General features: G+C 47.0%; 4 protein-coding genes and 3 pseudogenes across 5 annotated transcripts; 4 read left to right on the top strand and 3 right to left on the bottom strand.

The window, feature by feature from the left end:
- The first annotated feature begins 19,937 nt into the window (after window positions 1-19,937).
- Window positions 19,938-20,936, top strand: LOC120668451 (expansin-A17-like). Its single transcript, XM_039948169.1, has one exon. The coding sequence runs from the start codon at window positions 19,958-19,960 to the stop codon at window positions 20,726-20,728; it is 771 nt and encodes a 256-aa protein (XP_039804103.1). The 5' UTR covers window positions 19,938-19,957; the 3' UTR covers window positions 20,729-20,936.
- Window positions 20,937-24,066: 3,130 nt separating this feature from the next.
- LOC120670335 lies at window positions 24,067-30,630 on the top strand (annotated as a pseudogene).
- Window positions 30,631-45,230: 14,600 nt separating this feature from the next.
- LOC120671265 (B3 domain-containing protein Os06g0107800-like) lies at window positions 45,231-46,169 on the top strand. The gene has a single exon (XM_039951553.1). It carries the CDS (start codon window positions 45,284-45,286, stop codon window positions 45,917-45,919), a length of 636 nt encoding a protein of 211 aa, XP_039807487.1. The 5' UTR covers window positions 45,231-45,283; the 3' UTR covers window positions 45,920-46,169.
- Window positions 46,170-46,859: 690 nt separating this feature from the next.
- On the bottom strand, window positions 46,860-47,991 carry LOC120670332 (annotated as a pseudogene).
- A 9,104-nt stretch (window positions 47,992-57,095) lies between these two features.
- On the bottom strand, window positions 57,096-59,103 carry LOC120670538 (WAT1-related protein At3g30340-like). The gene is made up of 5 exons (XM_039950658.1): window positions 58,671-59,103; window positions 58,508-58,570; window positions 58,313-58,429; window positions 57,841-58,243; window positions 57,096-57,721 (listed from the first exon to the last, which is right to left on the bottom strand). The coding sequence occupies exons 1-5, from the start codon at window positions 58,865-58,867 to the stop codon at window positions 57,431-57,433; spliced, it is 1,071 nt and encodes a 356-aa protein (XP_039806592.1). The 5' UTR covers window positions 58,868-59,103; the 3' UTR covers window positions 57,096-57,430.
- A 4,872-nt stretch (window positions 59,104-63,975) lies between these two features.
- Window positions 63,976-65,897, top strand: LOC120669954 (60S ribosomal protein L9-like). Of its 2 annotated transcripts, XM_039949882.1 has the most exons (4): window positions 63,976-64,062; window positions 64,094-64,495; window positions 64,663-64,785; window positions 65,552-65,897. In XM_039949882.1, the coding sequence occupies exons 2-4, from the start codon at window positions 64,133-64,135 to the stop codon at window positions 65,636-65,638; spliced, it is 573 nt and encodes a 190-aa protein (XP_039805816.1). In that variant the 5' UTR covers window positions 63,976-64,062; window positions 64,094-64,132; the 3' UTR covers window positions 65,639-65,897. The 2 variants fall into 2 exon arrangements, with proteins under 2 accessions (XP_039805816.1, XP_039805815.1); XM_039949881.1 differs by having other exon boundaries at window positions 64,053-64,495.
- A 361-nt stretch (window positions 65,898-66,258) lies between these two features.
- Window positions 66,259-68,149, bottom strand: LOC120669953 (annotated as a pseudogene).
- Window positions 68,150-70,973: the final 2,824 nt, after the last annotated feature.

The raw sequence follows: 70,973 nt of genomic DNA, 5'->3' as shown, positions 1-70,973 counted from the left end.
AGCCTTATCCTTGATTTATCTTGTGCATATCTGTGTTACCCCCCCCCCCCCATGGTTGGGGTTGGACTTGTTGAGTACTTTTGTACTCACCCGATATATATTTGTGGTTTTTTCAGAGGAAGATCCGGACTTTGCTGTTGAAGACGTCGAGTAGAGGTTGCGTCCGAACCCCAACTTTGCCTGTGGTGTTGGCCCTCTGCAAGATGCTTCTGCTAGTGCGTTACTCTGAGCCCGAGCTGGATCCCATGTGGGTCGTGCATTGGTGTATCACCGTAGCCTTTTTACTTCTTATTATCGTTTGTATCGAGTGTCTGCCTCCTCGGATGTTTGTACGGTAATGTACCATCTGAAGTAATAAATGTGTATCAGCCTCCTGAGACTGATATTTGTATCACATTTAAGTCACCTCTTATGAGGGGACGCTTTAGGTGGTATCAGAACCGTAGGTTGGCCGTAGGACGTGACCCTAGATTGAAACCCTTTTTCTAAGCCTTTCCACATTAGGACTTTCCTTGCTTAATCTTCTTTCCACACAAACACTCACCACTAACTCTTGCCTGTTCTAGATGGATGACAATGGATGGAGTAACGGAATCTGCTTCGCAGAGCCCGACCTTCCTAAGTTATTGCTCCTCATCCTGAAACGTGTCGGAGTTGTGGACACACCGGAGTACATCTACCGGGAGTACGACTCCAAGGGCACTCTTCGGTGCGACATGATGATCTTCGTCGGAAAAAGCACCCGCTACCCTGACGTGGACCCCTGGTTCATCTCCACCACTAGCTTTTGCTTCCCAGATACCTACCGAAAGACCGCCCGAAAAGCCCTGCGACGTCTGCGTGTGGTCTACAAGCATCATCTTCAGCGGACTCCTATGGGATTTTTTCCGCCTACTGGAGGAAGAGGACGCTCATGGATGGCCCGGATGAGAGGACTTGGGAGAGAAGAAGAAAACCTAGAGGATACGGTCTCCCACCTATCCATCTACCTCACCAGCCTGGATGAGCTCTACCGCGAACAGGCGGCACAACTGAGACACCAAATCCACAGGGCAGAAAAGGCAACCCAAGAAATGGAGGAACAGCGGACGAGAGCCGTACGAGCCGAGTATTCCTAGCCGCTCTCCAAGCCCAATGGCAAGACCACGAGGCTCACAGAGGAGTAGGTGGATGGTTAGAAGAAGAAGAACCCGAAGAAACCCATTGGGATAGGATTACTCAGACCAAAGATGAACAGTGTCTTTCACCAAAGAGCCCTATCCAGATCGAGGAAGATTCCCCATGATAGAAGAGTAGCACACCTAGGCTAGAGCCACTATCCTAATAATCATGTATCCATGGAAAATGTACCCCACCCTGTGTAATAATAAAGACCATCTACCCCCTTTGTACTCAAGTATTTATGCTGAGGAAGGATGGACTCAAGGCATTTGCCAAGCTGCACCTAGCCTCTCCAGCCTTTTGATCAGTGCCCTGGAGAGTCTTGGTGTTTCGGAACACCCAAGGTACTACAGCAGGGAGTACGAGCACCATGGTACCCCTCGCTGCAGGGTGATCCTGGTCATCGCTAAAAGTGACCGCTACCCCGACATCCAGCCATGGCGAGTGACCACCACCGGGTTTAGGTATCGAGACACCTATCCCTTGGTCATCAGGAAGGCGCTCCATTATCTGTGCCGGATTTTCGAGGAACATCTCGCCCCCACACCAATGAGGATCTTTCCTCCGGCCATCATAACCCCAGTTTGTGAGGCTCGCATGAGAAGCCTGGAATGGCGCCGCCATGAAGAGGACCCCCTGTATCAAGTGGCTACTTACCTAGCCTCCTTAGATCAGCTCATTGATGAGCAAGCCAGCATCCTGAGGGAGCAGACCCATCGGGCCGAGCAAGCAGAGCTCGCGATAAGGATGCATCAAATCCGGGTGGCTCAAGCCGAGGCAAGAGCCGCAGCCGCGGTCAGTAGTGAAGCAGTTGCCCAAGAGAACCTCAGGCAGGCTCGGGACCTGCGTATACAGGAATGGACCAGAAGTGGAACGCCAGTCCCGGCAATTGGAGACACCATGTCCTACTTGGGACGCCCACCATGGGATGGGGACCACTTTTTGGGACCCCACAAGCCCCACCCGAGAACCCTGAAGGGCCTACTGCCGCCGTTGAAGGAGAAGCTGCGGAGCAACCCCTGGAAAATGGAGACCTAGAGGAAAGCGAGCAAGGACCGCTCATTCCCCTGGAGGATGTGAGTTCCCTTCCAAGGGGAGAACCAACTCAAGCCGATGAGTCAGCCTAAGTGCTAGTGACCGTCAAGGGATGAAGCCGTGTGGTCCGAAATTAGAGTTGTGCCCCCTCTTTTGGAGTTGTGTACCCAGACGTGTAGTACGCATTTTGGCCTTGCCCCAGTGCTATACACCCCTTGCAGTAGTAAAATTGTTGTACTCGTTGCTTGCTAGTTTGTGTGTTAGTTGGTGTGCTTTCGGCAGGAGGTGGATTCTGCCCTTTCAAAAATACGAACTAAATAACTTAAGCATCACTTAATCCTAATCCCAGTCTCACAAAGACTCTATCCAATCTACAGATAGCTTCCAAACACGGTTCAAGAGCCTCCCGCAGTCGGAACTCTGCAGCCCCTGGCGCAGGATACCCGCAAAATGGGCACGGACAGGACCCTCTCAGAGAACAGGAAGTGAACCAGGACGAAGGAGAAGTGCCACTGCCGCCGCCTGCACCTGTCGGAGACCTGGCACAAGCAATAAACAATCAGACCCTCATACTGGAAGCCCTGGCCAATGCCATCATCAATAAGCGGCCACGAGGGCAAACCATGAATGACAAGCTGACAGCTTTCCTTAAAACCAAGCCACCCACTTTTGCCGGGTCCAGCAACCCCTTGGAGGCAGATGACTGGCTTCGTGTGATCGAAAGGAAGCTCGAGCCATTCAAATGCCAAGACCGAGACAAAGTTCTTCTGGCAGCTCACCAACTCACAGGAACTGCCTTAGCTTAGTGGGAGAATTACTGTGCCACTGCTGAAGATGCCACCACCATCACTTGGAACGAATTTGTGAAAGAGTTCCGTCGCTACCATATCCCCGCAGCCACCATGAAGCGCAAGGCGGATGAGTTCCGCGCACTGCAGCAAGGGAGCATATCTGTGGAAGAATACACCTACCAGTTCATGGAACTTGCCTTCTATGCACCAGAGGAAGTGGACAAGGATGAAAAGAAGCAGGACATGTTCAAGAAGGGATTAAGCCCAGAACTCCGGACCCTGCTTACCCCTCAGATATACCCAGACTTCAATACTCTGATGAACATGTCCATTCTCACAGGAAGGGCCAAAGCTGAAGAAAGGAAAGAAAACAAGCATAAGTTCCTAAAAAGTAAGGCCCGCCAGCAGAACCGCTTCCAGAGACCAAGAAGCTCCAACTACACTACACCAGGATCTCAGGCCCCAATGCAGTCTAGGACCCAGTCCCAAGTGACAGGCCCCTAACACACAGTTCAGGAATCAGAACACCATGAGAGCCCCACAGAACAATGCCAGCCAAGTCACTACTAACAACAACAATACTAGAGCCTGTTTCAACTGCCGTGAGACAGGGCATTAAATTGCCAACTGCCCATATGCCAAAAACAAGCCTACTGCATCAGCCTTATCCAACTCGGTGAATGGACCTAGGCCACCTGTATCTAGAGCCAACCGTGTCCCCGTTGGTAGCAATAACAAGGGCAACAACAATAGCCAGAAGCCTTATGGACGAACCCGCGTCAACCACATCAACGCGCAGGAGGCTCAGGGTGCACAAGGAGTGGTACTTGGTGAGTTTCTAGTCAGCTCAACTCTGGCAATAGTATTATTTGATTCTAGGGCATCACACTCATTTATATCATCAAGCTTTGTGGATAAACACAAAATACCTACAGTACTACTAAAAACACCCCTATTAACCCGGACGCCCGGAGGTGACATCAAATGCCAACTGGGTTGTTTACGGGTGAGGATCAATTTAAGTGCGGTAGAATTTCTAGCCGATCTAGTAGTACTTAAGTCTAAAGGAATAGATGTGATCCTTGGAATGGACTGGTTAAGCTTACACAATGGCCTCATAGATTGTGCTAACAAGGTAGTACACCTAACCAACTCAGATGGGATGCAAGTCCTGCCATACTCGGGGAAGTGGACCAGACCCAATTTTTTTTAGTATGGATGGGAAATCCCTAGAAGGAGTTCTAGTTGTGAATGAGTACCCTGATGTTTTCCCGGAAGAACTCCCCGGAATGCCACCAGATAGAGATATAGAGTTTGTCATAGAAATCATCCCCGGAACCTCTCCTATTGCCAAGAGACCCTATAGGATGGCAGTCTCAGAACTAGCAGAGCTGAAGAAACAACTAGAAGAGTTACAATGAAGTGGTTATATCAGGTCCAGTTCATCCCCATGGGGAGCCCCAGTCTTGTTTGTCAAGAAGAAGGATGGGAATATGAGGTTATGTGTAGATTACCGTGCACTGAATGAGGTTACCATCAAGAATAAGTACCCCCTCCCCAGGATTGATGATCTTTTTGATCAGCTAAAAGGAGCCAAGTACTTCTCCAAGATTGATATGTGATCAGGATATCACCAGCTCAAGATTAAGAAAAGTGACATCTCAAAGACAGTTTTTGTCACCCGTTATGGACAGTTTGAGTTCACTGTGATGTCATTTGGACTCACTAATGCACCTGCTTATTTCATGAACCTTATGATAAGGTGTTTATGGACGAGTTGGATAAGTTTGTCGTAGTCTTTATTGATGACATACTCATCTACTCCAAAAGTGTCGAAGAGCATGAGCAACACCTTAGAGTGGTCCTGGAAAAGCTAAGAGCACGTAAGCTATACGCCAAGTTCAGCAAGTGTGTATCAGCCTCCTGGGACTGATATTTGTATTACATTTAAGTCACCTCTTATGAGGGGACTTTTCAACCGCCAAGCTTGCTCAGGGATACCCTAAGCAGTAAGGTTTGTAGGTAGGGATCGACTGCTCTGGAACTTGATGGTACAAGGAACACAAAGATTTAGACAGCTTCGGGCCGTGAGTTGCGTAATACCCTACGTCCTGTGTGGTTGTTTGTATTGCCTTAGGTGTTGATGATCGTCTGGAGGGGGTCCCTGCCCGCCCTTATATATCCGGGGGGACAGGGTTACATGGAAAGTCCTAGTCGAGTACAGTTGGAGTCCTACTACAATATAATCGGGTAGTTTCCTTTGTACTACAGCTAGTTCTACGCTTATTCGGGTAGTTACAAAAGAGGTAAGGTACATCCATAAGCTATCTCTTACTCTAGAACATTCTATGCCTATAAGCAGTCCCGCTACCCCGGGTCTGACACCATTTGACCAGATGATATTTTTTCTTTTGACCTCCACCCTGCCAGAAGAATGTTCTCCTCTGTTTATCTAGGAGGTCAGTAGTGAATTTAGGAAGTAGGTAAAGAGACATGATATATAAAGGAGCTGGATAAGCTTGAGTCAATTAAGGTTGTTCTTACTGCAATAGATAAAGACTTTCCTTTCCAGATTGCTAGTTTCTTCTCATTTCTTTCTTCTAGCATTGTCCAGTCCTTCACATGGAGCCGACCTGTACTGACAGGGACCCCAAGATATTTAATTGGAAAGTGTCCTATTTGACAATCGAAAAGGTCAGCATACTGGGATTCCAGATTGCTGTCTCCATTGATCATGATTACTTCACTTTTAGTGAAGTTAATCTTAAGACCAGACATTAATTCATATATGTATAACATGAGTTTCATATTTCTTGCTATGTCTATGTTTTCTTCCAAGCAAACAATAGTGTCATCTGCATATTGCAAAATGGCAACACCATGATGAATTAGATTACTAGCTAGACCAGTGATCAGGCCAATTCTTTGTGCTTGTCTGACCAATCTGGTTAGATAATCAGCCACAAAATTAAACAGGATAGGGGAGAGGGGATCTCCTTGCCTAATGCCTCTGTGGCTTACAAAATAAGGCCCCACCAGATCATTCACCTTAATACTGACAGTCCCCCCAGAAACCACTTGCTTAATCCAAGTACACCATTTATAACAAATCCCCTAATTTTCAGGCATTCAAAGAGGAAATCCCAGCATACCTTGTCATATGCCTTTTCAAAATCAAGCTTTAAAACAATACCCACTTTGTTCCTTTTCTTTGTTTCACGGATGACTTCATGGAGTGCCATGACTCCATTCATGATATCTCTACCTTTCATGAAGGCAGTTTGATTATCAAGTATCAGTTTTTCAGCCAGTGACTCCACTCTTAGAGTGAGCACCTTAGTGATCCACTTATAAGGGCAGTTCAAGAGGCAGATAGGTCTGAATTGCTGTATTTTTTCAGCATCTTGGACCTTAGGTAGGAGTGTGATAATCCCATAATTCAATCTGCTTACATCCAACCTGCCCTCGTGGAAGTCCTTAAACAATTCTAGTATGCCTTCTTTAACAATTTTCCAGCAGTGCTGAAAGAATTCAATGGGGATTTTATCAGGGCCAGCAGCCTTATTCTTTTCCATTTGAAAAAGAGCTGCCTTAATTTCTGTTTCAGAGAAAGGTTTGGTCAGATAGATATTGTCTTCCTCAGAAACCTTTTCATTTGCATCCCAGAGTTCATCACTCAAGGGGACGATATTGCCTGAAGCTGGACCAAAGAGGTTTTTGTAAAAATCTGTGGCATGATTGATCAGATTAGAGGACCCTTCTATTGTGGATTCCCCATCCTTCAGAGAGATAATAGTATTTCTCTTTTTTCTATTATTTGCCGTTCTATGAAAAAATTTAGTGTTGTGGTCACCCTGGTGAAGCCAAGTGGCATGGGCCCTTTTGTACCAATATTGTTCCTCATCATCAAGGATTTTCAAGATTTTAGTATGAACTTCTATCTTCCTCTGTAGTTGGGAAAGATCCAAGCACTGATTTTCTTCATGCTGCTCAATCAGCAATAGCTCCTCGTGCAGGGCCTGTTTTTCTTTTCTCTGTTCCCCTTGTTTGTTGAAACTCCATCCTTTAAAGTATTGTTTGAACCTTTTCAGTTTGATTTGGATCTTGTCAAAGGCTGTCAAATCATGGCATGGCCAATTCCAAATCTCCTGAACTATATGATTGAACTATGTGTCTTTAAACCAAGAGAGTTCAAATCTGAAAGAAAGTTTGCTCCACGGTTGTTGCTGAGAAGTTGATAGGATAAGAGGATTGTGGTCAGAGACTTCCCTAGGAAGTTTGTATACTATAACTCTGGGGAACAAATCTTCCCAAGTTTTGTTGACAAGCATTCTGCCAAGTCTTTCCAGAGTAGGGGGATGCTGATTATTGGACCAGGTGTATTTACCACCAGCCATGTGGAGGTCAATAAGATCATAGCAAGCAATAATTGAATTGAAAGTTTTGGAGTATCTAGACATAGTTGTTGCTTTGTTTTTCTCAGTGGAGAACTTGATTAGATTAAAATGCCCCCCCCCCCCAATCATAAAGGGCTCATGACAATTGCCACAAAAAGAGGCTAGCTCAGTAAGAAAGTCCTCCTTATTCTCAACATGAGGGGCTCCATATACATTAAGAAATTTCCATTTGACTTTATGAACTTTATCCCATGAGTTGAACTGGAGGATGTACTTGCCTTCTTTGAAAGAGCCCACATCAAAAAATTCCAGGTTGATGCCACTTAAAAGAGACCAATGCAATAATAATCTGGATTAATATAATGGATATGGATCCTTCTTGTTCTACTAGCTAGCACCATCAGTATTTGTGGAAAACACACAACTGGGAAAAAAGGAATATTTTCCATATTTCCAAATACTATATATGTATGCATTTCACATTTCTAAGGATATGGTATAAACAGTGTAAATTAGCTGCATGATCGAGATGAATTGTTGCCCGTTGATCATCAAAATAAATTATATTTCATATAAAAACAGCTAATAATATAATAAGCTAGAGCCTTTACACGGCCCGGTGTGGCAAAATGTCGTGTTTGTCGGCATCTAGTGTCAGCTAGCATATATGTATAGCATTTGAGTACATGCATGCGTGTCCCAATAAAAGGAGTGATGACAAGAAACCAGTTAGGAGGTAGTAGCATGTATGCATGCATGAGTTCTAATTCTATCAAACATACTAAGTAATCAAGAGTAATATGAGCATATATAAAATGGAAGCTATCTATAAGTCAGCCTGTGGTGCATTATATTTAATTATTTAAATAGTACGTAGTAGTTCCCATTCTGTGGGAGGTAGCTACCTAGTAGGATTATATAATTAAAATTTAAATATCAGATTAAGAAGATATGGCAGGACAATTATTTTCAGTCTCTTGTTTTTTTGTGAAAAATTAGACTTGCTAATAACTACTCATCAGCAATTGTTTTCTGAACTTGAGTTCCACGTGCGCTTGTGTGTACATATATTACATCTCCATCATATATATTGGGCCTGGATGGATCGACCACAACAATATAATGCAAATGCAAGTCGTAATTATATTATTAGTTGGAGCTGGCCTGCCTGTCTGCCAATATATATAATTGAGAGTTCTAATTTGCATGTGGCTAAATTGTGCGCTCACGTCAGCTTCCCAGCGTACTGTAGGACCACTTACGGGCGTTGAATTAATGTGTTTAGAAGAGATCTGCTCCACCAAAAACAGCTTCACTTTATTGAAAAAAACCAAACAGGTCAACCAGCTACACTTCGCTCCAGCAAAAATTAGCCCCACTCCATATTTTTTTTGGAGCTTCTTAGGTGCTCCATCAATTTTGGGAGCTAGTGGAGTTGATGATAATTACCCACCTACAACTGGTTATATAGATGGCCAACAGGATGGCCCGGCACCATGTCGGGCCGGCACGACACGGTGCTGGACGGGCCTTAATAGGCCATCCTGCCTCACGGTCCGTGCCACTGCTGGCATCGTGCCTGGCCTTCGGCCTAGGCATCGCACTATGGGCTGTTTTTTGTGCCGTGCCGGCCTGTAAAGCACGGTAAATTTTACTGGCCAGTCGGGGACAGATGGAGTCGGAGGTGAGCGGCGGCCGACGCCCGACGGATCTAGAGCAGCGCCCATGTCCCTGCTGTCGCCGACATTCCGCAGATCGCCGTCGTCCAAGATCGCGAGCTTGCCCTCGTCCAAGCTCGCCGTCATCGACCAGCTCAGGATCCTCTCGCCAGGGCGCGTGTCGCCGATAGAATCCGAAGGCTCGCCGGCCGTGGCTCCCATGAGGGCCGAGGAGGAGGAGGCGCTCCCGAGGGTCCAGGCAGTGGCGGCATCGGATGGCGCCATTCGTGGCAGTGTAGGAGGATGAGGAGGAGGGAAGTGCGGGGGGGAGGGGGGCTGGGTCTGAGGTCGTCCCTGCGCGGGAGCCATGAGGGACGAGAGGACGCGGCGCCGGCGGGCGGCGCGCTGTGGCGGGGTTAGGGCGGGAATTTTAGGGTTAGGGTTGGGGGAGGGGTCGACGGTTTTATATGGGGGAGGGGGAGTTTCGTGGGCTGGGCCGACAGCGGGGTACAACCGTTGGGGGCACCGGGCCGCTACCGGGCCGGCAGTTGGGACCGGGCCGTGCCCGTGCCGGCCCACGTGCCTGGGGTGCGGCCCAGGCACGACCTGCTCCCTTGGGCTGTGCCAACCCGGGCCCGTAGGTCACCATGCCAGGCCGTGCTTGGGCCGGAAATGGGCTCGGGCTGCATGGCCATATATATATTTGGTTACACACATTTCCCATATCCTTTCACACAAAAATAAGAAAAAGTAAACAACAGGAGGCCGCCCGTAGGGCTCACCACCGAGCTGTGCTCCCGAAGCCGCCGTCGAGCTCTCCGCCGCCCATCGTCGTGGCACACTGTAGCGAAAATGGCCTCTCATGCCATATTTCAATATAATGTTTTGGCGATTGATGACACACAACACTTGGACTAATATATGTGTTAAGATGATCATTATCAGGTTTATAGGTCCAAGGGATGAAAAGATTGAAAACCCTCAAAGAAATCAAGACAGAGATACTTTAGTATCACCAGTTGAACCGACGCTGAGAAAATCACATACGTCGGTGCATTGACTTGGAGCACACCAGGAATTTTGGTTTCACCGGTTGAACCGACATTAGGGAAGTTGAATACGTCCGTGCAATGGACCCAGAAGCTGAGGCAAGGTCTATACACCGGATGAACCGACGATTGGGTCTTGATGAACGTCGGTGCAGTTGTCCAGAGAGTTGGGTTTTCAGAGTTCACAGGACAACTACACTCACCGGTTAAACCGACGCAGCATCGGTTGATTGCCCGTACACGTAACGGCTAGTTTTTTAGGCGGGCAGTTTAGTATCACTGGTTGAACCGACGATGGCTATTGGAGGTGCGTCGGATTAACCGGCGTTAAGTATTTTCAGGCAGCTTTTCTCCAACGGCTATATTTGCTTGTGCTGCCTATATATACCCCCAAGGCCGGGTCATTTGAGGTTGTTGGAGACTCTGGAAGTTCTATTGAAGATCAACATCAACTCCATCCACCATATTGAGCTTAGTGCCACATTCAATCTTAGAATAGCTTAGTGCAAGTGTGAGCTTGAAAAGCTTAGTGCTTGGGAGGACTTGATCTTGCGAGATCAACCTTGAGCAAAGTATTGCTGCGGCAAGCAACCGTGTACTCGTCGTGTGACCCTCCGACTTGGTGTGGAGAGGCAACGACACTTTGTGCGGGGAAGGAGACCCCGCTTGGTGAGAAGCTCCAATAGTGAAGATGGTGCCGTTGGTGACGCTTTGAGAGAGACAGTGACGGCGGCCTTGTCTTGGTGACTTGGGGCCACTTATCCTTTGCTTGCCGGGAGCCTTGGTGGCGAACGCAAGACAGTGATCAAGCGAAGAGACTCGGCATCACACTTGTTCGTGTTGGAAAGTGGCCGTGGACGTAGGGAGGGACTTGGTGTCCTAACCGAACCATGTTAAATCGTGTGTCTTGGTGTCTTCACGGGAGTTTGCATATTCTCTCCCTCACCTCTTTGCTTATCGTATCACGTTTCCGCATTTACTCTATCTTGCATGCCTTTAATTTCCTAGTTAGTTTGATTAGGATTGGCTATAGGTTGCAAGTCTTTTAGGGGTAAGTAGAGAGTAGCATAGATAAACCTTAGTCATAACTAGCATGTGTAAGACGTGTTAGGTTTATCTTATGCAAATAGATTAAGCCCTAGGATAGAAAGCGATTAGCGACCCTATTCACCCCCTCCCCCTCTAGGGTCGGACACCACGGTGATCCTTACAATTGGTATCAGAGCCTGGTCTCACACCTCTTACGAGGTTTAGCCAATTCCATTGGTAAACTTGTGAGAAAGCTCGTAGGAGACCCGTCGACTTCACCGTCGAGTGAATATCATGTCCGGGGAAGGGATGAGTACCGATAGAGCTCCGTTTTTTTATGGCACGGGTTTTCCTCGATGGAAAGTGCTTATGCAAGCACATCTCCAAGCCTGTGGGCTTGATGTTTGGCGTGTCACCGAATTAGGCAAGAAAAATGAGACTAAGGCCGAAAGACAATATGATGCCACTGCAAAATCAATTCTATTGTCTTCTCTATGTGATAGTGTGTTTAATCGTGTATTTGCAAATGAAAATGCTCATGAGCTATGGAAGCAAATTGTCGAGAATCATGAGGGCACAAAGGATGTTGCCAATCAAAAATATCATATTCTCGGCGAGGAGCTTAGTAGCTTTAAGCAACTTCCCAATGAAAATGCTCATGACATGTACTCATGATTAAATACTCTTGTCAATGAAATTAATGCCTTAGGTCTAAATCAAGTTAAAGATGAAGAAATCAACCGCAAGATTCTCTGAAGCCTTCGCAAGCCCGACTACGACATCATCAATACACTCTTGCAAAAGGAAGACTTGGTCAAGCTTACACCTAACCAAGTCATCAATCAAATCATTGCCCATGAATATAGTATGGGGATGACAAAGAAGAAAGAGCAAGAGTCCACCTCTTCTTCAAGCAAAAAGAGTCTCGCCGCCAAGCATTCATGTAAAAATCAACCAAGGCGACAAGACTCATCAAGCTCAAGTGAAAAAGAAGAAGAGGATGAGAGTGATGATGAATCAAGTTCAAGTGATGAAGAATATCTAAGGGCCGTGCTATACCATCACCGCAAGATTGCCGAGCATGTACATGAGCTCTATGAGCTTGGGTACAAAACTCTTATTAGAAGGAGTGAGGTTGGGATGGAGAAGATGGCGAAGAAAAAGAACAAATCAAGATCTCAAGCTCTCTCCGCCATCTACAAGCCCAAGAAAAGTGGTGAAAGCTCAAGTCACAAGAAAAATTCCAAGAGCTCCACCACCCATCGCCCTCGGAGATCATCACCACCTCCCATGTGTCTCATGGTACAAGATAATAACGATGTAAGTGATGACTCCTCCTCCAATGATGAATCCGATGTTCAAACCGATGAAATTAGTGAGATGATGACACTTCTCCATAATCAACAAGAATATCTCACTAAACAAAATGAAGAAATCAAAGCTCTCAAGGGTAAAGAAAAACTTCATGCTTCATTTGTCTCAAGATATGAGAACTTGCTAAACAAATACAATTTGTTAGACAATGAGCATGAAGAGCTTAAAATAAAATATGAGAGTCTTGAATCTAAAAGTAAATCATCATCGGATAAATCTTTTCCTTGCAATATTCCTTGTGCTATTCCCATTGTCAAGGTAGATGCGTCTACCACTTGTGATCTAACCCCTTGCAATGAGGATGTGATTGTAGAAACATGTGACGATCTCATTGCTAAGGAAAATGATGAGCTTAAACAAGAGGTAGAAAGGCTAAGGGCGGACTTGAGGTGGCTCAAATGAAAGTACACTCAAGAGCAAGTCCAACCTTCTCAAGATAACACCTCTGCGGGCGTGAAGAAGCTTGAGAAGGGAGAAACCGTGACTTGCTTCAAGTGTTGCAAAGAAGGCCACAAGTCCTACCAATGCAAGGAGAAAGAGGGCAAAGAAAATGACAAGCCCAAGAACTCGAACAAGAGCAAGAAGGGACACAAGAAGGCTAAGGAGATCAAGAAAAACACATCTCCATACTTGAAGGCTTCATACATGTACACCAAGCCCACCCACAAGAACAAGCAAAGGAGCAACCACTACATACTTGAAAAGAAGAAGAATGGCAAGGTGGTGGCTCATGTCATGGGGTGGAGAACATATGGATGGAACCGGTCTATTTGGGTGCCCAGGGATATTATTTATACCATGGATGGCTCTCAAAAGGTTTGGGTCCCTAAGACTTAGGCACCAAACAAGTGCTACGGGAAATTTGGAGGCTTGACAAGGTTTGAGATGCATGAGTAGGGATGCATCATGCAAAGTTGAATTAAAGCCAAGCTGTGGATTAAAGATTAGTGACCCAAATTCCCCTCCCCTACATATGAGGTAATGAGCAAGGTAAAAGGATGATCTCAATTCATTTGATATCCTTCATACATCATTGTAGCTCAATGCCTCTCTAGGAATGCATGATCTTATCTTTAATTTTGGTATCTTTCATTTGTTATGCCTTCCTAGAAATTTCATATGGTAGGTTGTCTATGCTTTATCATATCTTGTTGCAATCTACATGAGCTTAATTGTTTTCCTCACATGGCATATGTCGTCCATAGCATATCTTGCAATTTGATATCTCTCATATTCATGGTAAAAATGTTTTTGATATCAATTGCTTGCTTATGGTGCCATGATTAGCAAGTTATAAGGTTAAATCCCTATTATGTGAATTACAAGTGCATATATTTGTTTAAAGTGATTCAAACACTAATGCACACATTTAGGGGGAGCTAACTCTATAACTTATGTTTGTGTGACTAATATGCTTTACAAGTGCTATTTGTTGTAGTCACCTAGAGCTATCTCCAGGAGTTCAAATTTCTTTTTGAACACTACTCCTACAAGTCACAATTGGCGTCACAATTGGTGTCAAGATAGGAGGTGCCACAAGCTTTGAAAAAGGGGGAGATTGTTCAAACAAAGGGAGATATGCCAAAGTTAGTGGGTATAACACTCTATCACTAGTAAATTTCTTTTGCTACTAATGCTCCTTGTTGCTAGTGGTTATGAAGCTTTTAGGTGTTTGATGACAAAGAGGGAGAAATGTACCCTAAAAGCAAGCAAATAGTTTGGAGTAAATGATGCCATTAGCAAGGGGGGAATGGAAAATGCAATGCAAAAGGATGCATGGTGATAGGGGGAGGTACTTAGTCAATATGGGGGAGAAGTGCAAATTGATGATCCCATGGACTAAGGTACAAAAAAATTTCATTGCTCATATGGTTCAAACCACACAATTGTCAAACATTGGCCACAAGCCATTGTTTCACAATTGCTATCAAGCCGGAAGTATTTCGTCCTATGGACTAATCTAATGCCGGTAGCTTTTAAAATGAGCATTTAAATGTCATCCGAGCAAGCTAAGTAGTTTATAACTTTTCAAATTGGTATCAATTTCATATTCTTGCAATTCATCTTGCTTGCTTTGGTTGTGTTGTCATCAATCACCAAAAAGGGGGAGATTGTAGCGAAAATGGCCTCTCATGCCATATTTCAATATAATGTTTTGGCGATTGATGACACACACAACACTTGGACTAATATATGTGTTAAGATGATCATTATCAGGTTTATAGGTACAAGGGATGAAAAGATTGAAAACCCTCAAAGAAACTAAGTCAAAGAAATCAAGACAGAGATACTTTAGTATCACCGGTTGAACCGACGCTGAGAAAATCACATATGTCGGTGCATTGACTTGGAGCACACCAGGAATTTTGGTTTCACCAGTTGAACCGACGTTAGGGAAGTTGAATATGTCGGTGCAATGGACCCAGAAGCTGAGGCAAGGTCTATACACCGGATGAACCGACCATTGGGTCTTGATGAATGTCGGTGCAGTTGTCCAGAGAGTTGGTTTTTCAGAGTTCACAGGACAACTACACTCACCGGTTAAACCGACGCAGCATCGGTTGATTGCCCGTACACGTAACGGCTAGTTTTTGAGGCGGGCAATTTAGTATCACCAGTTGAACCGACGATGGCTATTGGAGGTGCGTCGGATTAACCGGCGTTAAGTATTTTTCAGGCAGCTTTTCTCCAACGGCTATATTTGCTTGTGCTGCCTATATATACCCCCAAGGCCGGGTCATTTGAGGTTGTTGGAGACTCTGGAAGTTCTATTGAAGATCAACATCAACTCCATCCACCATATTGAGCTTAGTGCCACATTCAATCTTAGAATAGCTTAGTGCAAGTGTGAGCTTGAAAAGCTTAGTGCTTGGGAGGACTTGATCTTGCGAGATCAACCTTGAGCAAAGTCTTGCTGCGGCAAGCAACCGTGTACTCGTCGTGTGACCCTCTGACTTGGTGTGGAGAGGCAACGACACTTTGTGCGGGGAAGGAGACCCCTCTTGGTGAGAAGCTCCAATAGTGAAGACGGTGCCGTTGGTGACGCTTTGAGAGAGACGGTGGCGGTGGCCTTGTCCTGGTGACTTGGGGTCACTTAGCCTTTACTTGCCGGGAGCCTTGGTGGCGAACGCAAGACGGTGATCAAGCGAAGAGACTCAGCATCACACTTGTTCGTGTTGGACAAGTGGCCGTGAACGTAGGGGGGACTTGGTGTCCTAACCGAACGACGTTAAATCATGTGTCTTGGTGTCTTCACGGGAGTTTGCATATTCTCTCCATCACCTCTTTACTTATCGTATTACGTTTCCGCATTTACTCTATCTTGCGTGCCTTTACTTTCCTAGTTAGTTTGATTATGATTGTCTATAGGTTGCAAGTCTTTTAGAGGTAAGTAGAGAGTAGCATAGATAAACTTTAGTCATAACTAGCATGTGTAGGATGTATTAGGTTTATCTTATGCAAATAGATTGAGCCATAGGATAGAAAGCGATTAGCGACCCTATTCACCCCCTCCCCCTCTAGGGTCGGACACCCCGGTGATCCTTACACACACCGCCGCCTCCTGGGCTCGCCAGCACCCGTGGCCGGGGCTCACAGCCACCCGCCGCCATCATCGGGCGCGTTGCCGCCTCATGGGCTCTCCGCCGCCCGTGGCCAGAGCTCGCAGCTGCTCGCCACACCGTCGCCGCGGGGTGCCGCCACCTCCTGAGCTCGCCACCGCCCGTGGCCGGGGCTCGCCACCGCCTCCTGGGCTCGTCACCGCCCATGGTTGTAGCTCGCCCGCCGCCGCCGCTGCCGCCTGCAGGGGCGCACTCAGGGAGGAGGAAGAGGAAAGGTGGAGTGGAGGTAGAAGAATTACCTGACAAAGCGGAGCCCGCGTGGAAGTGAGGGAAGTTTAGATAGGCCGAGACCATCTGCTGGGCTGGCGCGGTGGAAGGAGCTAGACTGGCCTTTTTAGAGTTGTGGAACATGCTATCTAAATGTGCAACTATGTTTCATCTAGTGTGAAATCCTCATCCCAAAAGAGTTATGCAACATATAGCCAATCCTAGCTTGATGCTACTATAAAAAAGTAAAGTCACACAAGTTGCAAGTATGAAATACGGAAACGTAAAGAGGGGATGAGAAGAAGCAAACTCTCGACATGAAGATTTATCCTGTGGTATCCGTAGGCACTAAGCCACCCCTAGTCCACGTTGTTGAAGCACTCTATCGAGAGTATTGCTTCTCGGCCACCAAATCTCTTTTGTGACTCTTCTTGACTCACCACCAAGGCTTGTCCATCATCGTGGTCACCTTGGCCCCGGTTTCCACTAAAGAGCTTCTCCACGAAGAATGGGGTCTCCACGTCCCCTGCACAAAGATGTCGACGCCGCTCCACACCAAGCCGGAGGGTCGAAGACATTCCGGCGAGCCACCAAGACTCCAACGATGGCCGGCGCAATGAGATACAAGCTTGTGTAGCTCTCAAGCACAGCACACAAGGCACACAATCTTTGCTCTCACACTCAAACTTGAGCTAATCTAGCTCTAACAATCACAAATGTGTGCTAAGGACTAAAGATGTGATGACTTTGCATTTGGATGGCTTGGAGGTGTTCTTCAATGTGTATGGGGTTTTCCTGAACTCCAGCTCGCTTCAAATGCCCGGAGTGAGGCATATATATAGCCCTCCAACTCAAACTGGCCTTTGTGGCCATTGTCTATTTTCTGCGTAGGACATCCGAAGATCCGATGGGGGGCATTGGAAGAACCGGTCACACTGGGCCTGAATAATAGCCGTTGGGCAGCTGACACAGTGGCAGGATTGTGTCATTGCTCCGACGCTTCGCGCCAACGGGGCATCGGATAAACCGGTGATGAAGCTCTGTCTGCTCGTGGTATTGTAGTGCTGACGTCATTGCTCTGGTGCGTTGCTCCAATGCTACATCGGTTCATCCGGTGCTGAACACCTGGCTGCTGCGCTCTTGACATGCTCTCTGAATGATGCTCCGGTGAATGCTCCAATAGGGCCGTCGGTTAAACTGGTGCCACTGTGATTTTTCCCATGAATTCCAAACACATAGTGAATTAACAAGATACTAAGGAGTCGATTATTCCGGTGCATGGTCACCAGAAATTCCGATGGCTACCAGATAAACCAGTGCTACTGTATCACTACCTTTGTTTTGCAACACCATATTATTTTCATGTAAGTCCGGCATACCTTTAAATTCATGTTTACACTTGCTTTTATCACTACCCATTTTTTTAGATTCTCATCACAAGAGAAAACAGAAACACTATTACAGGAAAGTGGAGAAATTTAGGTCCCTACGTTGCGGGAGCAACTGAATAAAACCATGTTAGAGGGTACGAAAGGCCTTAATCCAGCCACGTTTGATCCCAGCCTGGCATAATCCCCAACATATATATTAATTGATGCATATATTAGGAGAACAAAAATTAAACAAATAATGTTGCTAATAATGTTGGCTGCAACCTGCAACAAAGAAAAGTCAGCAAAGATATTTGTATGGATGGAAAACTTTGTGCCAGCTTCTTGGTGGGCCACCCAAACCCTGACGCAAGAGAACTTAGAGGTTCTCGGTGTGATGTAAACGTTCACGAGGGCATATTGTCCACCAATTCCCGGTGAACTGATTGGCTGATGCACCTTTTTTTGTGAATCATAACAAATTTATTTTTTTAATAGAAGTACTTCTTGATATAAATCTAATAATCCAACTAGTTTTATATGGTTAAAAATAAATACATATAGAATGTATTTTGCAAACTACATTCTATGTTTTTTCCTCAAAAAAAATATAGAATGTAGTTTGCAAAAAGAGTTAAATGGTTGATTGCATGCAACAAACGCAAAATGTCACTCATTTGTGCCTCAACGGAGTATCTTGTACTTTGCACAAAGGATTATCGAGACCCTATATATATTATATATATACTACTGTTGATTTTAATTTGGACTATTTTATTGTGTACCATGCACTACCATTATTACCGGCCGTCATAAGTAGTATTAACGGATGACATCAACAGATTATATTATATGGTGTGTGATGCATAAGTAATACTCTTCCTGACCTGAAACCATGCAACAAATAAACCAAGTTGTAATGGTACTGTCCTATCCTCCTAGGCCTCGAGCTAAAAGAAGAACGTTAGTTGAGGAAGGAAAGGCAAGACAAGACAAGGCGGAAAAAAAAGAAAATGATTGAAAATAAAATAAAAAACGAAATTGCCAACATAGTTAGGCTTACATGTAACATTGTCAGCGCACCATAAATAAATCTAAGGACAAAACAGCCCAGCAGGGAAAAATAATCTTCTCCAGCAGTTTGAGGTGAAAAATTAAGCATTTAAGCTTAAGGGAGGTAGAAGTAAAATAGACTTTACCCAATGAAAATCGTTTGAATCAAGACCCAACATAGTGGCCTACTACGCAGACAGCTAGATCGATGATGCTTATTTCGGCCCCACGCAAACTAGGCAGCCCATAGCGGTTATGGTGCACTGCTTTGTTTTATTTAAAGAAACATAGCGCAAATATGCACGCACACTCACTCCATACACTGCACATATGTTACCCTACCTATATGAACACATCTCGACTGAACTGGTAAATCTTTAAAATTGATAAAGTCGCATAGACACCTTGTTGTCGACGGGCACACCACCTATCACTGAAAAGTACGTTAGTTAAATTCTACAATAAATTTAGAAAACTACGAGCACCAATATCGAGTCTAGGACTTAAACCCGGGTGGGCAGGTCCCACCATAGGAATCTTACAAGCTGAGCTATTGTTTGCTTTATTTTGTGAGATCCATGAGTAGGTCAACTGACGATCAATGTCCAAGCTAGCTCTGCAGATAAAAATGTTCATTCAATAATAGAACTCATGGAACAAAATAATAATAATATGAAAATACAATAACGACTGTGAGACGGAAGATGTCGGTAATGAGATAAAACAAAGAGGGGGTACGGTGGTAATCTAATTAATTAAAATGTATTATATATAGCTCAGAAAGAAGAAAGAGATCGAATTGAACCACACACCTGGCATACATACATATATACGATAGAAGCGTGCGTGCCTTGCATGTTGTTGCCCTCTTCTATTGACCTAGATTATTTGGCATTATATTATATTTAAATAAATTTCATTTCGGTATAGTACGGGGAGACATGAGAAAGAAAACAAATTTGAAAATCAATCATACTGTATCATCGATGTAAGTGTCAACGTGCATACAGTCTTCCATCGTCCATCTCAACTTGGTTCGTTCGTTCTCAACGTGCTGGCCAACAAGTACGTTAGTTCCGGCCGGCCAAATGATCCGATCCGCGCGCGCGCTCTTATAAACACGTACGCATCATCCGTCCGGCCATCAGGTAGCAGTTGCAGTCCATCGTCTGCCATGGCGACGCCGCCGATCGTCGTGGCTGCATTGTTGGTCATGGCAGCCGCAGCACAACTGGCGAGCGCCTACTACCAGCAGCAGCAGCCCTTCACGGCGTCGGACTGGCAAGACGGCAGCGCCACCTTCTACGGCGACGACTCCGGCCTGGGAGCAGACTTCGGCGGCGCCTGCGGCTTCGGCGCCAACGACATCCTGTCCCTCTACTCCACCTACACGGCGGCGCTGAGCACGCCGCTCTTCGCGCAGGGCAACGGGTGCGGCCAGTGCTACGAGATCCGCTGCGTCGGCTCCCGCTGGTGCAACCCCGGCTCGCCGTCGGTCGTCGTCACCGGCACCAACCTCTGCCCGCCCAACTGGTACCTCCCCAGCGACAACGGCGGCTGGTGCAACCCGCCGCGGCAGCACTTGGACATGGCGCCGCCCTCCTTCTACCGCCTCGCCCAGCGGGTCGCCGGCATCATCCCCGTCCAGTTCCGCCGCGTCCCGTGCCAGCGGCCCGGCGGCCTCAGGCTCTGCCTGCAGGGCAACTACTACTGGCTGCTCGTCTACGTCATGAACGTCGCCGGCGGCGGCGACGTCAGCGACCTGGCCGTCAAGCGCGCCGGGGACCCCGACTGCAACTACGTGCACGCCACCCACAACTGGGGCATCACGTACCAGGTCTTCGCCGCGCTGGGCAACGCGCAGGGGCTCGTCGTCAAGATGACCAGCTACAGCTCGCCGCAGCAGACCATCGTCGTCGACGACGCCATCCCCGCCGGATGGAGCACAGGGATCTGCTACCAGGGATCCAACAACTTCTATTGAGTATTGACTAGCTGCTACTTGACCATCATCAGATTCATTCGGAGCTGCTGCCGCTGCTAGCTTTTGGATCGGACGGATATGCTTGCATGCATGCATCTTCATTCGTTGATTTTCTTCCTTCTCCTCAACTTGTTAATCCAATTTGTATGTATGTATGTATGTATGTATGTATGTATGTATGTATGTATGTATGTATGTATGTATGTATGTATGTATGTATGTATGTATGTATGTATGTATGTATGTATGTATGTATGTATGTATGTATGTATGTATGCTTCTCCCTGCGTGGATCGATTTTATATTATCTACATATTTGCTCCCCTCATTTATTTGGGTTTTGATCGTATAGCTATAGTGCTAATCGATCTTCTCATGATTAATTAAGCATATGTGCACACGTATACTGGCACCTATAAAATAGTACTTTATGTTAAATATAGAGTAAAATGCACCGCCAGCCCTTGAACTTGGATTGGAGTGTCATGCCAGTCCCTAAACTCCCAAAATGCACATTCTCCTCCCCAAACTTGCTAATTGTTACATGTAAGATCCAAATCTCTATATTGTTCATCAAACGTGTCTAATGTAGGTTGATTAAGCAATGATGTGGACCTGTCATGTGGGACCCACATATCAGCTCGATCTCTCTTCTCCCCTCCACATTCTACCTTCATCCCTCCACATTCTCCCTTCATCGGCAGAGCTTACCCACGCTCGTGGCCGCTCCCGCTCGCACGTCGAGGGTGGAGCTACGGTGGAGTTCGCCTGCTGGGGTGGAGCGGTTGTGTAACAACCCATGCACTAATTACATTAATTAGGATTAATTGAGAGCTTAACATGACCATTAGTACTAATTGTGCACTGTTCATGGGTCCAGATATTTTTGGCTCAATCTCTTTCGAAGTCTCCCGAACCGCCAGCTCGCTTTCGTGATCAAGTTGTCCACGGCACCACGCTCGCTCGCTCGCACGCCACGACGCTGAGCTCGCCAGCCCTCCACCGCCTGCCACGTCCATGGCCGCGACGCTGCCGCCCAGACCACGCCGTGCCTCCCCTACTGGCGCACGAACGCCGTCGCCGCACGCCTGCGCCGCCACCGCCCGCGCGCCCTGCGTTGACGCCCCCCATGGTCGCCGCTGCCCCAGCTCACCGCGGAGCGCCATCTTCCGGCCTCCATATGCCCCAACTGACCCCGGGAACAGGTTCCACTCGCCGCAGCGGAGCTCGCCGACCCCCTCCCTGCCGCCCAGACCCGCCGGAGCGCTACCGCCGTCACCTCCATGGCCGGCCGCCGGCCCTGCTCCATGGAGATCCACCCTCCGACCCCCTCCGCCCGAGCAAACCCCGCCACTAGATTCGCCTCGTTCCCGTGAAGCTCACCGGCCCAAGCTCGCCGCCCCCTTGCTCGCTGGAGCACCCCCGCCGCCGTGCACTACCACCGCCGGCCGCCGAAGCTCGTGGAGCCGCCGCCTCGGACCATCTCCCCCACGAACCAAGTACTCCAATAGGTGCGCCTCGACCTCCTCTCCTTTTCCCCCACCATAGCCCACGCCGCCGGCGAGCCCCTTGGCCGAAATCGAGCTCCACGTGAGCTTCCTCTGTTTCAATTTCCGCCCAGGGACCTTATGCAAGAATAGATAAAACTGTAGGGGTTTTTTTGTGAAGTCAGACTTATATGAATAGTGTTGCGAAGGGCCTTTTCAATATTTTAGCTACAAACTTTGAAAATTCGTAGAAAATAGTAGAAAAATACTAAAAATGTAAAACTAATTTTTTTAGCTTCATTTTTTTATGCTCTATAAGATAGAACCATGAAATGTGTTGTTTGACAAATATTTCTGTGCAATTTTATTTATGCTAGATAAATGCTTTTGTAGCTTGTTAAATGCATAAATAGAGTTAGGAGCATGCTAAAAATATAAAACCAGTTTGGTTATCTTTATTTTGACATGTAGTACTTAGTAAAAATATTAAACCTGCTATTTGGATAATGTTTCTGTGACATATTGATTTAATCATGGTTAATTCTTGTTTTAGTTTGTTTATTTAATATCTGCAGTTCTGGAAGTTTAAAAATTGTGAAATTTATGCATTAGCTCACTCTTTGCATGCTTAGTTCACTGTGAAAATTTCATGTCCAGAAGCTACGTGCATGTTTGTAAATCTATTGTTGATCAGTTTGTCTTGTTAAGGCTAAATTAAATGTTTTCTGTTGTAAATAAATATTTGCAAAATATTTTTGCATGCCTTATTAATAGCTTGCCATGCTGATAAAATTTTGTTACTAGATCATGGCTGCAAGTTATGTTTTTACAAATATTTAGTTCCTAGCTTAGTTCTTCCTGTTTGGTGTTGTTGCTAGGTGAACTATTTTCGGCATGAATAATCCTAGCAAGTTACTTGTTTTAGTTTGTAACTTGTTTCCATTCTTGTAGGACCAGATTGTGGTTTGTTTTTATGTAACTTGTTTGTGCCTGCGTGTTAGTTAAATAAAGTCTCTAGTTTAATCATTCCTGCTTTATGTATGTGTTTATACTATAAAACAAGTGTAGTAATGCTTTTTATAGGAAACACTTTAGGCTAAAATAAATGGAATGAACTCTAGTATTGCAACACCAACCTTTCTGTCTTTTGAGCTTGTTGTTGTGGTTACTCGATACATTTGCCCAGTCGTGTCCATCTTCGTAATCGTATTGCATTGCATCATTCGTACCTATGCAATTGTGACCTTATGCTGCCTGGTGTGCCTTTTAATTGCATTGTGCTATGTTTTCTTAAGTTCATGCATTTGCATCGTGGCATATTATTCAGGTACGCTAGATGTACAATGCGTGGACGTAAAGCACGTGATGATGGAACCGAACCACAAGACGGAGTCGGTGGACGTATCCTGAAGAGAGAAGGACCAGCTGGAGCAACTGAAGACCCGGCCCAAGATCGGAAGGACACAAGGCCTTGTTTGGGGATACTGTTAGGGATGCTGTTGAGCGATTGTCGGAAACTGACTTTCGCCGACTGCTACATGTCGCGCAGGTCTATTGGCTCATTTTTGTGCAGGATGGACAGATGCCTAACCTTCGGTGTGGTGCGAAGGTCACCGACAATCGACAATCGAGATTCGAGGGCTAAAGGGACCTTCGATCGGGGATCGAGGGCAAGCAGACCAAGGGATGACGCGCTCCGAAGGTTTGAGCAACCTTCGACATCGCGAAAGAATGCATGGACAAGGGACTAAAGATCCGAGGGTTGTGGGCCAGGCCGGCTTGCGTGCAGTAAACGTTACTCAAGCTTGGAGGAAGGCAGAAATACCAAATGGGACCTTCGAAAGCGATGACATGAGGCGTATGATGACGGGCAAAGGAGTAATTGTACTCGTGTCCGTCGGGGAAAGACTAGAAGAGATCTTCGATAGTGATGATGTAAGGTGAATAAGGATGGACAAAGATGTAATTGTAATCGATGGTCAGGAGGTATAAATACCCCCGCATTCCTTCATTGTAACAACTTTTCGATCATCGGTGAACACACATTTTGTTTTCATCCGAAGGTCACAGAGTCTTTGCGTCCTATTCGCCTGTTGGGGGAATTCTGAGCGAAGGACCCAACAGCAATCAGTCAGTCAGTTGAGTAGACCTTTTGAACTCTGAAGTTTTGTTGTACTGTTTATGTTGTTTTTAGCTAGACCAGTGTTGTCTAATTATTGAAGTATCCATACTGCCTCTATGAAAGGTTTGCCTTATTCTTTCAGTTAAACTAGTTGTATTCCTTGTTTTCTTTTGGTTTTGTTCGTGGATGATCTTAAGGTCTGTCTCAAATATAGCTGAATCACTTTATTAGACTGATAAGTTTGCAGGTAGTTTGTCTATGAGTCTTGCTTCATGCATCTTTTATGTTGGAGAACCACAGTCTAATAGTTTGAACTTGAATCAGTCCATTGAATGTTCAGCTTTCTTGACACTTGGTATAGGAGCAAATACATATACATTGCCCTAGAATCAACATGTTCTTTTACTCAGGTGAATTTTCTCTCCATATGTATACTAATGATTAATGAATCAACATGTACTTTTACTCTGCCAATTGAATCACTCTGTTTGCAATGTCTGAATGCCGAAAATTGGTATCTGTTCAGTTAATTTGGGTCACCCATCTTACATAGATGTGAAATTCCGACAGAGCTGCGGAAATGTCTTCCATTCCTGCAATTTACGCGAGTGAGCAGGTAGCAAAGCAGTGTAGTCTTTCGTTGCTGGAGCGAGTAGCCAGTGAAAGAAAATGGAAAAGTGTCGCTTTGACCGCTACGGCCTTCGGCCCATTCCTCTCTTTCACAGCCCATGCCATCTAACCTCAAGGCCCAGTGGCCCATGTCCAGTTCCCCGCGTCTTTTTTATTTTTGCATTTTTCAAAAAAAAAATTACAGAAATACATTTTTGGTTTTAGGTTTTACAGTTTTATACCCCTACCGCCCGGCAGGTGGGCGGTAGGGACCTATATGTAAATAAAAAAAATTTGCGCAGAGGTCCGTGGAGGGAGCCTGCCGCCCCCCTGCCGGGCGGCAGGCCCCCTGCCGCCCCACCAGTTGGCGGCAGGGGGCCTGCCGCCCGGCAGGGGGGCGGCAGGCTCCCTCCACTAATATAAAACTCCGCCTCTTCCCCCTGCGCCCTCATTTTCTGCCCACGAGATCCAGAGAGGGGAGAGGGAGGGTGAGTGAGGTAATTCCACCGGTGAAGCCCTGCCGGATTTTGGATCCGAACCGCAGGTAACCAATATTTCTCAACTTTGTCATTCCAGATATTTTTTATATTTAATTTTATGATTAGTATTTTTTATGATTGTAAGCACTTAGGGTTCGGATTAGTGGTTATAATTGAAGGCATAGTATATTTGTAGATATTAGATTAATTAAAATTAAGTCTTTGCATGGCCAGATATGTCGAGCAAAGTGGCATTTCAAGTTCATTACGGTGACTTCTATAGAATTACTCATGATTCCTATGGAGTAAATCTATCAGCATTGGAAAGAAGACAGTGCAGTCTAGACAAACCCCTAGAGAGGAGTTTTGAGTCCATACGGAAATGTCTTCACAAGATGTTCAATGTGAATTCAAAGACCCATTTGTTTACGGTTCATACCCTGACTTCCTGGGAAGCTAATGGGGATTTCTGGGAGTTGACGCATATAAGTAGTACGGAAGAATGGCAACATTACATGCACGCAGCTCTTGAAAGTGGGTGGCCTCTCGCAATGGTAATTCAGATTCACCAGAAGACCGGTGATTTAGGTGAAGGGTCAACACACACAACATCTGACTGCAATGAAGAGATGGAAGAGGATAAAGAAGAAGAGAACGTGCAAGCTCCAGAACCAGAACCACAAGGTTTAGCAGATGAAGGCGAGCGGATACCTGGAATTGTGGAGGACATGGAGAAAGAAGACCAGGATGCACAAATAATAGAGCAATATGGGGACTCATCGGACGATGAGGACGATGAGCGCTTCCCAGTGCTAGGTGAATGGCGTAAAGAGGGTTTTGGTAATCCAGTGGTACAAGATATTAGATGTCCGGAGTTTGAATACAGAGTGAATGAGGTCATACAAGGGGCAAAGTATCGTACCATTAAGGATGTGAAGGATGCTGTGAAGCTCTGGGCTGTATCTCTGAGGAAGGAATTCAGAGTACTAAAGTCTAGCAGCAAACAATACGAGGTGAGGTGTGCAGATAGAGACTGTGCATGGCGAGTGCATGCATACAAGGGAAAGTTCAAGACACACTGGGAATGTTCAATTGTTACACCACATACTTGTAGATTGACAGGTGTTGTGGGACATCATCGTAATATCACATCAACTTTCGTGGCTAAGAAGATGTATGGGGTGATTCTTGACAAAATGGATTATGAGCCTGCATTGATAATTAGGGACATTGAACAGAATTTCCAGTATGTGATCAGCTATGCAAAGGCTTGGCAGGCTAAACAAAAAGTATTTGAGATGAGGTTTGGCACTTATGAAGCTAAACAAAAAGTATTTGAGATGAGGGACATTGTACTAGTTTCTTGAACGTCTGAAGATTCACGTTGTTGCTGGAAGGCCTAATGTTTGCCTTATCAGTGATAGGCATGCAGGTCTACTTGCAGCTATAAGGCAACTCTAAGAAGGTAGTCAATTTTCACCTCCTATATGGCCAGATGTTGTCAATAGGTGGTGTGTGAGGCATATGACTGCTAACTTTTATGAGCGGTTCAAGAATAAGGATCTGATGAATTTGTTCAAGCGATTGTGCACTCAGAATCAGCAGAGGAGGTTTGATGCTTTGTGGGGTATAATTGATGACATGAGTGCTGAATTGCTTAAGAGCCAGGCCTCATCATCCAGCAGGAGACGTTCTACATATTCATTAGTTGGACATGCTAAGCCATTTACACAGTGGATTGATGGTGCGCCTAAAGAGAAGTGGTCACTTCTGTATGACACAGATGGGAGACGTTATGGGATCGAGATGACCAACCATGCTGAATGTTACAATATGGTAATGCGTCGTGTTCGTGGATTTCCTCTTGTTGGCATTGTTGAGTTCATCATGTATGGATGCATAAGGTATTTTCGGGAGCGATACGCATCAGCCGCTCCCTTACTTAATGATCCAGGAGTGCATTTTTGCAGAAGGGTCAATGAGTGCATGGAGAAAAAAATTGAAAAGGCTAGATTTCACTCAGTCATATCGATGGGCACAAAGGAGCAAAGATTTGAGGTATCATGCAGGGACAGGACCGGACAGGGTGTCCGCAGACAAAGGGTAATTCAAGAAGTTTTGATAACCATTGACGGGAGGGTGTTCTGCCGATGTCAGAAGCCAAAGGTGCATCACTTACCTTGCTCCCATGTCATCGCGGCTTGTTCTGTATCTGGGTTAGATGCTGCGTCATATGTTTCTCAATATTTCACAAAAGAAGCCGCAGCACAGACTTGGTGTCATGAGATATACGGCATCGGTATTCTAGGCCCATTCACTCAAAAAAATCCCCATCTAATTCTCATCCCTGATGCAGCTACGAAGTGGGGCATAGGCCAACGGCAGACACGTCGTATCCGGAACGGAATGGACGAGGCCGAGGCTGGAAAGAAGAAAAAACATTGCAACTTGTGTGGAGCGGACGGTCACACTTACAAGAAGTGCCCACAGCTTTCAGTACCCAATGCTGCTGCCGAGGCTGGACCTTCCGGGAATCCGACGGATGGATCGGCTCCACCTACAAGAATTCGCCGCATCTAGTTGTGCATTTATTTGTGTGTACGAAATTAAGTATATTGTGTATGTACTATGCCTAAATGTCTTGTTTAACTAGTTGGCAGTGCGTATTTCTATAGAATTTGGTTGTAATGAACGTAACATTTAATGTAATATCTTATGTGGTATCTTGTTTAATGTTATATTTATATTTCGTTCATTGTATCAAATTGGTTAGCCCCAAATGCTTGGACACATGGTTTGTCGCCACCTATAGCACAAGCCACCACATAATGTGACACATAGAAGATAGCTAAATGAGTACACATCCATGATACTGAAGAATCCAAATTATTTCAATACAATTTGCTTCACAATCTAGACCGATGAACAATATATGTTACACATTATTTCATGAAATCATCTAGGTAGTCACGCACAGGGAGAGGAACATCATCTCTTGGAGGCCATGGTTTGGGGGGCATGAAGTCATCTAAGTCGTGATCCCAGTTAACAGAACTTGGTGCTGGAGGTGGTGCAGTTTGACTTGACGAACCTCTTGACTTTCCCTTTCTTTCTTTTATGGTTCTACTTTCATGTACAGGGGGAGGAACATCAAGTGTTCGAGGCCATGATTTGGGGGGCATGAAGTCATCCATATCGTCATCCCAGTTAACACAACTAGGTGCTCGAGGTGGTGCAGCACGACTTGACGAACCTCCGGTCACGTGTTCTTGCGGAGGTCGAGAACTATGACCCGAAGATCTTTTCCACCTCCTTCGTCTAGTTTGCGGCATAACTCCACCGAAGATACATACCAATTTTTTGAAATTTGGTATCCATTTGTTAATCAACTCCGTGTCCTCGGGGTAATCCTAGCATATAATTACACAATAATTTTACTATTTCGTAAATATAGATTACAAATAACGGATGTGATTAGAACTGAATAAGAGTTACCTTAATGTGCATCTCATACACCTCTGGCCGCATCCATATCTTACAAGTAGTTTGTAAGAATCCAATAACATGTTGATGATTCGCTAGTTCACATACCCTCATGTATATCTTTCTACGTTCTAGCAGGTATTCCTTTAAATCTTGCATTGTAATACCTCGAAACAATGTCAAATATTTAAACTCAACTAATTTGGACAACACCATCTCTATCGTACCATCCGCTAATGGATCCAACTTCTTACTGATTACAAGATGTGTCATGATCTCAAGAAATATACTGGATTTTTCTTCGGTCCATGAAAATCCAACAGAATTGGAGGCAGACATTGCCTTATGCTGCAATAACAGTAAGGTACTGTCATTCTAAGTTTACTATTCTATATTTCACTATCCAAAAACTAAATCTATTCTAATTCATGATTATTTTAGAAACAAGTCTATAATAGTTGAGAAATATTGGTTACCTGCGGTTCGGATCCAAAATCCGGCAGGGCTTCGCCGGTGGAATTACCTCACTCACCCTCCCTCTCCCCTCTCTGGATCTCATGGGCAGAAAATGAGGGCGCAGGGGGAAGAGGCGGAGTTTTATATTAGTGGAGGGAGCCTGCCGCCCCCCTGCCGGGCGGCAGGCCCCCTGCCGCCAACTGGTGGGGCGGCAGGGGGCCTGCCGCCCGGCAGGGGGGCGGCAGGCTCCCTCCACGGACCTCTGCGCAAAAAAAAATTTATTTACATATAGGTCCCTACCGCCCACCTGCCGGGCGGTAGGCCCCCTGCCGCCCTCCTGCCGGACGGTAGAGGTATAAAACTGTAAAACCTAAAACCAAAATTATATTTCTGTAAAAAATTTTTTTGAAAAATACAAAAATAAAAAAGACGCCCAGTTCCCCACCAAAACGCAATCGCAAACCCTCATCCCCCAGTCCTCCTCCCTTCTTCGACAGCACGGCCGCCGCCGCCATTTCCGTCTCCGGCCGCGCTCCGCCAGATCCAAGAGGCAAGCTAATCGTCCTCCGACCGTTGTGTGCAATCCCGCGACCCAGGAGTGGGTGATGTTGCCGGATGGCAGCGCTTGGGGTTTGATCCGGCAGTCTCCTCGCACTTCCATGTGGTTGAGTATGTGCTGGACGAGTTTGAGTTCGTCACAGGGGTGGAAATCTATTCATCCAAAACTGCAGCATGGAGCTTCAAGGAAAGTGAATGGGGCGATGAGGTTGCGCTACATGCATCAGCGAGAAGTGTGTTTCTTAACGGCTTCCTGCATATGCTCACGTTCTCTCATGGGGTAGTATTGGTGGACATGGATGGAAAAACATGGAGGACAATTCCTGTGCCGACTGATAGTTGTTTTTCTGGTTGCATCCATCAAGCTCAGCGTCGCCTCTGTTTTCTCAATGTTAATGATGCTGATTTCTTCAAAATGTCGATCTGGTTCCTTGAAGACCATGGTACTAATGAATGGACATTGAAGCATTCCGTCAGGACTCCACTGCTGTTTGGGCGCGGAAGAACCTTCAATTTGAGGACGACTACATAGTGATTACAGTTCACCCTGAATGCAATTTGATTTACTTTGTTTATGGGTGGGACAAGACACTGATGGCATATGAAATGGACCGCAAGGAAGTTCGTGTCATCCGCTATCTTGGACATGACTGCTCGGAGCCGTATCTTCCTTGTGTTCCCTACTTCCCTTGTTCTTGGAGGCACTAGCAGATGAGCACTGAAACTGTCGCACTCACTGCAGCTATGTTTTTGTTACTGCAATGCCTGTCGGTACCCTGTAGTAGTGATACCCACTCTTACTGCGGCAAGGCAGGACCTGCGTAGATATCCGTAGCTGCGCACAAAGGACGGAGTAGCCAGGCCCCACGGGTCAGACTCTTTCCTCACCAGGCCAATGACCCCGGACCCGTTCCCCACCTGGGGTTGGGTCCGGAGACGCCACGTGTCTCTAAGAAAGGGAAGCTCCGAGGTGACAGCCGTGGCCTCGGACACCCCTAGGGGTCCGGGGCCTCCTGCGTCCATCAGGACCCCCCCCCCCTTCCGCGTAGGGGTCCGGATCCTCCACATGTCCCGGAGGCACGGGCGCGGGCTCGTGCGCGAGTCCTCCGCTAGGAGACTCGCCCACCCACTGCATTTAATGCAGATGGTTGAGGCGTGCTCTGTCGCCGCGGCACACGGAGCAGCTTTTGTCAGGCCTCACTGTGCACCGCGTATTACCAAGGTACACAGTGCAGCCGCCTGTGCCGCACCCGCGCAGAGCCCGTCTGCAGCATCTGCATTAAATGCAGTGGGTGGGCGAGTCTCCTAGCGGAGGACTCGCGCACGAGCCCGCGCCCGTGCCTCCGGGACATGTGGAGGCTCCGGACCCCTACGCGGAAAGGGGGGTCCGGATGGACGCAGGAGGCCCCGGACCCCTAGGTGGGTCCGAGGCCACGGCTGTCACCTCGGAGCTTCTCTTTCTTAGAGACACGTGGCGTCTCCGGACCCAACCCCAGGCGGGGAACGGGTCCGGGGCCGTTGGCCTGGTGAGGAAAGAGCCTGACCCGTGGGGCCTGGCTACTCCGTCCTTTGTGCGCACTTACGGATATCTACGCGGGTCCTGCCTTGCCGCAATAAAAGTGGGTATCCCTGCTACAGGGTACCGACAATGCCAATTTCATATTGATGCAGTAAGGATTATATGTGACACTCCTCGTAGCAGTCTGATTGTTCTAGGAATCAGTAAGTCGAATAGACTGGCAGAAATGTTAAGTTCTGTTTTCTTGTTGTATGCATGAAAGCATGCCTCTTTTGTGCTCTTTTGATTTGGATCAATGTTGTTTAATTGTTGAGATCTCGTTAATTACCTTTAGGAAGGCTAAATGTGTTCTTTCAGTTAAACTGCTATATGTTATTACAGTTTTCTTTGGCTGTGCTTATTATTTAAAGTCAGTGTGTCCCTCTGTGGCGATAACACTTATATGAGTCAAAAGATTGCAGAATCGGATTATTAAACCATGGCTACTGTTTGCAGGTAATTTGTCGTGTCCTGCTTCATGCTTCTTCTATATATGCTAATGATATGTGCATGCTATTTTTGATTAATATAGACTTCATCCTGTTACTTTGTATGAATTGCGCTATTGTATCCCTTCATCAACCTCATGGTTGCATAGGTGAAATGGTGATGTCTGTTATGTGATTTGTGGTAGTTGAATTTTTTTTTTTTGGCGCTACTATGCTTGGGTCCTGCGAAAGCTACTTTAGTTTCAGATGGTGGCCAACAATACATTGCATTTTGTAGTGCTAATATCATTGTTTGGAATGGTCGGCCCATTGTTTGTTCTTAGTTATTTCTGGGAAAGAGTTAGCGGCCAATGTTTGTCCCAACTAACATGCAGAGCATCATGTGGAAAATTAACAAAGAAAGTAAATCCCTTTCTTTATTCATTTGATTTTGATGCAGCAGTGACAAAGTGGTAGCACCTTCTTGTCTAGATTCAAGAACAATGCGCTAGTCGGACAATACCGGAAACCGTGGCCTGACCTGATGAAGAGCTAGCGGTTTTGGGTCTGATCTATCGCTGTACTTACTACTAATAATACATTAATTAATGCAAATGCAGAGCACGAAGACCCTTATCAAGTACTCCTTAACTTGCTACAAAAATCTGGCCAATAATTTTGTGTTCTTTGGGGAGATGACCGATTGTCACACCCTGAAATTTTTGAATTTCAGGATGTGATTAAAATTAAAAATAAAACAACAATTTTCTCATAGTTTTAAAATTTTCTCAACATTTACTTTTCTTCACAGGGAATTTAATAAAAATAAATGATAATTGGTTGTTTTTTTTATAAAATTAAATGAAGGTGTTTTGTTTGTTGTGCACTCATGCTACTCTTGCATTGTTTTAATGTTGTGGTTCAATTTGAATTTGAATTCTTTGAATTTGAATTCTTTGAATTTGAATTCAACTTGAATTTGTTTGAACCGTTTGCAAAAAGGAAAAATAGGAAAACTCGTTTTCCGCCGCCGGCCCGTTTGCACCAGCCCAGCCCGCCACCTCACTTCCCTTCTCCCTCTCCCACCTGCAGGCAGGGCCCGCTCGTCAGGCCCTCCTTCTTCCTCCTCCCGTGCCCGACCGGGACACTAGAGTCCGGACGCCGCCCGGGTGCCGCGTCGCCCGCGCCCTTGGGCCCGCACGCCAAGGAACCCTACTCCGGCCTATAAAAGGCGCTGCCCCGCAGCCCCTGGAACCAAACCCGCAGCCACCGCCGTCGCTTGCGAAACCCTAGCCGCAGCCGCAGCCGCTGCCGCCGACATTATTGGGAGCTCGGAGCTCTCCGCCACACCGCCGTTCCTCCGCTCCCTCGTCGTGCTTGAGCCGCCCTGGAGCTTCGCGTGGTGGTGAGGATCCTCGCCAACCCCTTCGCCCTCTCTCCCTCGCTCTGTTCCACCGGCGTTTGCTCGCCGGAGTTTCCGCTCCGCCGTGCGCCGTGGCGCACCACCTTCCCGGCCCTGCGCACGCTCGTCGAGGTCTCCATCGGCCTCCTCATCACACGCGCGACCTCCCCGGAGTTTCCCCTGCCCCGAACCGTGCCCGGAGCACTGTTTTCGGTGGTCTCCGGCGACCCCGACGCCGCGCCCGCCACGCCGCCGGCGACCCCGCGCCGCTCGCCCCGCCCCGAGCCATTACCGAGCCGGCGCCGAGCCGCCAGCTACTCCCCTGTGCCTGGAGCCGCGCAACCAAGCCGAGCCATCCCGCCAGCTGAGCCGCGAGCCGACGCCCGAGCCGCCTCGACCTACTTCGCGTCGTCGGATCAAGATCCAATGGGTGAGATTAGATCTGACCCGAGGTCAACCCAACCAGTACCGGTCAACCGAGGAAGTTTTGCAAAAGAGCCCCTAGTCTTTTAGAAAATCAACCCGCCATCCTATTCAGTTGAAAAGTATTTACAAAACAGCCCTTTGTTTTATGTTTTAGACCCTGACCTTTTAGGAAATAGAACCCGCCGTCCAGGAAGTGTAGTTTTGCATGCTAACCCTTGAAGTCTATGGTTAATTAGGTTTTAGCCCCTGGTTTCTTCAAATCTAGCCCCTGGAAGCTCTGTTTCTTCGCAAATAAGCCCCTAGAATCTTGTTTTAGCCATAACTTTTACGTTTCAACTCCGTTTTCAACGATTCTTGCGCTCACGTGATCCTTGTGATGTGTGCAATAGCTTTATGACCTTTTTATCCTCTGTGAGCACACTTTGTTGCGTCTCACAAATATTTTTTCCATTAGTCCTTAACCCTTTGGTTAATCGCGACTAAATCCTTACTCATTGTTTATCCCATAGTTTCCATGTCCTAGCTCCGTTTTCCGTGTTTCTTGCGCTCTCGTAACCGTAGCAGCGAGCTCTATCCTTTAGTACATTTTTTTAAGCCTTTCTTTTGTTATGGTGTAGTGTTCTTAGTTGTATCTTGTTGTTTGCTTTGTATGTTTGCCCTTGATTGCTCCGAGTAGAAGGATCGCTGTTCGAAGATTGAAGATCAAGAGTTCCAAGTGAGCAAAAGCTGAAGAGCAGTAAGAGTAGCTTTTCGTTGGAGAAAGACAAGTGACCCTTACCATACTTCTATCTATTCTTTATTTACAAGAGTATTATGATGATTTAATTGGAACATGGAGAACCACCCAAGAAAACAGTACAACCACAATACTATATGGCTCTGGTCTTGGCTGATTAATTAGAGACTCTAGCTTGTGACAGTCTTACCGAAAGGGCAAGAGGGGATGTATCGACGGGGTATAGCTCGGTCCTCTTAGGGCAATTGGTATTGTTTAATGGTCATTTGGCAAGGTACCACCTCATTAGGACAGTGTTATGACCGCTTTGACTTGAATCCTTAGCGGATTGTCATAGGTTAGGGAATCTTTGTAAAGGCCTCGTAGCGTCCCTATGCAATCACACCTCGGAAGTATGGTATTGTGCCTAGCTAGCACATTGCGTGGTTGGGTTCAAAGTTCTTCAGAACTTTTACGCGAATTGTGGTGAAAGTGTACAACCTCTGCAGAGTTAAAACTAACCGGTTAGCCGTGCTCACGGTCAAGAGCGGCTTGGACCCTCACATGATTAATAAACTTAAAGATGGATTGAAATCACATTCTGGTTATTTCTTGTGGCCTTGCTGAGTACCAACCATAAGTGTACTCACCCTTGCTTACTGCTGCTCAGAAGGAGAAGGTGTGAGAAGTATTTTGAAGATGATGCTGAGTTCTAGGCGTACGCAACCCCCAGTCGATTGCCTGTGAAGTTTGAAGCCTCCGTTTCCAGGATAAGCTGTATAACTCTGATAGTGTTTTAATTGTTTTAATTTCTCTTTTTCGTGATACTGTTACTGATTATTCACTTATGATGTCTCTATATGTATGAAACTTGATCCTGACATACATATAGATATGCATTCGGTTTTCTCCTTAAAACCGGGTGTGACACCGATTGAACGGATCGTATGCCAATAAGTTGGTTCCAAGTGGTTTCTCTAGTCGCCCAAGGCAATAAGGCTTAGCATCCTAGCTAGACACTAATCTCCTGGCCAAGGAACTTACTCCTTTGATTTCGCCATAAAAAATAGGCGTGTGTTTGATTAGGGAGCAACCTGCAGCTAACCGGAATCCCAGAACTGCGTTTGACTTGACCAGGGGGAGCTTTGCTGCTTGGGCAATGGACTGCACCCAACGATGTGCCGCTGCAGGTGGCTGTACTGGATCAAGCCAGCCATCGGTGACCCACGAGCCGCCCTTCCACCCTGACCATATTCAGAGGGGCTGGCCAGGCCAGTAGCAGGCCAACTTTTGAGCAAGACCGAAGGCTGTTTTGTTTTGTCTTATTACAGATATAAGCATGCAGGGTCCTGCTGGTTTGTTTCAGGGGACAGTGTCTGAATGCCCATTGTTTGTTCTTATAGTTATTTCTGGGCAAGAGATAGCGGCCAAAGTTTGCCCCTTTCTTTATGCCTTTGATTTTGATGCAGCAGTGGCAAAGTGATAGATAGCACCTTCTTGTCTTTGTCTAGATTCAAGAACAATGGGGAGGTACTAGTAGATAGTCGGACAATACCAGAAACCGTGCCTCTTCCCAAATCCTGGACTGGGGATCTGGCCTGACGAAGAGGTACTGGTTTTGGGCCTCATGTATCGATGTACTTACTACTAACACACATTAAATTTTGATAAAAAAAAAACACACATTAAATTAATGCAAATGCAGCGGAGCACGACGACCCTTATCAAGTACTTAACTTATTACAAAAATCTGGCGAATAATACTTTGTGTTGTTGGGGAGATGACCGATTGAACGGATCGGATGCCAATAATTAACTTGGTTCCAATTCCAAGTGGTGTTTCTCTACTCACCCAAGGCAATAAGGCTTTGCATCCTAGCTTAGATACATACTAATCTCCTGGCCAAGGAACTTGCTCCTAATTCGATGTCGCCATAAAAAATAGGCGTGTGTTTGTTTAGGGAGCAACTAACCTGCAGCTAATCGGAATCCCTGAACTGCGTTTGACTTGACCAGGGGGAGCTTTGCTGCTTGCATTGGGCAATGGACTGGGCTAGCTGACATACACCACCCTTTTCAAGGGTGACATCAGGCCTGCATATTCTCATATTGCAACTATGCCTATTGTTTATGATGGTTGGTTTACTCGTAATTTTTGTGAGACTTATTAGGGGTTATTTGCTCCCAATCAGGGCCAACAACGCCTTTGCAGGGGGCTGACGAGCCCCCCACCACACGGCACATACCCAAATTGCAATTTATATATGTTTCATTAACTTCATTTCCAACTTTGTTGTGGCCTCAAACTGATAAAATATGCTAGTATTAGTAACCCTTTGCTGTGTTCCAAATTAAACTCTCTCCTGGAGTTATTTTATCAACATAGCTGTGAGCCCATACAGAGTTCAGAGAGGTGTATATATTATTCAAAAAGTTGCAAGTTTCAGACAGGTTCTCTCTATATCCTTGTCAAAGTTTCAGAAAGTTTTCAGCTGGGAGACGGCGAGAGGATTTTGCACGCATAGATTTGGATATCCCGGCGTTATTTGCAAGATGCAGACTTTCTCACACCTACATTGTGTGAGTGACCTGCTATATATGTGCCTAGTTATATATAGCTCGATTGATTGAGTGTAGTGCTACTGATTACTCTGTTCCGGATTGTCCTGAAAAAAAAATACTTTGTCTGGGCTGGATCACAGCTTGCTTCTTCAATTCATTCCTAAATGCGCCCTTTCTAGATAATAACCTCTCACGTTTGCCCTTCATAATTGTAGTAAGCTGTAGTAAGTGATATACTCTCTAGGACCTGCAGGAATATTTGGGTGCATATCCACAGCTTGGATTGATGCAACCCTTATAAGCCTATAAACTACCTGGTCTAGCTTTATATAGATTATTGGTGGACAATGTATCTGCCTGCCATGTTGTCTTTTTCAAATGAGGAAAAATATATATATACCTGGCATCTCTTGTCATGCTATATGCATAGCTCTTATGCTAGCAGGTACATATTTGTGAGAGCATCTTGTACTTGCATTGTGTAAGTAGTAAATTTGGGGAAAGACTTTTCCAAACAACGCGACAAAACAAGCAGTTGACATAGCTAATAATCAATCCATCACCTAACTTGCCCCTCTGATCTCTCTTGATCAAGCTAGCTAGAGTTTACTAAATACATACAGCTGGGCACGATTGGCTTATGCCTGCAAATGGAAATTATGTACGAACACGATCGCATCATTGGATTGTTAAGTACTCCAATCAGGTGATTAAATAATCATATTAGTTCAGGAAGGAGCAGATAGATAGCCAGCTAGGTCCCCTTCAATTATTCGGCACTAACCTGGACATATATATGACCTGAGACCTGTTCCTCCTAGTAGCCCTAGAGCTGTCGTCTTTAATTTGACAAACGGAACTAGTACTAGCAAGAGCGCGTTGATCTCACCTTGCAGCAAGGTAAAGAACAATTACTGGTAGTTCCTGAGAAAAGAGAGCTGGTAGCTGAGTCATCCGGAAGTAAGGAAGCATTCGGTCAGTGACCAGAGTTTCACATTTGTTTTTCCACCATGCACATGAAATTAATTTTGTAACTAACAATGTTGTAACTAACCGTGGGGGAGAAAAACTCCTCGTTGCCGAGCGAAATTAAAGGAATTGATCGCACAAGTAATAACCTGTTATTAAAACGATATTATATTGCATTGGATTGGAGTAGAACAACTCTAGCGCAGAAGATACTAATAATAAGCTCATGTGCTGATGGAGTCTAATAATAAGATTTATAAAGACATAAAATATATTTTTATTTGCAGCTTTATTTGAGATCGAGACAAACTAAGAAGAGCAGAAATGATATGTCTTCACCTGGAAGGGGCCGGGGACAAAAAAGAAGATTAGAAATAAGGTGAAATGACCGGGTGCATGGTTTCTATCATCATGTATATATGTCAGCAACCTAGCTAGGAAAAGTACGGTGGTCGGCGAATCAATACAAAGTATCAATAAACCCTTTGTTAGAAAACTAGGCAATTTTCGGTATATTTTAATTTCAAAATTAAATGTATAAAATAGCAATATTTCTATGACTTTAAGGAGTAAAATAAAACATGTGAACATGTTTATACTTATCACATATATAAGCATAAACAATATAAATAACCAAAGTTTCAGGGAGTACCCTAAAGCGGGGCCGTTGCCGGAGTCATTGGCTGCGCTGTTACCAACTGGAGTAGACATCTACTCGGTTGGCCTCAGTCGAAGTAGTCGAACTAAATCGGTGCAGGAAGAAGTTCGCAGTGCAGTCCCACGAACGGTCACCAAGATGTAGTCGACGTAGTCGTTCGGCCACCAGAATGTAGTCGACGTAGTCGTTCGGCTCGTCCACCAGGAAGTAGTCGTACAATCGGGCAAAGCCTTAGTATTTTTGAGCAGTCACGCTAAAGCGTTACCCAAAAACCTGATTGACCGCCTATCCCGTGCAGGATCTCAAGGCGAGCAAGGTTTCGGAGGACTGCTCACGCTAATTCTGTGCGCGCAGAAATTAGCGTTGGGGAACTCAGTTGTTGCAACTGGAGAGGGAGAAGAGAGGAGCCGAGTTGCCTCAGTGCTCTGGTGCAGGATGGATGAGGGGAATGGCACTCCTTATATAGTGACTCAGGTGCTCAGGATCGTTGAACCTGGACACCATCAGAGTCATTTAGGTGATGCGGTTATGGCCATTAATTACAGATTTAATTGCACGTTTAATCGCACGATTAATTACTGTCAACGGCAAAATAGCCATCACATCGCACCGCGCCGCGCCGCGCCGCGCCGCGCCGCACCGCACGTCCGGCCGGCCGCGCCGCGCCGCGCCGCGCCGCGCCTCGCCTCGCCTCGGCCTCGGCCTCGGCCACGGCCACGGCCACGGCCACGGCCACGGCCACGGCCACGGCCACGGCCCGGCCCGGCCCAGCCCGGCGAGGCGAGCGAGCGCGCGCGCGTGTGGTTCACCGTCCTCCTCTTACCGGCTTCACAAGTGGTGTACAAGAAGTCCACCTTTTAAGTCGGTTGAGATCCTCCTCAATTCCCGGTACGGAATTAAACATTGATTCCCTAGCATTAATAGTGGGCTTTAAATTCTTTTAATGCTTTAGAATAAATGGGCCAAGCCCATTACTCCAACAATCCCCACCAAGAAATTCAAGCCACACTAGAAATACCCTCATTCTCTCATTGATATACCAGTATTCGACAGAGACTGTTAAGTTGAACTTCCATCTAGGACAAAGGCTACACTTATTCACAACTGTGCAATGGACTATGCCTTGAATTGCCAGTTTTGTGCAAACAAGTTTGACCAGAGCCCTACACTGGTACTAGGCTGCAAAAGCATCCCCGCGGTTTGGAGCTTATAAGTCATACTCCAGGCCCTTCATGAGTTTCTAGAGAATACCCAATTCTCATAGACCATGACCAGTGGTCAAACTCATATAGGTGTGTTCCTTTCATATGTTCTGTAGGACAACATCTTTGTTTCAAGAAAACAACTCATTTGTTTAAAAGAAACCACCTGGCACACATTAAGGTATAGACCAACCTGCCATACAGATTAGAAGAGAAATGCACCTTATACACGGAATGAGCCCTTTTCACAAAGGTTCTCTTCTCATAGTCAGACTTTAGTTTGTTTCACCATCCTAATTCACGGGATCTCCGATCACATAGGACAGGTTTCCACTATAGAATGACTCACGTGGGTCTCAAGCCCAATTCCATAGATGCATTGTCTATCACATTTCGTGAAAGACCCTTTGTAAACTGATCTGCCAGATTTTTAGCCGTCTGAACATAGTCCAGGGCTATAACTCCGGAGTTTCTCAATTTTCTGACAGATTTCAACCGCCTTTTCACATGTCTAGATGACTTCATGTTATCCTTTGAACTATTCACCTTGACAATTACCGTTTGATTGTCACAGTTCATTAGAATTGCCGGTAACGGTTTTTCAACTATCGGCAAGTCCATAAGGAGCTCACGAAGCCACTCAGCCTCAACAGTGGCGGTATCTAATGCTGTGAGTTCTGCTTCCATAGTTGACCTCGTTAAGATGGTCTGCTTGCAAGACTTCCAGGAAACAGCTCCACCACCAAGTGTAAACACATATCCACTTGTGGCATTTATCTCATCAGCATCAGAAATCCAATTTGAATCACTATACCCTTCTAGTACCCTTGGGTACCCGGTGTAGTGAATTCCATAGTTCATTGTCCCCTTCAGATAGCGCATTACTCTTTCAAGACCCTTCCAATGATCATCTCCCGGGTTTGAAACAAACCGGCTCAGTTTGCTTACAGCAAACGAGATGTCAGGTCTTGTAGCGCTCGCTAAATACATTAATGAACCAATGATCTGAGAATATCTCAGCTGATCTCGCATTATCCTTTTGTTCTTTCTAAGAATTAAGCTGGCATCATATGGTGTTGAGACAGGTTTATAGTCGCTATAACCAAAGCGACTTAACACCTTCTCCACATAGTGAGACTGTGTAAGAATCACCCCACCATTGATCTTTTTTACCAGCTTTATATTAAGGATAACATCAGCTTCTCCCAGATCCTTCATCTCAAAATTTTGAGATAAAAACTCTTTGACTTCCTTAATCACATTAAGGCTAGTGCCAAAGATCAGTATGTCATCCACATACAAGCACAAAATCACTCCTTCAGCCCCACCATAGCGATAGTACACACATCTGTCAGCTTCGTTCACAACAAAGCCGGCAGAGGTCAAAGTTCTATCAAACTTTTCATGCCACTGCTTAGGCGCTTGCTTGAGACCATATAAAGATTTTAACAACTTACAAACCATTCCTTCTTGACCCTTTGATACAAACCCATCCGGCTGATCCATATAGATCTCCTCTTCTAACTCTCCATTGAGGAAAGCCGTCTTAACGTCCATCTGATGAACGAGAAGACCATAAGAGGCTGCCAAGGAAAGTAACACTCGAATTGTGGTCAATCGGGCAACTGGTGAATAAGTGTCAAAGAAATCTTCTCCTTCTTTTTGTGTATAACCCTTGGCCACAAGGCTAGCCTTGTACTTTTCAATAGTACCATCTGGCCTAAGCTTTTTCTTGAACACCCACTTGCATCCAACTGGTTTACATCCATAAGGACGTTCAACGACCTCCCAGGTTCCATTAGTCATAATAGAATCCATCTCACTCCTTACTGCTTCCTTCCAATAGTCAGCATCAGGAGATGAATATGCCTCTTCAATGGTTCTGGGTGTATCATCTATGAGGTATACAATGAAATCATCACCAAAAGACTTTACAGTCCTTTGTCTCTTGCTCTTTCTCGGAGCATCATTGTTATCCTCCTCAGGATTTTCTACAAGTGTATGTTCATTGTGTTCTATCGGCTCAGCAGAGCCATCATCCTTGATGAACTCTTGCCTAGATGAACTTGTTTCATCTCTCATGGGAAAAATATTTTCAAAAAATGTAGCATCTCTGGACTCCATTATAGTACCAACATGCATGTCAGGTACTCCAGATTTCACTATTAAAAATCTATATCCAACGCTGTGAATAGCATAACCTAGAAAGATACAATCCACAGTTTTAGGTCCAAGTTTACGTTTCTTGGTTATTGGCACACTCACTTTTGCCAAACAACCCCATGTACGTAAGTATGACAGTGTTGGCCTTTTCTTCTCCCATTCCTCGAAAGGAGTTATCTCTTTATTCTTTGTAGGAACACGGTTTAGGACATGACATGCAGTCAATATAGCCTCACCCCACCATTCCTTGGAAAGTCCCGCTGTATCTAACATGGCGTTAACCAAATCCGTTAGAGTGCGGTTCTTTCTTTCGGCAACCCCATTTGACTGAGGTGAATAGGGAGGCGTCCTCTCATGAATAATACCATGTTCCTCGCAGAATAAAGTAAATAAATTTGAGAAATACTCGCCACCACGATCTGACCTAACTCTTTTGATCTTTCTCTCAAGTTGGTTTTCTACTTCAGCTTTATAGATTTTAAAGTAGTGTAAAGCTTCATCTTTTGACTTCAACAAATAGATGTAACAAAATCTAGTACTATCATCAATCAAAGTCATGAAATATTTTTTACCACCTTTTGTCAACACTCCATTTATTTCGCACAAATCGGAATGAATTAATTCTAAGGGTGCCAAGCTCCTTGCCTCCGCGGTCTTATGAGGCTTACGAGTTTGTTTTGATTCAACACATACATGACACTTAGAATTTTTGACAAAAGTGAACTTTGGAATTAAGCTCAAATTAGCTAAGCGCATCATACAACCAAAATTAACGTGACAAAGCCTCGAATGCCAAACATTTGTTTCATCAACGTTAATAACATTGTATGCAATTTTATTACAAACATCTGACAAAGAAAGACGGAACAAACCTCCGCTTTCATAACCTTTTCCAACAAAAGTACCAAACTTAGACAAGATACATTTATTGGACTCAAAGACTAATTTGAAACCATCTCTACACAGTAGAGAGCCGCTGACTAAATTCTTCTTGATGGTGGGGACATGCTGCACGTTCTTCAGCTGCACGGTCTTCCCCGAAGTAAACTTCAGATTTACCGTACCAACACCAAGAACACGCGCATGTGATCCGTTCCCCATCAGCAAGGAGGAAGTCCCGCCGGTCTGGTAAGAAGAGAACAAAGAAGCACCAGCACAAACATGAATATTAGCACCAGTGTCAACCCACCACTCGGGTGAACCAAAGACTGAAAGAACAGTAGGTAATAAATTACCGTACCCCGAAGTTCCTCCAGGCTCGCTAATAACCATGTTGGCGGAGTCGTTGCCTTTGCGGTTCGGACACTTTGCAGCAAAGTGATCCGTACTGGCACACACATAGCAAGCTCCCGTCTTCTTCTTCTTCTTAAAAGTGGTTGTCTTCTTAGTCTTTGGTTGGTTCTGCGGTGGCTTTTTCTTGTTCTTATGGGAGTTGTTCTTCTGAACAAGATTGGCGCTTGAAGCACCAACAACTCCTTTCCCACGTATGTCCTTTGCTCTCGCCTTCTCCTCAACATCAAGAGTCCCTATGAGTCCATCTATTGTGAACTCCTGTCTCTTATGTTTTAGAGAAGTAGCAAAGTCCCTCCAAGAAGGTGGCAGCTTAGAGATTATACCTCCAGCCACAAACTTATTGGGTAACACACATGGGGACTCTTTGCTGCAATTTTTGAGATCTTTTGCCAGAGTATGTATTTCATGAGCATGTTCCACTACAGAACGGTCTTCGACCATCCTGTACTCAAGGAACTGCTCCATGATATACAACTCACTCCCGGCGTCAGATACTCCATATTGAGCCTCAAGAGCATCCCACAAAGCTTTGCCAGTTGGCAGCCGGATATAAGAATCCACCAGGTTATCACCGAGAACACTAATGATCAAGCCTCGAAAGAGGATATCAGCCTCATCGAACACACTCCCTTCCTCTGGAGAGAATTGTTCAGGCTTACCCTCTTTCACATGGATCACTCTCGATAGTGTTAACCACAGTATAAGCCGCTCTTGCCAACGTTTGTAATTTGAACCATCAAAAGGTGATGGTTTGATTGATGCAGCAAAGCTAGATACCGAAAGCCTATTAACATAATCAGGTTTTTGGAATGTTAGAAAACTAGGCAATTTTCGGTATATTTTAATTCCAAAATTAAATGTATAAAATAGCAATATTTCTATGACTTTAAGGAGTAAAATAAAACATGTGAACATGTTTATACTTATCACATATATAAGCATAAACAATATAAATAACCAAAGTTTCAGGGAGTACCCTAAAGCGGGGCCGTTGCCGGAGGCATTGGCTGCGCTGTTACCAACTGGAGTAGATATCTACTCGGTTGGCCTCAGTCGAAGTAGTCGAACTAAATCGGTGCAGGAAGAAGTTCGCAGTGCAGTCCCACGAACGGTCACCAAGATGTAGTCGACGTAGTCGTTCGGCCACCAGAATGTAGTCGACGTAGTCGTTCGGCTCGTCCACCAGGAAGTAGTCGTACAATCGGGCAAAGCCTTAGTATTTTTGAGCAGTCACGCTAAAGCGTTACCCAAAAACCTGATTGCCCGCCTATCCCGTGCAGGATCTCAAGGCGAGCAAGGTTTCGGAGGCCTGCTCACGCTAATTCTGTGCGCGCAGAAATTAGCATTGGGGAAGGGGAATGGCACTCCTTATATAGTGACTCAGGTGCACGTTTAATTACAGATTTAATTGCACGTTTAATCGCACGATTAATTGCTGTCAACGGCAAAATAGCCATCGCACCGCACCGCACGGCCGCGGCCCGGCCCGGCGAGGCGAGCGAGCGCGCGCGCGTGTGGTTCACCGTCCTCCTCTTACCGGCTTCACAAGTGGTGTACAAGAAGTCCACCTTTTAAGTCGGTTGAGATCCTCCTCAATTCCCGGTACGAAATTAAACATTGATTCCCTAGCATTAATAGTGGACTTTAAATTCTTTTAATGCTTTAGAATAAATGGGCCAAGCCCATTACTCCAACACCCTTTGACCCATATATCTCCATACCTAAACGACGCGACGACGAAGGAAATTATCAGGTCAACGCAGTGCAGGGTTCATGCTGACCGTCAGATCCAGAACCAACGGCCAAATTGCTTGCCAATGCCAAGTGGAAAAGTAGTCCTAATCCCCAGCTGAGCTAAGCCTGGGCAGTGGCACCACTATATATTCAGAACAAGGCAGGGCAATGAGGGATCCAATAATCCAACACACAAGCTCAGGCTAAGCCTTGGTCAACTGCTGCATTAGATTGCTAGCTTGTCGATCGAGATGGCCCTGGCGCATGCACTGGAGAGCGGCAGCAGCAGCAGGCCATCAGACGACGCCGGAGGACTGCCGGCGGCGGCAGGCCAAGGCCTCCACAGCGGCGGCAGCTGCAGGCCGCGCGATCGCATGTTCGAGAAGGTGGTGACGCCGAGCGACGTGGGGAAGCTGAACCGGCTGGTGGTGCCCAAGCACCTGGCGGAGAAGCACCTGCCGCTGCCGGGGGCGGGGGGCACCGTGCTGTGCTTCCACGACGCGCGCGGCCGTGGCGAGGCGGCGACGACGGCGTGGCGGTTCCGCTACTCGTTCTGGAGCAGCAGCCAGAGCTACGTGATGACCAAGGGCTGGAGCCGCTACGTCCGCGACAAGCGCCTCGCCGCTGGGGACACCGTCTCCTTCTGCCGCGACGGCGCCAGGCTCTTCATCGACTGCCGCCGCAGGAGGGCGCCCGTCGTCCCTGTCCCTGTCCCTCTAGTGCCGCCACAGCAGCAGGTGCAGCAGCGCTTGGTGGTGGCGCCGCCGCGCGTCGTCTCCATGAAAGAGGAGCAAGAAGAGGCGCCGCGCGGACGATGCCTCCGGCTGTTCGGCGTCAACCTGGAGCTGGAGCTGGAGCCGCTGCTGCTGCTTGATTTGCAGCTTTAATTTATATTTGATTTGATTTGAGGACCGGCCCGCCGGCTAGCAGATAGCATACCAGAATCAATGAATCACATGGTTTTAAATAGCCGGCTATAGCCCCGCTATAGCGGAGTTTTTTTAGAGGACTCCCGCTACGCTATTTGTATTTGTACCGCTATGACAGCTATGGACGCTAAATTGCGCTATAGCTGCGCTAAATGGCATAGTTTTAGCACCGCTATAGTCTTATCTTTATCTCAGTGCTACTGTTTTGGTATTTTGGATAACTTAATATTTGATTGTATGAATTTTATTGTATTGTCAACTTAAGTGATATTTCGATAGCTCTAGAAATATAATTATATTTATGAAATTTACTATTTACTATATTTTTGTGCATCTATTACTTGTATTATTCATGATTTAGTAGTAAACCGCTATTTGGTGTAGTCCGCTATAGCCTCTGCTATAACCTCTTAGCCTCGAGAAAAAATACACCACTATTTGTCATAGCCCGTTATTTAAAACCGTGATGAATCATCGTCGATCGTATACCAACTCCAGTCCATCTAGTACATACCAGATCCATGCAGCCACCGCCGCATCCAGTCGGCGGGCTGCCGAAGCTTTTTCACTTCTTTTTTTCAAAAGCTTTTTTCTGATAACTTTTGTTATAGATTTTTTCCCAAAGTTTTTTTTACAAATTTTCTTATCGAATTTATGTCTTCCAAACATTTTTATTCATTTTTTTATTTTTCCAATCATTTTCAGAAACATTTCCCAAAGTGTTCTATATTTCCTGCTCCCACACAAATCACCCCCCTCGTTTGTCCCTGATGACAAAGAAGTGAAGAACAAGACGTTGACCAGCATGCCTGGCATGCAGTTGACTCTTCTGGATTCTCGCTGTGATCCGTTTCGCTCTTCCTTTGTCGGTCCCCACCACCAACAACAACAAATATGACTAGAGAAAATTCTCATCAAAAAGATTTGCTCTTCCCTGTATAATATACAAACTTCAAAAGTTCTCCATCTGTGCACCACCAAAAATTTTGTTTCCTTTCAAAAGTTGCTAAGAAGTTTTTTTTCTCTCTAGAAAAAAAAGAGCACCTGCACTGACATGCGTTGCTCTGTCCGGTCCTTGTCGTTTCCACATACCAACATACGAATTTCCGGGACCCCTTGGGGTGCAAAATATCGAAACTGCCTGGGCAGAATGCGCAACTGCTCCGGTACTGCGAAAGAGGCTCTTCTGCAAAACCCAAATAAAAATAAAAAAAATTCAATTCAGCACACACTGCACTTCTTGTGTGGTCATGTAGGAGTATATTTAATTCTGCACAACCTAAATTGTAAGTCATTCCAATTTTTTTTAAGAGTCAAGTTATTTTTAAGTTTGATCAAATTATAGAAAAAAAGTATAAAGATTTATAGCACCAAAAAGATATAGTACTATAAAAATATATTTAATGAAGAATCTAATAATATTTATTTGGTATCATAAATGTTAGCACTTTATTGTATAATAAATTTGGTTAAAAATATTTTCACTCTTTAAGAAAATTGTAATGACTTACAATTTAAAACTGAGAGAGTAGCCAGTAGTATTACTACTGACGACTTACCAATAATGGTGCATACTTCCACGATGCGAATTACTGGTTCAAGTAGTGCTGCTGGTGGTGCTGATGAGTTAGTGTTTGTTGCCAGTGCCGCCGGCTTGTAGTGCACCTCGGCGAAGAAGTGCTTGATCATCACCTTGCTGCTGCTGCTGGTGGTGCTTCGGCGGCGAGCCCAGAAGTTGAGGTGGAACCAGACGTGCCCCTGAACCCCACGCAGCACTCCATCAGGGGCTTGGCGGCGTCGAACTCGGCGCCTGGGTGCCTGGCGTTGTAATGGCGGAGAGTGTGGAGGACATTGGGAAAGATGAAGGCATCGCGCGACTGCTCCGAACACCTCGGAGGCAACGGAGGAGGAGACTTGTTGTGCCGCTTCCAGATGCGCTCGCGCTCGCGGAATTGCTTCTGCAGTCGTAGATGCTCCTCGCGGGATAGATCCGGCACAAGATCCTCCAGCGCCGGCGACGAAAATTCCATCGCCACCCTCATCCAGTCCTCCATCCCCGTCGTTGATGATGAGTGATCGAGCGATCGATCAGATGATCCTCTCTTGACGCACCCTTGTTTTTATATATAATTATAGGTAGATGAGATGAGGAGAGGAGAGCAGAGAGGCGAGGCAATGCAGGAAACGAATCGGATCGAAACAGCCAGTACAGCAGAATTGGAAACGGAAACCGAATCCAACAAATTCGATCGGCCGCTTGTGTCTGTGCACTGCAGGAGCCCAGAACGTCAACCATGTGTTGCTTCAGAGTTCAGAATGAAGGGAGCAATAATCTTATGAATAATTGTGGAAACATGCACACTTATTTTGGATGGAGGGAGTAAGTGCATACATCTCGGCCAAAAATTCCACCAAAACCGGAAATGTCTGTACAAAGAATGGACGACAATTTACAAATGAACCCAAGAAACATTTGGGAAAAAATCACAAGGTTGTTGCTGCTTCAGACAACAGGTGGTCACCTAGAGTAATGCCATGAATTTTATATAACAAAAACAAAATTGAATCTGAATGTTGCATTACTCGAACAAAACAGTCAGGCAAACCAATCCTATATATACAACAAGAAGCATCAAGATGATTTCTCTACGTATCTGTTGATATATCAAATCTATAGGGAAGCTCCTACTAAAGGTTGAGAAGTACAAGTCGAAGGAAGATCGAGTCATGTCACCAGGACAAGAGAAAAAAAAGGTTCAGAATGGCAGAGCACAGAAGATGCAAGGGGTGGCACGCAGTGGTCCGATCACCAAAGACAAGTATGCATTGAGGGGGAGTGTTGAAATATACAATGCATACTTGGAACATTCTAGAAGATTATGGAAATCACAAGAAACTAACTTTGCAATGCATGAGGATAAGATTATACCAAGGTAAGAAGGTTCTATAAGAGTGGAGAGCAAGTATGAGTAATATTTATCATGCTTCATGGTGAAGTTGTAAGTGCATTTGCCCCCCCCCCCCAAGTGGGTTTTGATGATAATGACACGCACAAGTAAGGATCTAATGCATTTATTGAGTTATGAGCAGGATTTAAAATTATTGAAAGTGAAAAGAGCAAGTATCGACCCCATTTTCGCTAAAGAAATGGTGCATGAGCTACATTGAAGACCTTTATTTATTTCCTTTTTGAATTTGAGTATAGAAAGCACCGTACTACTAAGAGGGACGCGAAATGATAGTCTGGAGATGCTAAAGTGTCTAGTTAGGAAGCTAACAACCGATACAAGACACCACGCACTCACGGTCACTTAAACTAGAAAATTCAGTAGGGGTCGGAAGTTCCGACCCCCATCAGAAGTGCCAGCCTTCTCCCGACAATAGGTCCTCGGCCAGCTGAAAATAATGGGTCGGAAGTTCCAACCTAAGGTCAGAAGTTCCGACCACCCCTTAGGTCCTATGTAGTTTCCGACAAAACCCTCTCGGCCAGTTGAAAAATAACTGGTCGGAAGTTCAGACCTAGTCTCGGAAGTTCCGACAAGCACATAAACAACATAGTAACAGCTAGTTTTTGATGGGCTCCTATATATACCCCTTCACCCCCTTCAGTTCTGGCTGCTGACTTTACTCGACCAAAACACTTCCTCAAGCTCCCAAAACTTCTCCCCACTCCCTCCAAGTGCTATTCCTTGAGTGAATCCAAACAAGGGCTTGGGTGTGAGCTAGATTTGAGTGTGAGCTTGAGTTCTTGACAAGAGTGAGCAGCCAAGTTCTTTTCAAGACACTAAAAGCATCTCCAACAACTCGATTCGCATTTGTTACTCTTGGAGCTTGCTCCTAGATGGTTCAGGGTCACCCATGGAGCGTCCTCTCATGTGTGAGCGTCCCGGAAAGTTTGTATCACCCTGTCCTTTGTGGACACGAGCTAGTGAGTACTCAATCTTCCTAAGTGGTTGATTGGGTGAGGATAAGGGTTATAGGGCAACCCAACTCTTTGCGAGCTCCTCAACGGAGACGTAGCTTTCTTTGTGGAAGTGAACTTCAAGAACAAATCTTTGTGTCATTGCTTTACTTGTTCATATATTGTTCTTGTTGACGTAAGACCTAATTTGCCCCGATCTCTCTTGTTGAGTCATTTTAGTGCATAAGATTGCTTGCAGAGGTATCTACTACTCATTGGTGAACTTTTGATTCAAACAGGTTTTTTGATTTTATATTTAATTTTGAATTTTGTTCAAACCTTAGTGTAGGGTCGGAAGTTCCAATAGGACTAATTATTTCGAAGAATTTGTCAAGTTTTTCAGGTTCGCTTATTCACCCACCCCCTTTAGGCATCACCAAGATCCTTTCAGAAGTGTAGAATTCTTTAAAGGAAAGATATTTGTATGATAGGATAAAGATGGAGAAAACTCTAGAAATGTAGAATAGTATAGAGGGTGGACATATGGCAACACCATATGAACCATGGATTCCTATAAATAGGGGTTTTCCCCTCCCCTTTCCCCTCCCCTTTGCCATACCATGGCATAAGAGATCTCAAGTAGAAGATGGCAATATTGTCATTTAGTGTAGTGTCATGGTAGGATAGCCAAATAAAAAGTGTAACTGTCATCTCGTGTTGTATCAAGTTGAGCTGTGAATAAAAGTTTGAGTTCTCTTGTAGAGTGTTAGTTTCCCAGTTTTTGATTACTTAGTGTATAAGTTGTGATCTATCATAGGCTGGCTCTGCCACTCGAGATCACAAAGGGTCTTAGCTTCATCGTAGGAAGGCTCTGTGTAACACCCCTGTGTTAATCGTGCTCGCTAATATCGTGCTTAATTGCTAATCAAGGCTAATCACTATCATTAGCGCTAATCGAGTTCGCATAGTAACTTTCATTTTAGCCGTGTTCGACAGTGTTTTTCTCCTTGATCCGAGCCTCAAATCAATTTTTGCCCAAAACGAAAGTTGTAGCTCTTCTTTTGCTCTACAACTTTTATTTTAGCCAAATTTTAAGTTCCTATATCAAATTTTGAGATTTGGATGGTCAAACACGAGTCAAAAATGGACAAAATCAAACACTATTCGCTCCTGTACTCGCCACGGTGTCGCCCGGCGCCCATGCCGGCGACTATGGCCGTCGGCGTGCCTCCTCCACGCGTCGGCCGTTGGCGATCCTCGCACGCCGCGCGGAGGCGTCCTTATCCGCTCGCGACGCCCCTCATCTGTTCCTCCTCATCCCTTTCTCCTTCCTCGCGCTCGCGTCGCGCAGAGCACGAGAAAGCCGCCGCCGAGCCTTGCGCCGGCCAACCCTCGCTCCCGCACCTCGATTCCTCACGCCCCGACCTCCCTAGCCTCACCCCGAAGAGCCTCCGCCCCTCCACGAGCTCAGTCGAACCCCACCACGGCCGAATCGAGCCCGCAGACCACCGTCCGCCATTGCCGCTCTGCCGAGCTCCGCCCCTCTCCGTCGAGCTCCCTCTCCCGTCCCTTCTCCGCCCAAATCGAGCCCACAGTGAGCTCGGCCGCGACTTCCTCTTCCTTCTCGACCTCTTCCCCGCTCGATTCCGGCGCCACCGCCGCCGCAGCGCCGCGGGGCCACCGTGGCCGCGCCGCCGTAGCCGCGCCGCCACCGCCGCGCGCACACCGCGGGGCTGCCCTACGCAAGCGTGCGGGCCACCGCCGCGCGCCCCGAGGCCGCCGAGCCTCCCTCGACGTCGCGCCGCCCCATCCCGCGGTCGCCCTGCTCCGCCGCGGCCGGAATGGCCCAGTCGCCACCGTCACCGCAAGCCGCCGCCGCTCTGGCCTTGCACTGCCGCCTCGCTCCGCCTCGTGCCGCGGGTGCGCGGGCCCCTGCGCGCGAGCCGCCCGCGCTGCGCCGCCGGATGGCCGCCCCACGGCCGCCGCGCGCGCGCCAGGGCGCCGCCGGCGTGCACGGCCTGGGCAAGCAGGCAAAGCAGGGGAGGGGAGCCCCCTTTTCTCTCTCTGTCCCACTGCCGTGTGGGCCCCGCGGGTCAGTGAGAGAGGGGGTTAAGGATAGGTTTTGTTTTTTTTCTTTATTTTGGCTGAAATTTCTTAATTGCAAAATAATTCATAGAAAAATCCTAAAAATGTAAACTAAATTTTGTTAGGTTTCTAAAATCGAGATCTTCATAAGAAAAATACTTGTGCATGGGAATTGTCACTTTTGCCCCTGCTAAAAATTCGGGTTGTGTTTAAAATAGTTTAATTAATACCGGTTGTTCTATTGCTCTAAAAATTATGAAAAATTTGTAGTGGCTTACTCCTTGCATGTGTAGTCCACTGGAAAATTCTCAGGTGCATGGTCTATGTGCATGTGTGTGGACCTATTGTTGCTTGATTTTCTTTTCTAGAGTTAAAGTAAATACTTTTATATATCAATAAATGTTGGTAATTTATTTATTCACTCCTTATCAGTAGTTTTTCATGATAGAAAAGTGGTGCTACCCAAATCCTTGCGGCATGTTAAGTTTTTGTGTTTAGCTAATTCCTAGCTTTAGTTTTCCTTTATTTTCTTTTTCGCCATTGCTAAGCAATGCTTTATTACTTCATCCTGTTTGTTATAGGTGCCTAGCTTCCCTAAAGCAAGTTTAATAGTGGTTGTTTTGAAGGAAACACTTCAGGCTAAAACGAATTGAACTTCTGAACCGCATTGCATTGCATCGTTTTGAAATGCATCTCATCATGAGCACTCATGCATCGCACTGTGTCCTAACCATTGCATGACATTCTTTTTCATACGTGTAGACGCCGCGAACGAAGCCGTCTACGAGCTAGTTGCTGAGCCGGTCCTGGAGCCGCAAGCAGAAGAGCAGCAGGAGGAAGCCGTTGAGCACGCTTCAGAAGAAGCTGCTAACCCTGCTGACCTGCATGGCAAGCCCCAGAGAATAACCCTTACTTTTAGTATTCCATGTTTATCTACGTATTTGTGCATTTACGTCTATAGGATTTGTATGAAAACCCTAGTTGCATAATTCTATAAGTACCTATGAGTTCCTACTAGCTTGTAGGTGGCATTAGAAAGGCTTTGCTAAATAGGAACGCGGTAGCAGTCGAGTGATATCCTGTCACTCGCGAGAGTTAGGGCTATGCTTCTTGTTAGAGTTCTCGAGTATAAACACGGAAAGAAAGGAAAGTGGAGACCGGACGGAGACAAGTTAAAGTAAGAGTTTGGTATGAATGGGAAGTAAGCCTCTGTCTGTGTCGGTTGAGGACCGTACCGTTGTTGGCACATTAATCGAGGCTTGAACAGTACTGACCACATGCCGGGAGTAGGAGTTAGTCGAAACCGGTAAGCTAATTACCTGAATTGCAACGATACTTTGAATCGCGACCTGCTATTCTGGGAGTGGGATGATGGCGGGTGTTGGAATGTATGTCGCCTCCGGGTTCTCCGGGAGATCGCCGTGAGGGACCCTTCACCCGGGTTTTGGCAGGCGTGATTCAGACGTCGGGGTGATGATGGGAACAGTCGACGTGTGTGGCCCGACAGGGTTTTCACGTGTCGTGTGAGTTAGGTCCACCTTGCAAGGTTAAATCGGATCGATTCGCCGTCTCTCTCGGATAAGAGAATCTTGATCTCTCTGTCACATCGTAGTAAAGAATGGAAGTGAGAATAGAATGAATCCGTGGTTTGTTTTTGCTAAATGATAACCTGATCCACCATGTGTGCTCTAATTACTTAGGCGAATTTAGTTAATACTTGATATACTAAATGGGGCTAAAATATTGAAAGTAAGGATTCACTGCTAGCAGCCTTTCGGCAAAAGAACTCCAGAGCCAAAAAGCTTTGCATGTCTAGGTAATGGGCTAAGTATACCCAAAGTCGGGTAAGCCTTGCTGAGTATTAGTATACTCAGGGTTGTTGTTGTAACACTTCTGAGCAGGTTGTGTCCCAGCTGACTTCGAGGAGGTTTGTGCGTCCTGGATTGGACAACCGCTTCCTCCTGGGTGGACCATCGAGTGAGCCCCGTCTTCTCCGTGAAGATCGGGCAGGTTGGCATCACATCGGTGGGCAGGATGTGGAGCTCACCTTGTATCGTCGTTGTGGTTATCGTATTGTATTTCGAACTCGGTTTTAAACTTCCGCTGTGTTTTGAACTCTGTCGTTTGTACTTAAAACTTTTGTGTAAAACCTGTGTTGTAAATTAATTTGAAGATTTCTGTATGCTGGTATCACATGTGCTCGTCTTCGTACGGGTCTACTAGTGCAATTGTGATCCTAGAGTACAGTAGTTTAATCGGGATTTACCCGACAGCCTGTCAGATTATACCATTTTAAGTGCACAGTAACTTGATTAAGTATTAAGATGATGGTTAGCGCACTTAAGCCGGTTTAATTTAGGCGGTGCTGCTACACTCTGCCTCCCGGAAGACAACTTCATCTGTTGGTGGGCTCTGCCACTCGGAAGCGAGAAAGCGGCTCTGCCGTCGAAAGTATCTTATACACTAATAAGCTAGAATTTTTTTTTAAAAAAAGCCAACTGACTTTAGAGTGAGTTGGTGTGTGTTAGATGTAGGTCTCTGCATAGTGAGTATTAGGGCCACCTCGATTCCCAATACAGGACTTCCAAGAAGAAGGGATGACCTCAATCCCCGATGGATGTTACAGGTCTGGTCGTAGTAGTGCAGATGGTCCCCAGCATTGGTGTGGCCGGAAGGCCACCTCCCGAGCCACAGGAGGACGTCTTGGTCATCCCCGTCCCCGTCTCGCTCCCCCTCTCCATGAAGGCATCCTGGTGCGTTGCGCCATGATCGCTCGTGGTGGGGCGGCGGCTGGGTGACAGCGGGACGTATCGTGCGTTGGCGGTGATGTAGCGCATGAGGCGGTGCGCGGCCCAAGACGCAATCCGGGTGACGCGGGCACACGGGGGCAGGGAGACGGCCCGCCTGCCCTCGTTCGTGTGGAGGTACGGGCGACTGCACAGCGGCGCGGTGAGCCCGTCAGGGAAGGGCCCCATCACGGTCTGGGCGGCAGATGGCTGGCCGGCGGTGGCGAGCGATTCAAATTTCTTGGCTTCTTGGCGCTGCTGCTGCTTCTTGGCTTCGTTGCGACCGTTGCTCCAGCGGGAGGGGGCGGGAGTATTTCAAGGCTTCTTAGGACCCTACTGGTAGTGGCCTGGGCCAGGCCTGGCACAGGGTAGCCAACCCATCAAAGCCCAATGGGCCCACCTGCCAGGTCCATCCATCTAGGCGATCTCCTCTCCAGGCGGGCGGCGGAGGAAGGTGGCGCTGTGCCGTGCCGCGCCGCGTGGAGAAGCACCCACCGCTCCGCTCCAGCAGCTACCTGGATGCGCCTCGCTTTTTGCCCCCCCCCCCCCCCCCCCCCCCCCCTCCAACACTGCACAGCCGCCACATTCCACGGCCACACGATCCAGCAGCATTGGCACTAGCGGCAGCACTGGCTAGTTCGCGCTTGCTGCCTACTCTACTCTGCTGCTCTGGAGCAAGGCTTGGAGATTGATGAAGGGGATCTCATCTCGCACGCTCGCCCATATGAGGATTTTTTTTCTCTTCTTTTTTCATAATAAGATGCGAGCGGATGGATAGCTAATGTATCAATCATCGTATAGCTGTATCTAATCGGATGGCTGAGTGCAGCCTCACATAAAGATTTTTGCAAATATGATTGGGATCGTGCCCAATATACCGGCTAGATATACAAGAAATCTTCATTCTAAAAATGCAGGAGATACATAAAGTTCAGAATCTAACAATCTAGCAATGAATTTCCATGATGAACTTGTACGATCAATCTTTTTTTCAAAATCGTCATAAGCATGTATCCGTGGTTATATGATTTATGTGAGCATTGACTCTTTTTGTAAAAACTACTCTATACTAGTATAACAAGACAATGATTATTAGTTAACCAATATTTTGATTTTTTTTTATTTTTACATTAATTAAAATTGTAAACTGAGTGCAAATATAAAATTTAGATGCACAAACATGTCAAATAGCTAAGAGCATATTGGATATATGACCTCTTCAATTCATTCATGAAAAACAGGACAAAGGTGTTTTGCCAAATATTTTCAGAGAAACCGCTACATCAGAGTAGCGGAGCCATTTCTGGAGGAGCACACCCTTGCCAAATAGACCCTTTGTTACTTGTGCGTCTTCAGTTTAAATGCAGCCACTCTCTCTCTCTCTGTACACACACATGTATGTGTATATATATGTATATACACACACTCACCTGCCGAATTTTTGATTAATCATAGTACCCCCACAAATTTGCTGTGTAACTGTTGATTCTTATCTTTTTTTCATTGCGGTTAATGTCTGATAGTGAGTCCAACCGTCTATGATCGATGTTGCTTGCTATATATCAGAACGATTTCAAGATATCATCCTACTGTTTTGTTTGGATTAGAATATAAACACTCTGCTTACCGGCACCAGCCTAATCTGATTATTGCTTGTATCCCGATATTTCTATGCTCATGTCCGTATCTTTCAATACATATGCTCTTATATTTCTATGCTCAAACATACTCTATGCTTGTATCGCTATGTTTCTATGCTCGTACCTTTATATTTCTATGCTCGAAACATTTTCTATGTTCTAGTCCCTATATTTCTATACTTGCATAAATTTTGAATTTAAAAAAATAGAAAATATATTCACAATGGATCTCAAATTGTGCATAAAAATATCACGAATCTTATGGTGAATACCATTTGTGAGTTGGATATTCGAGCGGAGAATTATAGCGAAAAAACTAAAAAAAGGTGAGTTTACATGCATTTATCAAGTCCGATGGCAAGTGGAAGATGTGGGGATTGGAGCCTTGCTGGTTGAGATGGTCCCCGTTGCGCGGGGAGGGGGGGGGGTGTTGGTTGCCTGGCTGGGGCTTCCGATTCTTATTGGAAGCCTGGGCTCCGAATAGTCTCGCGCGCACACACACTCTCTGTATACACATACTTGCCGAAATTTTAATTAACCTTTTTTTTCATTGCGGTTTATGTCTATTCCAAGAAAATAACTCTCTTCCCCCAAGAACGAACTGTTGCACAGCACAAATAGCCTTTTCTGCACATTTGTTGGATTTTTATGGTAAAAATCACATGTACTACTAATGCACTAGTATTAATATTTATAAGGGAAGGTGAGCAGATGCCTATATATATGCGTAGTGCAGAAAAATCTACTCTCCAGCAGTAGTACTCTGTATTTCTCAAGAGCAGTGACTACAAAATGGCTGATAGTGAGTCCAGCCGTGTATGATCGATGTTGCTTGCTATATATCAGAACGATTTTAAGATATCATCCTACTGTTTGGTTTGGATTAGAATCTAAACACTCTGCTTGCCGGCACCAGACAGATCTGAGAAGAACATCATTGCCCCTCCTGTCCTTCCTGACACACCAAAAGAGAAAAAGGAGCGAGGGAGATCTTATTGCTGCAACTGTTACTACAAGCCAACGGCGCCCAACAGTCAGCAGTGGATGGTGTCGATCTTCAGGTGTGCACCGCCTGCTGCTGCTGCTGCTCTTTGTCAGCGTCCTCGGCAACCTTTGGAGGGCAGTGGAGGGCCTCCTGCCTCTTGCCCCAGAGCAGAAGGTACAGGCCGCCGATCACAAGAACTGATCCCAGCACGCTGCCGAGGTTGAGCTGCTCGTGCAGGATGGAGAAGTCGATGACGGAGACGATGATCTGCACGACGGGGATGAAGGCGGCCACGAACACGGCCCCCCTCTTCTCGATGCACCATGTCACCAGCACGAACGACACGCCGCACCCGGCGATGCCCTGACAACAAGTTCAGACGACTTGAGATCAGAGTGAGTGGCCGGTCAGGGGCTCAGCGGGCATCGCGTCAGGCACGCGCACTGATGACGAGAGACTACTGAAACAAGAAGCAGTCTTACAGCGTATAGGACGGTGAGGATCTGGAACTTGCTGGTGATGAGCCATGGCGAGATGCTCCGCTGGGTGCAGAGGCCGACGACGGCGACCTGGAGGAAGCTGAGCATGGACATGAGCGCGTTGCACGAGTAGACGTGCGGGTACTTCCTGGAGAGGCGGCCGTGGAGCAGGAACCAGCAGGAGAGGCAGACGCAGTTGCCCAGGATGGCCACCGTGCCCAGCGTCCACTTGCCGCGGCTGCCGGGCGGCGGCCGCTGAGAATGGAGGGGCTGTTGCTGCGAAGCCGCTGCGTGGGTGAGGGCGACGCCCTTGTAGAGGGTGAGCACCATGGCGCCGCCCAGGGAGACCAGCGTGCCCAGGAGCTTCGCCATGCCCGTCTTGGACTTGAGGTTCAGTGCTTCTGAGCTGCGAGCTCTCGATTGTCAATCTTGCGTGCAGGCCGGTGCAGGAACTGAAAGAAAGAAACTTGGATACCGTGTTGCGACGGCGAGGAGGAAGGTGAGGACGGGGGCGATGTTAGAGAAGGCGGTGACGAAGGTGGCGGTGGTGTAGCGCAGGGCGACGAAGATCATGTACTGCCGCAGAGCTGCCCTGCACGCAAGTTCATCAATTATCATTTATCAGTGTGTGTTTTCCATGGCCGTCGTTGTTTCAATTAATTATTGGTACCCGAGCGCCGCACTGACGAAGATGTAGGCGAAGATCTCCAGCGTCAGCTTTGGCCTCGACTTCCTGAAATTCAGAAAATAGGTACAATGTATCATCACTTGCTTTTCTTGAAAAGGAAATTAAGGAAATGGATCGGCGGAGGGAAAGAGAAACAGCTAGCAACCTCTCTTTGAAGAAGGCTATTGGTGCGAGGAAGACGGAGGCCGTGAGCTGCTGCAGCGTGACGATCACAAGCGGGTTCATGCCGCCGTCCATGGCCACCTTAACGAGCGACACCATGACCGCCGCCACCACGTTGAGGCAGAGCATCACGGCCACCGGCAGGCCGCCGCCGAGGCACGCCCCCATCATCGTCCCCATGGCCCCGGCCGGCCGGTATACGTATCTATGTGCAGCTACCTACCTACCAGTACCTAGCCTGCTTGCTTCAGACAAGGATCCCAGGTGCTGGAGGCAGATTTTTATAGTGTCGTCTTGGCCCGACCAGGCGATTCGGCGGCCCTAGCTCTTGGGGTCTTCTTTTTTTGTGAGGGAATTCTTGGGGTCTTCTTGGCCTGGCGAGAGACGAACGCAGTGTTGGATCGGAAACGCTCAGCTCGGGCGAGAGGAGAGTTAAGGGAGAATCGTTTCAGGTACGCCTTTTTCCTCTGACGAAAAAGATGGGCGAGATTGGGTACAGAAACCTATCTGTAGCTACCTTAGCCGGTTAGTGCACGGGAACTGTGGCCCGTCTTTTGCATCTTTTTGTGTGTGGGCAATGATGCAGTCGCCATTGGGATTGCATTGCCAGGAACACAGATGTGGCCACCCCTCATTCTTTCTTTCTTTCTCAAAGGCCTTTACTTGTCACTGTTTGAGATGCATGGTTTGAAATGTATCATATCGATCCCTTTTCTTTTTATCATCCATCTATCTCAACCATGTACTGCTAGCTAGTAACAGTGTAGTACCCAGCAGGCAACATATATATAAACACATATTCCTCTTTCACTATCTCTGCTTGATCATCTGCTTCTCATCAGTGCAGTGTAGACATGCAGAAGCATCTGTACTTGAGGCATATAAGAAGCAGTTAAAGTTGTGAGAGAATATAAGCATAGAATTTCTCTTCTCTTGTGTTCGTGGAGCCGGAATAATCTCCGGGAACCGAAATTTAAAAACCTAAACTAGTAGTAACATTTACCAGAAAGCGTTTATTCGATCCCTTGTTGCAGCGTCACGGTGTCGGCGAAACATTAAATTAGAAGCTTTTCTGTGTCAGGTAATAAGGCAAGACTCTCATCAAGAGGGAATCGTCAATCTCAGGGAGCTAAGATTCAGATGAGGATAGGTGAGAAAAGAATGGGAGGAAAAGGAGAGGAGAGCTCCGTCCCCTAAGCAAGCTAGCTAGTGTATGAGTGACCTTGGATATATCCAGGAGTGGCTAGCACTTTTATTTTGTGAGTGATCGAGTAACCTGATACATGGATGGATGGAGAGAGAGAGAGAGAGAGAGAGAGAGAGAGAGAGAGAGAGAGAGAGATGAAAACCAATTGAGGGCATGGGCGGCATGGGGCATTGCGGCTTTCCCTGGGCGGCTAGTGCATGAGAGAATCAATTCAATCGTCAGTCAGTGGCCACAAGCCACAACACATGCACCTGCTGTTTTGCTGTCACTCAGTTGGGTTGTTGGCAAATTGGCATGGAAGGAATTGAAAGGGCGAGCCAGCGAGCGATCGACTGAGACACCATGCATCATGGATCTGATGCTACAACCGTACTCTCTTTAGCTGCGATTGCCGGAAAAGAAAAAGGGTGAGGAGTCAGCCGAAACGACGTCTTCGGTCCATGCTTAAATCGCTCGCTCTGTACTGATTTTTTTCTCGAAAACGTAGGAGAACTGCGTTTCATTGTATTAAGAAGATGATAAAAGCCAGAATTTCTTACACCAACGTGGAGCGGCTAGCACTCACGCAACATACTAGAGCATCTGTACTGTCAACTGGAGTATCATTATTGATACATAACATATATAAATGATCCCTGCTGATTGCATTGTTGCTGGAGTAATAATTTGATTACTCATCAATCTGATTAAGCAAGTAGCAGTGCCTTAATTTGATTTGTGTTCTGAAAGCAACTTCTAATTTGATTTGTGTTCTGAAAGCAACTTCACTTTAACGGCAGTTCAATTATTCATGACAGCAAACATCCTGACGTACGGTTTCTTCAGACATGGAAACGTGCAAGGGCTACAGTAGACGTGCCGGCACACAGGCTCGATCTTGTTACTTGTTCATGTTCAGATCAGATCGGATCGGATATATGAGAGCGACAGATGATCAAAGGATAACCGCCCCAATATATATCTTGAGAGGCATGCATGCAACTGAAGCTAGCAAGGTTCGTTTCACAGGAGCCTGCCTCGCTCTACGTATAGAGTAGGTGATCTGTGCGCTAGTCCAGCACATGGGCAAGTTTCAAGTTTCTCTTTCACTTGTGGGCATGATCATATCAACAGCCCCATCACAATTTTGCATCTGCCCTTGGGCCCCTGCGTTGCAGGGGGCCATGGCCGTGCCGCCTGGGGGGGGGGGACCATGGCCGCGTCGCCGCTACCGCCTCGGGTGGCTGGGCCCTGGCCACGCCGCCGCCGCCTTGGGTGTCCGCTGCCGCTTCGCCTGGCTGCGGTGCTCGCCTGGTCGGTCCTTGCCGGCCTTGTTGGGGCCGGTGGCCGCCCGCCGGCCTCCGTTCCTCGCCGCTCTCGGTGGCTGTTGGCCATGCCTGTCGCTGCTTTCTCCGTGGTGTGGCCCGGGTCGGTGGTCGCGCTACAGCTTGCTCTTTCAGTCGTCGGCTCTGAGTTGGAAACGGGTGGTGGCGAAAGCCTTGGATCCGCTTGCGGACCGATGACGACAACGCCCTCGGGCGTTGTTTACCTTCTTAAAGGCATTATCCTTCCGCCCTTTTCCTCCCTCTCCAGCTAGTCTTCCGGGTGAAAACCTAGACCATATTGGTCGGATGACGACGGCACCTGTGACGTTGTTTCGTTTCTAGAGGCGTTGTCTTGGAAGCTTTGCTAGCGGCGGCCATCTGCTCTCCTCGGAGAGTTTCTGCTTCTGCGCCTAGCTTCAATTCATTTCATCTGCATTGTTCAGGTCGTGCTTGGTGATTAGAGTCTATAAACTGGCGGATGCTTTGCCGCCGCCGTCGCGTTGAATGAAGTTTGCTTCGGGCAGATGCTTTGCCGCCGTGGTTGGTTGATCGGGTGGATGCTTTGCCACTTTTGTGGAGTCGTTGACCTTTGCACCCTGGACGTTGTTGTTTCTGCTTGCAGACTCAGTTGTAGGGTTTTGGCGGGTGTTGTGGGTCATGCCCTTTGTCATCTCAGTGTTGCTCTGCTGCTGTTCATGTTGTCGTTGTGTTTTCTTGTTTGTGTGTGTGTTTTTTCAGTGTTTTTCTTCTTTTAGTCCTTTGTGCTCTTGTGTTGGACAAGCTCAGCTTGTCAGTTTCAAGATTGTGTCTGTAACTTCTTTCCTCTTAATAAAAAACGTGCTCAGACACGGTCGCAAAAAAAAATACATATGTAGGAAGAGGCAACCCATGAGCTTTCTATTGCAGTATGAACCCGCTACTGTTCTCTGCACAACTACATCCGTTCCTCTTCTTCGGTAGCAACATCTAACATCTTAGATATCCTGATTAGACTCGACACATAGACAGCTTGGTGTGGAAGAACATGTGCTGAAGATTTGCTTTGCCCACTCCTATATAGTAATGTTTAGCTAGCCTGCTCCGTAATGGTATCGAGTACTCTACAGGTTCAGGATCAGGGCCACCTCGCACTATTAGTAGTGTCTACTCAATTTTTCCAGCGAGACATGCATCAACCTTTAGCTTGCTTTTCCCATGCTTCATTCGCTGTACATCAAGTCATACGCACAGTCTTGCCAAACAAAAAGTCATAAATATCAAGCAAAAGAAAAAGGTCATGTAGATGTGTATAGTCTCCCCAAAGCACATACCTTTTTGTACATGCTGATATGTATGTATTAAGTATGGTTATTTCAATTTTCTAAAAAGTCAAGTTGTTTTTTTTAAGTGTTTTCTTTTCTTTTTGCCTTAAGTTTAACATTTTATAATTTCAAAATTACGCAGTGGCCATGGCAGACGCACCCTTGTCTCGCTTCATTACCTTGCTGCCTAGGCGGTGGCGTCGTGCCTGCTGGCGCCGGTTACAAGACCGGTGAGGCCGGATCTGGCCTCGACCCGGCATGACGGGGAAGGCGGCAACTGCGGCTCATGGTGGAGGTTTTTTTTGAATGCCTCAATCTAGGTACCAGCTGTAGTATCTGTACTCACACCGCACACCACATACACTCCCTATCTAATTAGAAACTACAACCTATACATACACCTACTGAGTACAAAGTGACGGACACGTCGTCCCATTGTAGTCCACCGGCGCTTGAGGCTCCTCGAGAAGAAAATCCGGGAAAATTGCAGCCAGGTGCGGTGCGGGGGTTCGAACCCCCCGCCGGCTGCCTCCCACACCGTGGAGCTTGCCACTAGGCCATTGGCCCGTCCGCGGCTCATGGTGGAGGCTTGGCCTCGGAGGCGGACCGCCAACTGAATGGGCTGCGCATGCAGAGGTGGTTTTGGGAGTGCAAGCAGAAATCCTAGTCCAATCTCCCGCCGACCGGTAATGACCACGCTTCTTTGGTTGATTTTTTCTTCTTCAAGGTCTTGCCGATGTGCTTTCTACGCATCCTTGGTGTCATCATCAGGTGCTATAGGAAACCACTTGAGAGAATCTGTCTAGTATTATGTTGGCATTGACATTGGCGACACCTTGTGGTGCCATTCCCTTCCTACATGTGATGTCAATATTTCCTCACACCCATGCGCTAGGCGGAGATTGAAGTGAATTTGGTAAGCAATAACAGAATATCTAAAATATCAAGTCTCTAAGCAGACGAGAGATGTGATGAATTGGACGTGTGTGTGAAGATATTATAAGGTTGAAGCGAGAAAAAAAATTGAAGCTTGGTCTTTTAGTTTTTTTTTTATTTATTTTATAACTTTCTTTTTTTATTAAATTCCTCATTCGAGATTTAGAGCCTAGGAATTCTAGTAACTTTTGGTGCATATATTCACAAGACAAGATGGAAATAGAGGGAGGCTGAGTGAATCCTTTTAGTTTAAAAGAAATAAGTCAAATGTCTCTAGTTTTGTGTACGTTCACATAATTAAAATATTGAAATTGAAACAATTTTGATATGGTAGATGTTGATACCTTTTTATATATAAATTTGATTATTTTGTTATTGGAAGTTACAGTGGCAATCCAATCCTGATGGGGCCGTTTCTCAGCAGCCCACCCATAGGATTCAGGCCCATAAGAAGGGCCCATTACAGTGGCAAACAAACCCTAATAAGCCATGGATCCGACGGCGAGGATTGGCCGATCAAACTACAAAACCCTACGCCGTTGTATAAAATGCTACTCCTCTCCGCGCCGCCGCTCCTTCGAGCGCACAAACCCTCCTCGCCTCCGCCGCCGCTGCCCCGCCGTCGCTGCCCCGCCGTCGCTGCCCCGCCGTCGCCGAGGAGGAGGAAGAAGAAGAAGAAGAAGAAGCGCCGGCCAAGATGAAGACCATTCTGGCGTCGGAGACCATGGACATCCCGGAGGAGGTCACGGTTAAGGTGGCCGCCAAGGTGGTGACGGTGGAGGGCCCCCGCGGGAAGCTCACCCGCAACTTCAAGCACCTCAACCTCGACTTCCAGCTGCAGGACGGCGGCCGCAAGCTCAAGGTCGACGCCTGGTTCGGCACCCGCCGCACCATGGCCGCCATCCGCACCGCCATCTCCCACGTCCAGAACCTCATCACCGGCGTCACCAAGGGTTACCGCTACAAGATGAGGTTCGTCTACGCTCACTTCCCCATCAACGCCTCCATCACCAACGGCAACACCGCCATCGAGATCAGGAACTTCCTGGGCGAGAAGAAGGTAATTACTAGCTAGTCCATCGAATCGACCTTTTCTGCCTTCGTTATCCGCGCGCGCGCGGATCTCATAGATTTTTCATTCCTGCGGCGGACCAGATCTATTCCTGCGGCGGATGTGATGTGTTGCTCTAACTGGTTGGTTGGTTGCTTGCTTGCTTCGATCCTCAGGTCAGGAAGGTGGACATGCTTGAGGGTGTGACCATCTTGCGGTCCGAGAAGGTCAAGGATGAGCTCATCCTCGACGGCAACGACATCGAGCTCGTCTCTCGATCTGCCGCCCTCATCAACCAGGTGAATAGCTATTGGTTGGATCATGCCATTTCTATCTTCCTCGTGCCGCGGTGCTCTGTGCTTTCTTAGATGTACTTTGATTGATTTGATGGAATAGACCATGAATGATAGTTGTGCTCTCTCCTGCTGTATTGCTTTGTGATGAAACTACTGCTGTAGGTGTAGCTAAAATTATAAGAATCAGGTGTTGCACGGTCCTAGCTAGAGTTCCGTTCCAGCGCCTTACTTTGGTTGCTTTGGCTTTGAAATAATGAAATGTGTATTTAGTTATTCACAAAACGCATTTTTAAGTTATGTCACTAGTGCTCTCACTGGAAACTACAACTGCAGTCCCACATTTCTGAGATTTGCTAGTATCAGAAATGTGTTGAACAATTGTAGTTGCCGAATTTATGGTTCAGTGTTGTAACCATATAGCATATTAAGCTTCATATGTTTGGTAGTAGTGCGCACCTGATGGCCTAAAGACTCACCGGGACTGATCTTAGTGCTGCATCCTTTGGGTGGAAAAGCTCATACCAAATCACCTTTTCAATAAATTCAGTGAGCTGGTAAATACTGTTGTGCGTGATGTGGTATTTTAGAACCAGTAAACAATGTTTTTTTATCACGTTACTACTCCATGAAGTATATGTACAAGAACAGTCTGGACACTTGGTGAATTTACTAGTATTGTTGATTGTTATTCTATAATAAATCATGCTACTGCTGTTGATTGCTGTCCAATTTTTCACGCTGCTGAATCAAGTTATCTGTTTTTCAACAGAAATGCCATGTGAAGAACAAGGATATCAGAAAGTTCTTGGATGGCATCTACGTCAGTGACAAGGGTGCCATTAACGAGGAGCAGTGAGCTTGCCTAGTCATTAGCTAAAAATGCCTGGAGACGGTCCTGAAGTGCTGTTTCTGTATGCTGTGTTTCTATCATCCTTTGGGTTGAAATTTTCTGAGACTGAATTTTGTACTGGGTTAGGATGTGTTATGGAGCATGCTATCTTATCCTACATATCTTCGTCTCTGTTTAAGAGTCTGAACCTTGTTTATCATCCCCTAAAGATAGTTGACTGCAAGGATTCGTGGTTGAAACAAAGATGAGATTTTGTTAATCTGCATTTGCTTATGCTCTCACCACCTGTTGGGCTATTATGGACCTGCGCTCAGTTAAATCCACTTTGAAAAGGTCATCTAACCCAAGAAAGGCATACATTCTATGTTTAATGGGCATAAGCTCATGAAATTGGACGCTCTTGATGCCCTGGTGGAACACTAACAAATAACTTCTGATTCTTCTCATATGGATTTATAAGTGCATTGATTTCTTGATTTTCAAATTTTACCCTTGTGCTCTCTGCGTTTCATGATTTCCAGATTTTTACCTTTCCGCTCTCTGTTTGATGCTTGTGAAGTCCACGCGTAAAATTGGAAATGAGAGTTTTCAAATTTCGTATGCATTTGATTTGATTTGATTTGAACTGCAGTGATTGAATCTGTATTACTTTATTGCTTTCCTCTGATCTCTATAAACCTCCATAGTACTGTAGCCTAACAAATGTGGACGGTAACTAGCAGAAGCAGTGTCAGCCACACATTCTTCTTAGCACGAGCATGCCAAAGCCGATGCCCAGGAACGTGGCCACGGAGATTCCGAAGATGCCGACGAGGATGCCCGGCACAACCAGCGAGCTCCATCCTTTGGCCGTGGCCATGGCAGCTGCCGTGGTGGGCCCGCCAACGTTGGCGTTGGAGGCGATGAGCAGGGGCTTCCTCTCCAGCCCCATGAGCTTGCCGACGGCGAGCACCACGGCGAGGTGGATGGACACCTGAAGCAGCGCGAAGGCGAACACGCTGGGCGCCTTGGTGACGGCGTCGACGACGTTGCCGTTCACCCCGACGACGGCGAAGAAGAGCTGCATCAGGATGAGGGCCATGGTCTCGCCGGCCGGCGCGAGCTTGCCGAGCTGCCCCGGGAACGCCGTCGCCAGGAGCACCACCAGCGCCGTGACGCAGGGCAGGGTGCCGCCCTGGAGGCCCAGCCGGCTGGCGATGACCGACCCGGCCTTGCAGATGACGAAGGACAGCGCGATCGCCAGCCCGCCGTTGAGCACCGAGAGCCGGCCGCCGCCCTGGGACTCGCCGTCCTCCTTCTGGCTGGCTGTGCCAGCATTCAGAGTCGAAATTCAGAGATACAACAAGAGCACAACTAACGGGCTGCTGTGGTTTCAGCGGTGTACCTTGAGCCGTCTTGGGTTCTGCTGGTATCTTTGATGCCAGCGAGAAGAGTGTCATGAAGTACAGCGCCGAGATGAGGTTGTCTGCAGCGACGCCGGCGGCGAGAACAGACGGCGTGACGCCGAGAGCTTCAGAGATGGCAACGTAGTTCACCGCTGTGGCAGTTGATTGTGGAGTTGCAGAATAGTATTACTTAGTACTGATTCCTCATTCATGGTGGTGTTCATCAGTAAGGAAGCAGTTACCTCCACCAATGTAGCTGCCCATGAGCGCGGCTGCGATCTTCCAGCTATCTTGGCCGAGTGATCGCATGGGAATCAAAAGATAGGCCACCGTCGTGCCGATTACAGTTGCAACTACCAACAGAAATTCAGACAAGTGAAGCAGTTACATAACTGCACTGTTGTTTCAGTGAGAAAGTTTGCATCTTGCGAGGCAAGAAAGAAGCACCAAGCGAAGCTGGATAATTAAATTAAGTTAAATTAAATTAATCCTAATAATACCAGATCCGATCAGGAAGGCCTTGAGGAGGTCGCCGGTGGTGCGGACGACGCGGCGGAGGTCGGCGCCGAGGAGCAGCAGCGGGACGGCGGCCGGCAGCAGGTACTCCATGACGGCGTCGTGCGCCGGCGCGCCGGGAGATATGAGCCCCACGGCCGTGGCTGCCAGGCCGGCCAGGATGCTCACCAGCGCCCCGCTCAGCGCCGCGCCCCACGGCGTCTTCTCCTCCGACCTTCATATCCATCAGACGTCATTGCTTCGTCATCGTTTCATCAGAGCTATCTATCATCTTGTTCCGGACATGAGCATGCAGTAATTAAGTGCACGAATGGAGATGGTTCGGTGCCTCGGTCAATGGAAACATACATACCAGGTGCCGAATGCGGCGGCGGAGAGGAGGAAGGCCCAGTTGCCCCAGTGGTCGCCGGGCGCGATGGCCGGGCGGAGGACATGGTGGCCAAGGCGAGGGGAGGACGGGGAGAAGGGGACGCGGCGCTTGTCGTGACGGTGGATGAAGCTACGAGGAGTGTGCGGGCGAGGCGGCACAAGGAGCCCGCCGGGGCCGGGCCGGCGGCGGCGAGGGTGAGGAGGGGTGGTTGGAGAGGAGCAGACTCAGAGCGGCGGGTGGCGCCATGCCGTGGCGTGGCGTGGCGTGCGTCCCTCCCTCCCTCCCTCCCAGCCAAATCCAGTCCACCACCCTTGTCCTGGGCCAAGTGTTTGTTCCTGGCTGCAACGGCCGGATTCGAGACCTAGTCAGTCCGTGAGCTCCCTTTTTTCTTCTCGTCTCTTATTTTTTGTTTTTGTTTTTGTTTTGCCTGTCGTTGTTGGGCACATTTCAAGTTTTCTTTCTCCCAGGAATGGCAATTTGGAAAATGACGTCAAGTCAGTGGACAGGACACACTACACTAGTAGCGAATTGAATGCTGCTGGTGCAAACTACAAGCCGGCTTGGCCTTGCTTTCTGATTCTGTCTGTTTGTAGGTGTGCTTGCCTGCTTCCAAACGTTTGTTCGCCGGCCGGCGGTGCGGTGCACATCATCATCTCACATGTTTTTTTGTTTCCCCTGCAGCCTTCAACCCGTCTGTGTTGACGCGTCGTGTCCTTTTCATCGTTCCTGATTAGCAGTTGATTTAACAGCCGATGAAAAATGACATAGTGATGCAGCATCCATCACTTTGTATGAATCAAGACCAGAAACACGGCATCCCCAGTATACAAATTTCTCGTTGATCCATGGAGACAGCCGTCCATGAAGGAACGAATACCAGAAAACGACGTGGTACTAGAACAGAGGTCCAGCCGTCCAGGAAACTTCATCTCCATCAGAGCGCAGGACCTGCAGGCAGTCAAGGCCAATCAGCAGCCTCTCACAGGTAGGACTGCAACTGCCACACAAAGAAGAAAGAACCGTGGCACAACTAATGCAAATGATTAGCATGCCAATACTGAGACATGCCTACGAACCTTGAACTGCTTGTTGGGGTCACCACCTTCGGTCAGATCGCCGGAGGTACGCGAAGACAAGGAGTCAAGGGCGAGCCGACGCCAACAGCCAGCATAAGGTGACCCATCTTCGCGCGTCTTCGGGTCAGGAAGCGAAGACGAGGCACCCGGAACACTGAAGCCGACGCCAGGAGCAATCGCGGAGGTGTTCCGTCTTCGCTGTTCCACGATCAAGAAGACGGAGAGGGGCGAAGACTTGGTGACGTGAGTCTCGTAGAGTACTTAGCAGCGGGTCCAGGAGCTTGTGGCGCACTCAAATTGTATCGGGCAAATTACGCTCGCGTCTAGGAATATTCCAAGAATATTACCGTTGTAGGGGTGCAGTAGAGTAATTGTACATTGAAAGATGTAACATCACCTATAAATACCCTGTGTAATGTTCATTGATGGGACAGATATTGGAGAGAGAACATTTACTACTCGATTTCCGGGCCGTTCATTACTGTTGTTGTGTTCGTCCGTTCCGGAGACACTCCCCACCAACAGTTTGGCGCCCACCCGTCGGTTCGATACACCACATGACGGCAACGAAGAAGAGAGGGACCATCGGAGCCACTTCGGAGGACACGACGATGACAACGACGACGACAACGCCCTTGCAGGGCGAAGCAGCAGCAACACAGGCGAACGGGGCTAGCAGCGACGCCGTCTCCGTCGATGCCCTCGCAGATGGCCAGCTTGAAGTCAACCTTCTGGACATCGGCGTCACAGCCGAAGACATCGCGGCGATGCGTCGTATCGATGCTCGCATCGAAGAGGCACGAAGGGTTCAGCAGCAGGCCTTGGAAGCAGGACCTTCGGAGCCACAAGTGACGACAAGGGCGAAGGGGAAGCAGACCATGCTCACCGAAGCAGAGTGTCAAGAGCAGTACAACAAGTTGAGGGAAGAGGAGCTTCGCTGCAAGGCGATGCAGGAGAAGCTCCGTGCCCAGAGGCTACAGCTAGAGCAATTGCAGGCTCCACCAAAACCACCGCAGATGGATGTAGTCGGGGCCAACCCACGACATCAAGAACCACCGAGGTCCCGCCCGAAGTTCGTGCCGGTCGAAGAGATCTCTGACCACTCTGAGTCAGACGGCGAAGAGTGTTACCGAAGAAGCCATCACAGGATATCACCATTGTCCGAAGAACTGGAGGAGGTACAGTGGCCTCACCGTCTAAACCCAGCAATATTGCCCCAGTTCGATGGAGAGTCAGATCCCGAAGAATTCCTCCTCAAGTACGAAGCCACCATCGAAGCATCAGGAGGAGGCACCGCATGTAAGGCGAAGGCGCTCGTCCTCGCATTAAAGGGCTTGGCGCAGCGCTGGTATGCAAATATCCCACCGGGAACCATTCTGTCTTGGAAGCAGCTCTGCCTTGAGTTATGTTCAAGCTTTCGCGCCGTAAGGCCCGACGAAGTCACATCTTGCGATTTTCACGATCTAAGGCAAGGAAGCATGACCTTGCAAGAATATCTCCAGAGTGTCATGAAGCTTCGCGCAAGAGCACCCAATGTCGCCGACCAGAGCATCATCGATTCGGTGGTGAAGGGGATCAATCTGGGACCATGCGGGGAATACATTTCCCGGCGTAAGCCGAAGACAGTCACGAAGCTGTTCGAGATAATGCAAGAATATTGCATATCCGACCGGGCGAAGAGGAGAAGGCTTGAGGAGAAGAACGAGCAGAAGAAATCCCGAAGCAGTGAGAGGTCCCATTCAAAACCATGGCACGCTGATGAGCCCAGGCAGAAAAGAACAGTGAACAATGTGACCGAAGAAGGACCCCGAGAGCACAGACACCATCACAAGGGCAAAGGCGAAAGGGACCGACATGAAGAAAGACCCAACCGCGATGATCGTCAACATCGCAAAGATTGACAAAACAAAGGCCGAAGGGACAGCGGTGGTCGAAGGGAGAAAATTCCATTCTGTTTCTTCCACGGCAAGGATAAAGGCCACTGGACAAATGAG

The sequence above is a fragment of the Panicum virgatum genome, chromosome 4N (genome assembly GCF_016808335.1).
Source record: "Panicum virgatum strain AP13 chromosome 4N, P.virgatum_v5, whole genome shotgun sequence".
NCBI classification, from domain to species: domain Eukaryota; kingdom Viridiplantae; phylum Streptophyta; class Magnoliopsida; order Poales; family Poaceae; genus Panicum; species Panicum virgatum.
The sequence above is the reverse complement of the archived record's forward strand: the minus strand, read 5'-3'. Positions and strand labels throughout refer to the sequence as shown.

Excerpts from the sequence above, each read along its gene's own strand:
- LOC120671265 (XM_039951553.1), top strand. The coding sequence starts at position 45,284 with ATGGCCCTGGCGCATGCACTGGAGAGCGGCAGCAGCAGCAGGCCATCA.
- LOC120670538 (XM_039950658.1), bottom strand. The coding sequence starts at position 58,867 with ATGGGGACGATGATGGGGGCGTGCCTCGGCGGCGGCCTGCCGGTGGCC. Across the intron at positions 58,571-58,670 it reads ATAGCCTTCTTCAAAGAGAG|GAAGTCGAGGCCAAAGCTGA; the intron begins GTTGCTAGCTGT and ends TCTGAATTTCAG. Across the intron at positions 57,722-57,840 it reads TCCTCACCGTCCTATACGCT|GGCATCGCCGGGTGCGGCGT; the intron begins GTAAGACTGCTT and ends ACTTGTTGTCAG.
- LOC120668451 (XM_039948169.1), top strand. The coding sequence starts at position 19,958 with ATGGCAGCCGCAGCACAACTGGCGAGCGCCTACTACCAGCAGCAGCAG.
- LOC120669954 (XM_039949882.1), top strand. The coding sequence starts at position 64,133 with ATGAAGACCATTCTGGCGTCGGAGACCATGGACATCCCGGAGGAGGTC. Across the intron at positions 64,496-64,662 it reads ACTTCCTGGGCGAGAAGAAG|GTCAGGAAGGTGGACATGCT; the intron begins GTAATTACTAGC and ends TTCGATCCTCAG. Across the intron at positions 64,786-65,551 it reads CTGCCGCCCTCATCAACCAG|AAATGCCATGTGAAGAACAA; the intron begins GTGAATAGCTAT and ends GTTTTTCAACAG.